The sequence below is a fragment of the Oryx dammah genome, unplaced genomic scaffold (assembly GCF_014754425.2).
Source record: "Oryx dammah isolate SB20612 unplaced genomic scaffold, SCBI_Odam_1.1 HiC_scaffold_13, whole genome shotgun sequence".
Taxonomy (NCBI): domain Eukaryota; kingdom Metazoa; phylum Chordata; class Mammalia; order Artiodactyla; family Bovidae; genus Oryx; species Oryx dammah.
Window position 1 is genome coordinate 497,599 of NW_024070197.1, and position 72,089 is coordinate 569,687.

The window sequence follows — 72,089 nt, forward strand, 5'->3', positions numbered from 1 at the left end:
TTGGAAACAATTAAATCATACTAAGAGCAATCAGTCTAGTAACACCAGAAAACTAGGCTATGTGCCTTATAGACGGTGCCAATATATAATTTCCCTGGAAGATAAAGATTCTATAGAGCTGACTAAGTCAGATGACCTGAGATATACTGGGCTACATCTAATGGAAGCTCTTTTTTTTTTTTTTTTTTTTTTTTAATGGAAGCTCTTAACTTAAGTCTTACTTGTGACTTTACTAATACTGCCAGCTATGTTATTTGTATTTCACCTGTTTTACAAAATTGCTGTTTCTTACACTGTCAAATGTGCGTGTGAGGCCTCTAATAGAATAATATACAGTCCCATATGAGGTCGATGATGGTAACAGTGTAACTCTAGATATGGCAAGAAGCAACAAGAGGGAATATTTTCCTGGACCAAGAGGCTGGTAAGACAGGTGGTCCAGAGAATTTTGGATACTGTTTTATGGCTTAGTCCAGTAACAGCACATTGAGTGGCCTGTCAACAAAATCTTTGCCAAACCTGAGAATGGACATTCGCAGCACCATGGGATAAAATGGTCATGAAACGCCCTCCTCAAAATCATGGTCAAGTTTATGAGCAAAAAGGGGCTCTGCCAACTGAAGACTGACACTTGCCATCTACATCTACAAAGATTAAATCATGGCCACCGCAACTGCTGACTTGCAGCGCCCCTGAAAGGAGTTCAGGGTGAAAATCAGGAATAAGGCACTCTGTGCTCTGGGAAAAACTGGCAGAATAGGCCTTCAGATAGTTAGATCTTTTCAGGAGAAGGTTCAATTAAAAGTCAATATAGAATAGCTATGGTTCGGACATCCTGGGAAATAACTAGGTGATACTATGGGTGTAATTTCAAATTAGACGTTGTATTGCTAAACACTTGAATTTTCTGAGTTGTGTCAGGCTTAAATGCCACCATTCTCAAAACAATGTCTGCTGGAAGCTAGTAACTGCAACCTTACTTTTTATAAAACTAGGTAACTGGCTACCTGGCTACAAGTCTTCCCAAAGTGCCAGGTCCAGACTCGGTTTCAGGCCTATCCTTCTAAAAAGAAATGAGATTTATTTTGTCTACTAAATTCCAGTTATCACTCCTCCAACTACTTCTAACTGGGTCTGTTACACCAAAATGGCAGACCAAGGGATTGAGATTTTAATCATACAAGACTCAGATCTAGAACTTGGAACTCAGAGATACTTCTAATTCAGTGTCTATACTCCAAGCTGGGGCAGTCCTATGCTCCATTTTGACAGGAAGTTATCACAGTCATAGTTGCTAGTTCCCTAAATTAAAACTGAGTAGAACTCTGTTGGGGAAGGCAATGGCAGCCCACTCCAGCACTCTTGCCTGGAAACTCCCATGGACGGAGGAGCCTGGCAGGCTGCAGTCCATGGGGTTGTGAAGAGTCAAACACAACTGAGCGACTTCACTTTCACTTTCATGCATTGGAGAAGGAAATGGCAACCCACTCCAGTGTTCTTGCCTAGAGAATCCCAGGGATGGGGGAGCCTGGTGGGCTGCCGTCTATGGGGTCGCACAGAGTCGGACACGACTGAAGCGACTTAGCAGCAGCAGCAGCAGCAGAACTCTGTGGGGCTCTGGAGTAGAGATCTGTTCTGTGTTCTCCACTGCTTGTCTGTAGGATATAGGCTTCATTCAGCCTCCTTGACCTTCCCTGAGTTCCAAAGTTGTAGATTCAAACAATTGCTAATCAGGGAAGGGAGGGGATACAGAAACAGTAGAAACAATCAAAGGTTGGTTCGGCCTCAAGACAGAGTCCTGGTTCCAACTCAAAAAATTATGCATAACAATGTCTTTGAGCCCCCACCCATGTGGAGGATGGTAACTTCAGACTGAACACAAGATTCCTGGAGCACAGCTCTGTTGCCTCACCACCAACCAATCAGAAAGGGTCACAAAGCCTGCAACCCTCACCCCAAATGTTGCCTTCTGATTCCGGGGACCAGAGACGACCATCCTCTTAGGTCTCCTGTTTGGCCCCTGTCTATTTCATCTCTGAGAGGGGCCAACAGTTTCAAACTAAATTGCTGTTACTACAAGGGTGAATGCTGGTTTCAGGCAAAAAAAAAAAAAAACCCTTGACTTAGATCTTGTAGAGAGAGACTTCTGCTCTGCTAGGCAGGCGTACGCCCATGCACAACAGGAAGAAATTACAGAAGAAAGAGACCTCCACCCCAATTCCCAAGAAGTATCTTGAGTATGAAATCTCTCAGGGGGGAGTTGTTAGGGGAAGCACACTGACTGAAACCTCCCACCCTGGCCAGCCACCTTAGTAACCATTTGCATGAGTTGTTTTATGACAGGAGATCCTGATAAGGAATACGGAACTAATAAGCCACCACCAACCGGAAGAGTTCGGGAAAGGGCTAAAGGAGACACCGCCTGTCCGTCCACTTCCCAGAATCCCTCTCGCTAGCATCCATCTTGGCTGAGCGATGCGTGCACCACCAGGAAAGACTCTGAATTATAATGATTGGCCAAAGACTACCCGGAAATTAATCCCATCACCATAAAACCCGAGACTGCGAGCCACGCAGCAGAGCAGTTCTCCTGGGTTCCCTTACCCTACTGCTCTCCAGCCGGGTGCCCTATCCCAATAAAATCTCTTGCTTAGTCATCACGTGTCTCCTCGGACAATTCTTTTCCGAGTGTTAGACAAGAGTCTGCTCTTGGGGCCCTGTAGGGGGGCCTCCCCCTTCCTACAATTCCATTCTCACACTGTGTTTCCTGTGGCCAGGGTGCCTGAGCTTCCTGTCAGCAGCATGAACCTACTCTGGGCTTACTCCCTCAGTCTCGTCCGACTCTCTGCAACCCTTTGGATTGTAGCCTGCCAGGTGCCTCTGTCCATGGGATTTTTCAAGCAAGAATACTGGACTGAGTTACCATTTCATCTTCCAAGGGATCTTCTCCACCCAGGGATCAAACCTGGGTCTTCTGGGTCTCTTGCATTGCAGGTATATTTTTTAACCGCTGAGCCATCAGGGAAGCCCAAACCTCTTCTATAGCTGCAGAATTTTAGAACTGTGGTTGCAAAAGTTTATCAGTGCACATTTGTTATCTTAATTTAAAAAGCTTAATTTGAAGAAAGAATGGAAGGACCTTGAACTTACCTCCTCTCAAGAACACACCAAAATCACAACTAACTCCTGAACAAATATGGATTTTAAAAAGCTGCAACCTACAGAAAAAGATCTAGAGCTAAAGGCATGAAGAAGAAACCACAATGATATGTAATTATATTCCAATTAAATTAAAAAAAATTTAACGTGTAGGGATTTCCCTGGCAGTGGTTAAGACTCTGTGCTTTCATTCCCAGGAGACAAGAGTTTGATCGCTGGCTGGGAACCGAGGATCCTGAATGCCCAGCTGCACAATTAAAAAAAAAAAGTAAAGTGTAGAATGTCGAGTTTGGATTATTACTCCTTTATAACCATAGAAAGTGAAAAGGCTCTAATCTTTATACTTGGTACAGGAAAACAATGTTTGCAAAAAAATATCTTTTGTCCTGCACTAAAGGCAGAGGAACCAGAGATCCACTGGATTATGGAAAAAGGAAGAGAGTTCCAGAAAAACATCCTACTTCTGCTTTATTGACTATGCTAAAGCCTTTAACTGTGTGGATCACAATAAACTGTGGAAAATTCTGAAAGAGATGGGAATACCAGACCACCTGAACTGCCTCTTGAGAAACCTGTATGCAGGTGAGGAAGCAACAGTTAGAACTGGGCATGGAACAACAGACTGGTTCCAAATAGGAAAAGGAGTACGTCAAGGCTGTATATTGTCACCCTGCTTATTTAACTTATATGCAATGATGTCATGAGAAACATTGGGCTGGAAGAAGCACAAGCTGGAATCAAGATTGCCAGGAGAAATATCAATAACCTCAGATATGCAGATGACACCACCCTTATGGCAGAAAGTGAAGAGGAACTAAAAAGCCCTCTTGATGAAAGTGAAAGAGAAGAGCGAAAAAGTTGGCTTAAAGCTCAACATTCAGAAAATTAAGATCATGGCATCTGGTCCCATCACTTCATGGGAAATAGATGGGGAAACAGTTTGCAGATGGTGATTGAAGGCATGAAATTAAAAGATGTTTACTCCTTGGTAGGAAAGTTATGACCAACCTAGGTAGCAAATTCGAAAGCAGAGACATTTCTTTGCCAGCAAAGGTCTGTCTAGTCAAGGCTATGGTTTTTCCAGTGGTCATGTATGGATATGAGAGTTGGACTGTGAAGAAAGCTGAGCGCCGAAGAATTGATGCTTTTTAACTGTGGTGTTGGAGAAGACTCTTGAGAGTCCCTTGGACTGCAAGGAGATCCAAGCAGTCCATTCTAAAGGAGATCAGTCTTGAGTGTTCATTGGAAGGACTGATGTTGAAGCTGAAACTCCAATGCTTTGGCCACCTGATGCGGAGAACTGACTCATTTGAAAAGACCCTGATGCTGGGAAATATTGAAGGCAGGAGGAGAAGGGGACGACAGAGGATGAGATGGTTGGATGGCATCACCGACTCAATGGACATGGGTTTGGGTGGACTCTGGGAGTTGGTGATGGACAGGGAGGCCTGGCGTGCTGCAGTTCATGGGGTCGTAAAGAGTCGGACACGACTGAGCGACTGAACTGAACTGAACTGAATGGCTGTATGTGTGTCTGTGTGTTCATCATGGCCCTACACACGGTATTTTTCTTAGTACAGGAAAGTCATTCTTTACCCCGCTGCACTGTAATTTTCTCCATTAACCATGAATCGTGGATTACCCACTTGCGGCGGCGCTTGGCTCTGACTTGCACAGACCGCCGCCTAAAGGCACCCAAGAGGGGAGCGAAGTGGGCTGGTCCAGAGTTCTTGGCGCGCGGGTGGGCGGACGGCGGAGGAGGAGTCAGCAGATGGCAAGGACGGGGCTGAGACTCTCAAGGGCGTCCTCAGACAAGAGTGAGCCCGAACTCTGGGCAGGGCATTGCCTTTGGGCTGTGCCGTAGAAAATTCGACCCAGAAGAAGGGAGAACTTAGCTTGGAAGGTCCTATCTATTAATAAATCGCCTTGGCAGTGCCCGGACACGCCTGTGTGTCACCCGGGTCCCCCCGCCACCCCTGTTCTCCCACCCAGCGAAAGACTCAACCTAATTCTGCGCCCCGCCTGACTCGCACCTTCCTCCTGCAGGTCCCCTCTCAAATGTGATCTCCAGTCAGATGTGGTCCAGGGGCTGGGAGCAGGAGGGCCTCAGAGGAAAAGCCCTCATCACGTTCCCCTGGGAACCTTCTCCCTGGGCTCCTGCAGGACCTTCTACCGAGTGTCTCTGGGTGCCAGCCCTCCTGGGAAACCTCACCATGGACCAGGAGGCCCACAGGGACCCCGCCCAGCAATTGAGTTGCCTGGGAAAGCAGGCCCAAATGGTGGTGAGGTCCATGGAGGGTTGCTACCTGTTAGAGACCATGAGTCAGTAATTACAGAAAGGGATAGATGAAAAGAATGCTGAGGAAAGCTGTTCAGAGGGTGAGTAGCTCTTACGATGAAGCTGGTAAATGCAGGGACTGTGGCTGTGTTGGGGGGATCTTTCCAGCCCTCCAGCCTCTCCCGACCCTCTTCCCACTGTCCCTTTGGGGAGGTTGCATATGTGTTCCAGCAACAGATGGCTGCTAATGTGAGGCCGCTCTGGGTTTCTGCTGATCCTCAAACCTGTTCAGGGAGGGCTCTTGCCTCTGGCTGGTCAGGATTTTCTTTGCAGCTGGTGAGACTTCCGGAACCTCCAAACAGCTTGCAGCCCCAGATGCTGATATCTGCCCAGCCTTGTAAAGTCTCCTCCTGCACATGCTAAACTTAGTTTTCTACCAAACATCCAGGGGACCCCAAATAGAATTTTTCAGCTCCTTCTTTGAACACAGCCCATTTTTATGGTGAGAGAAATTATACCTTGGAAACTTGCTAGATTTATGGTATTACTGAATACTTGGATGTAAGATGGTGATGGTTAATCATGCAGACTGAACGTAAACATGTAATCTTCTCTGGTGGCTCAGTGGTAAAGAATCTGCTTGCCAATGCAGGAGAGCCGGGTTTGATCCCTGGGGTAGGAAGATCCGCTGGAGAAAGAAACAACCCATTCACGTATCCTTCCCTAGGAAATCTCATGGACAGAGGAGCCTGACGGGCTACAGTCCATGGGGTTGCAAAGAGTTCGACATGACTGAGCATGCACACATATCCAGAAAATGAAACAGTTCTCAGCAATAAAAAGAGTGAACTACTGCTGCTGCTGCTAAGTCGCTTCAGTCGTGTCCGACTCTGTGCGACCCGATAGACGGCAGCCCACCAGGCTCCCCCGTCCCTGGGATTCTCCAGGCAAGAACACTGGAGTGGGTTGCCATTTCCTTCTCCAATGCATGAAAGTGAAAAGTGAAAGGGAAGTCGCTCAGTCGAGTCCGACTCTTAGCGACTCCATGGACTGCAGCCTACCAGGCTCCTGCATCCATGGGAGTTTCCAGGCAAGAGTACTGGAGTGGGATGGCAGTGCCTTCTCTGAATGAACTACTAGTATAAGGCTTATTGATGACTCTCAAAACAAGACAGCATCATGATGAACTCACGGGAAGAAAAGAGTAAACACTTTATGATTCCAATCAAATAAATATCTAGAAAATGCAGGCTAATCTGCTGTAGAGAAAGTAAGTTGATGGTTGCTGGGAGGGTCAGAAAATGCAGGGAGAGAGATTATAAAAGTCCATGAGGTAGGGCTTCCCTGGTGGTTCAAGGGTCAAGAATCTGCCTCCCAACGCAGGGGACACAGGTTTGATCTCTGGTCTGCGAAGACACCACATACCATAGCACAACTAAGCCTGTGCACCACAACTACTAAGCCAGCATTCTAGAGCCGTGAGCCACAACTACCGAAGCCCACATGCCTGGATCCTGGGCTCCCCAGGAAGAAACACTTCCGCAGTGAGAAGTCTGTGCACCACAACTAGAGAGTAGCCCCCACTCTCTGAAACTGAAGAAGGCCTCCTGTGGCAACAGAAATCCAGCACAGCCAAAAGTAAAATAAATCTTTTTTTAAAAAGTACATGAGGTAAATGTGCAAGTGACAGGTATTATGATCATAGTTTTACAGGTTCATATGTATGATAAAACTTCTCAAACTGTAAATTTTTTTTCAAAACTGTAAATTTTAAACATGCACACTTTCATTCCTATCAATTATATTTTAACAGTCCTTTAAAAGTAGTTCAAAATAGAAACCTAAATCTCCCACTCTTTTCAGAAAATAAGCTTTGGTAACCCAATATTGACTCTATATAACCTCTCCTCCTAGCCAGGTCAGTCTCACGTCCTTTGCTGGAAGCAATGAAGGGTGTTTTCACTTGTATCAACACGAATGCTGGCTGGACTGGGCCATGGAATCCATACACCTGGACTATGAGATCTCCCTTCTCTTTATTCTTGTTTCCCTGCCGGCACAGCAATAGCCTGATGGGAATCCAGAATTTTTTAGATTATTTTATCTCAGAGTGACCTGTCACACTTCCCACGGATCTGAAGGCTGCAGGGTTTCTGTGCGCGATCATCTTGCATAGCCATAGTCACCAGAACATCTGCGGACACATTTCAATCTTTTCAAATTTATTTTAAAATGGTATTGCTTTTCAGCTGTGCTGGGCCTTCAGTGCTGTGTGGTCCACGCTCTGCTTTGGTGTGCACGTGCAGGTTTCTCACTGCAGTGGCTTCCGTTGTTGTGGACCAAGGGCTCTAAGGTGTGGGGTCAGTAGCTGCAGCTCCTGGGCTCGAGAACAGAGGCTCAGTAGTTGTTGAACCTGGACTTAGTTGCTCCAAGGCACGTGAGATCTTCCCAGACCAGGGATCGAACCTATGTCTCCTGCACTGGCAGCAGATTCTTTACCACTGAGCCAGCAGGGAAGCCCTGTGGACCCACTTTTAGGAGCGGTACACTCCATTTGGATGGCCGAAGCCTCCTCTACTCTCTATTAATCCAGCCTTCTGGATTACTAATTATGGTCCCCCCACCCCGTAGTGTTACCAGTGAATTCTGTATTTCAGGGCAGGGGATTCCTTTGCAGAATCTGGGGGAGATTCCACTCAGTAGCCTGAGCACGATGTGATGTCAACAGAACAAGCAAAACATTCATGGTGCTTCCGGAAGCGTTGGAGGTTGTGGCAACTGCTCCCTCTTCTGAGTGATTTTTAAAGTGATTTATTCACTTTGGCTGTGCCAGGTCTTCCTTGATGCTTGGGCATTTCTCCAGTTGTAGAGAGCAGAAGCTACTCCCTAGCTGCTGGGCGTGAGCTTCTTATTACAGTGGCTTCCTTGTTGTGGAGCGCGGGCTGTAGAGCCCAGGCTCAGCAGCTGTGGCACAGGGTTTAGTTGCTCTGACGAGGGTGGGATCTTCCTGGATCAGGAATCGAACCTGCATTTCCTGCACTGGCCACGGATTCTTTACCACTGAGCCACGAGTGAAGTCACAGGGTGACCTCTGAACCCACAAAATATTCTGGTATTGAGACCACAAATTAGGACCATGAAGCCCAGACATGTGTCCTACTGGTTGTATTTATCTGCTAGAGCAGCTGTAACAAAGCACCATAGACTGGGTGGCTTCAACAAAAGAAATTTCTTTTCCCACAAATTTAGAGTCAAGAAATCTGAACTTGTTTCAGCTTCAGTTCCTTCTGAGCTCTTTCTCTTTGGCTGGTGGATAGTGGTCTTCTTAACTTGATTCTGTGCACATCTGTTTCGAGATTTTCAATAACTTTCAGATCATGCCACTGAACTTGGTAAGAAATTAAATTCTAGTGGAAGCCCTAAAGGCTTTATAACACTGTTACCAAAAGGTCAAGGATTAGTTACATGGGACCCAGTGAACTGATGAATACAAATATAATTTTATGGGTTTGTCTGAAGTATTACTGGCTTTTAATCTGTATTTCCCAGATAAAAGGAAATGTTTACCTTTAAGCTAACAGTGATTTAAAGCAACTTGATAAATCTTTTCTCTCTAGCTGATCCCGCCAGAATTTGGAAACTCTTAGTGAATCTTCTTATTCTCGTGGCATTATGGTTACTTCCTTGGTGGCTCAGATGCTGAAGAATCCACCTGCAATGCAGAAGACTCAGGTTCGATCCCTGGGTTAGGAAGATCCCCTGGAGATGGAAATGGCTACCCACTCTACTATTCTTGCCTGGGAAATCCCATGGACAGAGGAGCCTGGCGGGCTACAGTCCATACAAAGAGACACGACTTAGCGCCAGGGCACACGCCTATGCACGCGGCCTACAGGATGCACAGGTAAGTGTCGCCACCCCCTAGCAAGTTCAGGAATCACGTGATATTGCTTACCTTGACAAGAGAGGAGTCCCCCTTCGTGGGTCACAGCCTTGTTGCGGTGAAGGGCTTGCATAACTCAACGAAGCTACAAGCCATGCAGTGCAGGGTCACCCAAGACAGAGGGGTCATAGTGAAGGGTTCTGACAAAATCTGGTCAACTGGAGGAGGAAGATTAACCGCCCCCCTCCCGCCAGGTTGGAAACTGTCCAATATGCTGCTGGGGAAGAGTGGAGGGTAATTACTAATAGCTCCAGAAAGAATCACGTGGCTGGGCCACAGAGGAAAGGATGCTCAGCTGTGGATGTGACTGGCCGTGAAAGTAGAGTCCATGCTGTAAAGACAGCATCACCGACAAGGCACATGAGTCTTAGCAAACCTAGGGAGGCAGGGAAGGGCCTGGGGGCCTGGCGTGCTGCAGCCCGCGGGGCCACAAAGAGTTGGACACGACTAGCATCTGAGCAACAGACAGAGAAATTCATCCAACTGTTTAGATAGATATCTGACACCAGTCCCTTAGTACGGCTTCCCTTGCCTTGAGAGGCCTCTTAGAAGTTCAAGCTGAGGGACTTCCCAGGCGATCCAGCAATTAAAACGACTCTGGGCTTCCACTGCAGGTGTGTGGGTTCAATGACTGATGGGAGAACTAAGATCCTGCATGCCCTTTGGCATGGCCAAAGAATAAGAAAAAAAGCACAGCATATGATATAAAAAGACAAAGAAAATGCAGAATTACATTGGGGGTCAGAGACCTCCAGGCAGTTTCCCAGACTGTTATCCACACAGTGTTGTGATGCACTTCCAGATTAAGCCATGGATATCTGGGTGGTGACTCCTGGCTTTCGGGAGGCTCAAGTCAGAAGATATCAGCAGGGCCTTTTATGCCTTTCTGGTAACAGTCAAGCCAGACTGCCTAACCATTACCATCAGTAACCAAATTGACCTTGGTGTTGTCACAGGATTTTAGGCCACACTGTGTGGCATGCAGGGCCTTAGTTCCCCAACCAGGCATCAAACCTGTGACCTCCAAATTGAAAGCGTTGAGTCTTGCCCACTGGACTGCCGGGGAAGTCACTGTCACAGGATTTTTTAACATTAAACAACATATAATAAATCCTGTTATGCTTATCTTAGCAAAAGGTCAAAGCCACATATTTAGAAGTCCCTAGAGACAAAGCTAGAACTGTTTTGGTTCAGTTTTAAAACAAATTTTATCTTACATGAAACAAATGCTCAATACAGCAAAATTTCTGGAATGCTGGAATATAGTCACTCCAGTCATTTTCGCCTGAGAATTCCATGGACAAAGGAGCTGGTAGCTGACAGTCCATGAGGTCAAAAACGGTTGGACATGACTGAGTGATTCCTTAAAGGATAAGTGGCTACATTCGGTGTGAGTTCTTGAATGAATGACACTACCCACTTAAGAAAACAGAAAGGATCAACGAAATCCTATGTTTGGCAGCTGTATGATTATTCCACCATCTCCTCATACCCTGGGAGTCAGGGCAGCAAACTGACAGCTGATTAAACCTCTTTCAACAGGAATTACCAAAAACACTGGGTAAGTCACAAAACCCATATCTCTGGAATCCTAGATTTTCATTCTCTCAGCCCCTATTTTCCTGCCTACACGGCAATAGACTTGACTTGATTCATCAAGTCTAGGGACTTCCCTGGAGGTCCAGCAGTTAAGACACTGTGCTTCCACTTCAGGTGTGTGGGTTCAATCCCTGGTGAGAGAACTAAGATCACACCTGTGGCATGGTGTGATTAAAAAAAAATGTAAGGAAAAAAAACTGATTTAAGCAAATTCACAGAATGTTTATAGATTGTCATGCAGGTGAACTTGGCCATAGAAGAAACATGGCTCTGGAGGTCCTGACAATTTCTACACCCTCTCATCCTGTATAGCCATAGTATGGGAACATCTGAGGAGGACCTTTAGCAAGTACACCCCTCTAGGGTGCTCTCCAACTACTTATCATGCATACTCAGTGTTTCTGAACCAATATGGTTCCTGTAGGACATCCAAATTAGTGACACCTGCCTCCCAAATTCTAGACTCAGGCTCCTTGGCAGATACCAGAGACCAGTTGCTTCTTACTAATGCTTGAGAACATTCTATAGGAACAAGGGACCATCTAGCTTTCTTCATACTTACCAATAAAACTAGCATTGAGGCCACATGTATCTGATGGGGCCCAGAAGTCAGTCCTATAATGCCTTGATAGCAATGCAAACTGGGCCAAAAGTGAACATCATCCTGGACTCTCTGAAGCACAGAAATCTGAGGGTTCTCATGAAATCTGTTTACCCTTTCACACCGATAGAACACAACTGTGTCCTTAACAGACTCCACACAGTGAACAGAACCTTCAAGATTACAGGTGAGCTCAGAGTAAGGACTTTATTACTGTACAAAAATGAGCAGCTGTGGGGCTCATGGTTCCAAGGCTGGGGGACTTGGAGACTGTATTTGACAATCCTAATGAGACCAAGACATCCTGAAGGTAAATCTCAGCAGGCTTTCTGGAGAACACATGGGCTGATCCTTTCCATACTGAACCCAGTAAAAGGGTGAAAATAAGGCCCCCTGTGAGCCCCTGAGGCCACTCCTGACTCCCCCCAGGGACTGGGGAGAGGGTAGAAGTCGGCCTGCCTGAGCCTGTAACCGACGCACACCGTGGGGCTTCTCCCACAGGCAGGAGGCCCTCTACCACCGGCAAAGGCACTCAGTGTAGAATACGTACCACAGCTCCTGAAAGCAACTCACACGTGGGGCGCTCATCGGGAGCCTTCCTGTTGTGGGTGTCCATATGTATGAGGCGTCACTTCTGATTGATGGCTCGCTCACAAAGCCCATGCTCAGACCTTCACTCCGGGGAGCTGTCAGGGTGAACAAGGAGGCAGCATGGTCCCCGCGCTCTAAAGCCATTGCCCAGTGTGGCCTTCCTGTGCTAATACGTTTTGTTGTTGCTCAGTCACTCAGTCTTTGAGAACCCATGGACTGCAACAGGCCAGGCTGCTCTGTCCTTCACTGTCTCCTAGAGTTTGCCCGATTCATGTCCACTGAGTTCGTGATGCCATCCAACCATCTCATCCTCTGCCACCCTCTTCTCCTCTTGCTCTCAATCTTTCCCAGCATCAGGATCTTTACCAATGAGTCGGCTCTTCACATCAGGTGGCCAAAGTATTGGAGTTTCAGCTTCAGTATGTCTTTTCAATAAATATTCAAGGTTGATTTCCTTTCAGATTGACTGGTTTGAGCTCCTTGCAGTCTGGACTCTAAAGAGCCTTCTCCAGCACCACAGTTTGAGAGCATCAATTCCTTGGCACTCAGGAGTCTTTATGGTCCAACTTTGGTCTTTGGGAAAAGGCTTTCCTGCTTCCCTGGTGGCTCCATGGTAAAGAATCCGCCTTCCAATGCAGTAGATATGGGTTCGATCCCTGGGTTGGGAAGATCCCCTGGAGGAGAATATAGCAACCCACTCCAATATTCTTGTCTGGGAAACTCCATGGTCCATGGGGTTGCCAAGAGTCAGACACAACTTAGTGACTAGAGAACAACAAAGGCTTTCCTATGTCTGCTGTACTCACAGGCACTGCCAGGAATTCTCAAGTGCACAGTAAGTTGGGAGAATTGGCTAAGAGATCTCCCACGTTCCCTGCACTCTCACGGTTCTTCTCCAGTATGAGTCCTCTGGTGGAGAATAAGCATGCATTTGCAGTTGAACTCTTCCAGCAGTTACTGCAAACATAAGCCCTTGCTCCCGTGTGACCCTTCCAGTGATGAGTAAGGTTTGGCCTTTGAGCAAAGGCCTTCCCACACCTGCTACACTCATAAAGCTTTTCTCCAGAATGGACCTTCTGGTGCTGAATGAGTTTAGAGATGCAACTGAAGGCTTTCCCACATTTTCTGTACTTGTAGTCACTGTGTGAACTCGCCAGTGTACATTAAGGTGGGAGCTTCGGCTGAAGGTCTCCCCACCTTCGCGGCACTCATAGGGCTTTTCTCCAGTGTGAGTTCTCTGGTGCAGAATCAGTGTGTATTGGCAGCTGAACACTTTCCCACATTCACTGCACATGTATGGCCTTGCTCCTGTGTGAACCTCCTGGTGTTGAATGAGGTCCGACTTGCTGCTAAAGAATTTTCCGCAGTTACTGCACTGAAAGAGCCTTTCTCCTGTGTGACCTCAGCTGTGTTCAGCAGGCCCAGGGCCTGTCTGAAACATTCCCTGCATTCATTGCTCTTGTAAGGCCTTTCACCGGTGTGTGTGGTCTGATGTTTCCAAAGGTCACAGCTTTGGCTGAAGGATTTCCCACATATGCTGCACTCATGAGGGCTCTCTCCAGGGTAGATTCTCTGGTGTCGAGCAAGCGTGTCTTTCTAGGTAAATGATTTCCCACATTCACTGCATTTGTTAATCTTCTGTTCAGTACTAAGGGCTCCCCCACACCCAGTGCTCATGTGGGGGCTTCATTCTGTCATGAGAGACCCAGTGCTGAAGGTCAGAGGGGGCTGGCATGTGCATTCTGTGTTCACCATGTTCATAGATCTTCTCCATCACACAGATTCTGCAGCTTTTCAGAGTCCTTGCTCTCATCCTTCCTGAAGAATTTCTCTCCACTCTGCTGTTTCTGGTGCTGGTGGAGGTCTGCACTAAACCAGAACTGTCTCCCATAGGCTTCACACTTGTGTGGCTTCTGCCTGGCTTTCCCCTCCTGGTTATTCAGTAGGATGAAAGATGTCTTTTGATATTGGGCCAGACATGTCATATGGCTGGGTCTTCAGAGCTGCCACAGGAGTCCTAAATGGTGACATTCCTTCTAAAGAAACAGTCTGCTCAGAGGAAGCAGCCTCAGCCTCCACTCCATGGCAACGATCTGCAACCAGTGGAGTGCCCAATGAGACACATGTTGACTTTCAGGGAGGGGACAACCCCACCGTAAACATGTCTGACACACCCAGGGTAAGTCCATGGGACTATTCATAGAAGAGTGAGGTGGGGACAGGTTGAGGAAGGGGTTGCTGTGCAGTGTGGGGCCTCTGAACATCACAGAGTGGGGGAGGCCTCCTGACAGCAAGGACATGAGTACAAACAGATTCCAGGAGGAGGTTGGTCATTGGGGCAGGTGAGTGCTAGGGAGAAAGGCATGTCCAGGTCCAGAAAACTCCAGTTACAAGTGAGTAGCTGGTGTTCAAAGATGACTGAAGCCTATGTGCCCCTCTCATGCAGTGCAGGCCAATGCTGTAGACAAATGCAGACTGAGCAGTAAGGAGTAGTGGGTGCAAGGTAGATGCCAGGGTCCAGAAGTCAGACTAGAAGTAAGTCACAGTGCCCAGAACATGGGGAAGAATAGGTAGATCTGCTGTGTGGCCACGTGTGTGCATGCTCAGTCACTTCAGTCATCTCCAACTGTTTGTGACCCCATGGACTACAGCCCACCAGGCTTCTCTGTCCGTGGAATTTCCCAGGCAAGAATACTGGAGTGGGTTGCCATGCCCCTCTCTTGGCAATCTTCCCAACCCAGGGATTAAACCTGTGTCTCCTGCAGTGCAAGTGGATTTGTTTAATGCGGATCTACCCACATAGGACTTGAAATCAAACACTGGCAGGAACCGTTGATACTTCTGTACTTGAACCCAACCTTGACATCCCGCTCCTCTCTGTGTCCACTCATCACGTCCCATATGAGGCTCTTCCTCTGTGGCTGGAGTCATCTCCACCTGGGCAGGCACCCGGGGCTCCTCCCTGTGCTCCAGCTACATGATGAAGTGTGATCTGGTGGGTATGATTCCTAAGGGAAACCCAGGACAGCTGAGTACAGACTCAGAGCAACCCATCTTGTGACAGACTACCAGTTAGAAAATAATAATTATCACTGGGACTTCCCTGATGGTCCAGTGGTTAAGACTCTGAGCTTCCAATGCAGGGGCACTGCATGCCCCAAATAATAATAATTATTATATGATGAAAAGAACCGTGAAGGAACCACCCAAGAGTCTCCATTAAGTAGTGACTATATGAGTGTTTGAAACTCTGATAGGATGGAGCTTCAGAAAAATGTCACCTGGAGCAAGGGGCCAGAACCTTGGGCACAGAGGAGTCATAATTCTGGACAGATTCACCAGCCTAGAAAGCAACTATAATTAATGAGCTCCACTGGGCCAACCATGCCTTGTGATCCCTTAAACCTTGGCTTGTGTGGCTTTGGGGCTGCTCAGTGAAAAGTGAGGACATGCCACAGAGCTCAGCCCTGGCATCTCCTCCAGGAGACACAGCAAGAAAGCAGTGTGGGAAGGACAGTGTGGACCCTGGGGAAAAGGAAAAAGGAGATGGGGTTGGTGTGAGGGCCTTACCCAGGGAAGCTAAAAGTGCCAAGGTCTCCAGCATCACATTCCCATACAGGAGCCTCTGGGCCTCAGCAAGGAGCCTCCATTCTTCCAGGGAGAAGCACACAAACACACCCTCAGACAGCACACAGCCCTGCAAAGACGGGGACACAAGGTCCCTGAGAATTATCTCCCCTGCGCATCCTCACGCTGCCTACCCATGGCAGCGTCCTGCTCCCTCATGTCCCCAGGTTGCCAGGTCACAGGAAGTACCAGGTACTGGTACCGCTGGACCTCGCTCTCTCCTGACCACCCCCACAAGCACTGGGTCAGCCCACAGCAGTACGAGTGGCTTGGGAGATAGATGCCATCTAAAGTCCAAGCCTGGGCTTTCCTGGTGGCTCAGTGGTAAAGGAGCCACCTGCCAACGCAAGAGACACAGATCCCATCTGCAATCCAGGAAGAGCCCACATGCCATGGAGCAGCTAAGCCCTGTGCCACAGCTACTGAAGGCCTTGTGCCCAGAGTCAATGCCCTGCAGCAAGAGCAGACACTACAGTGAGCAGCCCTGGGCCACAACTGAGAAAGCCCCTGTCAGTGAGGACCCGACAGCCAAACGAACAAATAAGTAAAGTTAAAGAAAGGAAAGAGTCTGTGTGCCTGGCCCAGTTCCCCTTGGGAACCCCGTAACATACTTCCTGGACACAGTTCCTAAATCTGGGCTCACTCTTTTCACTTACAGCTCCAATGACAGGGGCCATCAGTTAACACTCCCTCCTCTCATGCACTTTGCTCTTCAGATCGTGTCTCCCTCACATCTTGAGCTACCTACCACCAGGCTTCTGTCCCACATCACAGATGTCACACTGGACTCCCCACAGGTCGCCCTGCGCACAGCATGGACAGAGCACTCGCCAGTGCTCCCAGGCTGCCATCTTGTCACAAACCTCCAACGACCCCCACTGCCAAAGCCGCCATTCCTGGTCTAAAGGCCCTGCAAGCTGGTCCTTTTCTTTCTTCAAATCCCAGGTATCCAGAACCGCACGCGCGCCTCAGTTACTCTCAGCCCTCTTCCCTCTCTCAGCTGTACGTTGTATTAGTTTCCCTCTCACGGCTGGAACAGGCCACTATGAGCTGGCGGCTTAAATCAGCACAAGTTTATCATCTTACATCTGGAGGGTGTAAATCCAAAAGTGGACAAAGGTTCCAGGAATTACGAAATGGAGGTCATCGTGCTGTTTATCACACACATGTCCCCACACTGGTCACAATATTTCTACCCCTGATTCTCTGAATATTAACTCGACAACAGACTTCCCCATTTTACTGGCTTCCCCATTTCCATCCTTTCAGCAGCTAAACTAAAACTTTGGGTCCTCTTGCCTCGACTTCCCTCTGTCATAATCTACTTCAGAAAATAAAACCAGCTTTCGTAAAATTACAGCTTGGATGCCATGGAGCAGCTAAGCCTGTGTGCCACACCTACTGAGCCTGTGCTTTAGAGCCCTAGCTCTGCAGAAAGAGAAGCCACCACAGTGAGAAGCCACCACAACTAGAGAGAAGCCCCGCAGTAATGAAGACCCCGCACAGTCAGAAATAGGTAAATAAAATTCCAGTCACAGCCTAGAATCACAGCTTGTGCCACTTTCACAGCAATCACTCCAGTGCAGCCCGCCAACATTCATTTAGACGCCTGCGATAGTCTCTGCCTCGATTCCCCTGTGGCGTGACCACATATAAAACTGAAATTCTCAACGAGCTTATGGTTGCCAGGAGGCAAGGGAGAGTTAGGGAGTTTGGGATGGACATGTACATACGGATACATTTTAAATGGATAACCAACAAAGACCTACTGTACAGCACAGGGAACTCTGTTCAGTGTTTTGTGGCAGCTTGGATGGGAGGGGAGCTGGGGGAGAATGAGTACATGTATGTGTGTGGCCAGGTTCCTTTGCTGTGCACCCGAAACTATCACAGCATTGTTAATTGGCTATGAAAAAGTGAAAGTGTTAGTCACTCAGTCGTGTCTGACTCTTTGTGACCCCATTGACTATATAGCCTGCCAGGCTCCTCTGTCCATGGGATTCTCCAGGCAAGAATACTGAAGTGGATTGCCATTCCCTCCTCCAGAGAATCTTCCCGACCCAGGAATCGAACCCGAGTCTCCTGCATTAACATGCGGGTTCTTTACTGTCTGAGTCACCAGGAAAGCCCCTAACTGTCTACACCCCAATACAAAAAAACTTCTAAAAAAAAAATTAAAAAAAAAAAAAAAAAACACACCTAAAATTCTGATCTATAACCTCTGCAGAAACCGAACCTGATTTATATCCTCTTCCAACGTAGGGTTCAAGCAGCCCTCTTCCTCCCTTGCCTGAACCTCAGCTTCAGGGATGCGATGGTGCCCAACTCCCTTGTTGTTACCAACCTCTGAATATGTGGCCTTCATTCATCTTGTGTCGGGGGCCTTGCTTTATTGCCACACCTGCCCTGGCTCCGACTCCACCACGGCTCTGCCTCCTTCACAGTGTACTCTCTATGCTGCCAGAGGCAGCCTGCTGAGACTTGCACCAAATTTCCCAGAGCTCCTGTCACCCTCAGAGTAGAGGCCAAGACTCTCAGCCGGCCATTTCAGGCCTGAACTCTGTCCCTCTGTTGTCTACCCCGCAAAAGGAAAGAGACTAATGGTTCATTGAACACTCACAGCTCAGCCTCACCTCCAAGCACCTGAGCATGCCTGGGATGCCTTTGATCCCTCACTTGTCTGGATTCTATGGGAATCTCTCCACGTAACTATGGCTTTGATTGAACCTGTCTCCTCAGGGAGTGCTTCCCAGGTGGGTCAGTGGCAAAGAATCCACTTGCCAATGCAGATGACATGGGCTTGATCCCTGGATGGGGGAGAGCCCCTGGAGAAGTAAATGACAGCCAATTCCAGTATTCTTGCTGGAAAATCCCATGGACAGAGGAGCCTGGTGGGCTACAGTCCATGAGGTCGCAAAGAATCAGACACGACCAAGCACGTCTCGCCCTGGGACGGAGGTGCTAGTCTCCTCTCGAGCATTCTGCACCCCCAGAGATGAGATGGGCCGCTGAAAGGTCTGGTCCAAAGTGAACTGCTCACAGGAAAAGGCCCCTCTCCTGGGCCATGACTGGCAGAGAGAGGACACATTGTAGCATCGAGAATTCTGGGTATTGTAGGCCCCAGTTTGCCTCCAGTCACAGAAGGGAAGCACCTGGTCAGAAGGTGGAAGTAAATAAATCACTTATTGAGAGCCTACTGTCTTCTTAGCCTGCCAGTTGCTCCCAAACCTCAGGCTGCATATCACACCTCAGAATCTCTGTAACCGTATGAGGCTGGTACCAAACCGAAGTTCAACTTCTTGCCTCTGGAAAAAACAGACAAACGTTGGTGGGAAAGTAAAAGTTGCTTTATTTAGGAGACCAGCAGTCAGGGAAGATGGTGGATTAATGTCCTAAGACCATCTCCAAGTTGCCGGTTAAGAGACAAAGGATTTAAAGGCTGTGTGAGGAAGTGGGCTGCAGCATGTGTGATCCGCTTGTGCTCAATTCTCAGATTTGTTGGCTTCGAGGTGAAATTTCAACAGGTATGGGTCTATCTGCTTGTGGTCAGCAGTTTTCCCCCGGTGAGGGTCTGCTTCCTGTAAAATGTCCAGTAGGCGCTCCATATCCTAAGTGAGATACACTGATGTTGGCTGTTTTGGAGGTTCACAGCCTGCAAATACCAGCCTCTGAATTTGGGACCCAAGGCCAGCAGCTTCACCTCCATGATGTGGAATGCAAATTGAAGATAAAACCTCTCTTGCAGACCTCTATGAAGTTACTTACATATTCCTCAAACATAAAGGTCCATTCACTAAAATGGTACCCATACCTTGGTGAGGTTCCATTATTAAGTGCTTAAACCAGTGCCTGGCGCATGATTAGTGCTGGCTCCATGCTCCTCATCACCAGGGACCTGGGCTCTCAAGCACCTGTGTGGTGGGAGGTGAGGCAAGGCTGCCTATGTGCAGAGTTCTGGGCAATGTCTATCAAAATTCACACACACACACCACGGACCTATGAGGAGCCTTAGCAGGAATGATTTAAAATTTTATAGGATGGCAGTGTGTACAATCTGGGCCATTTAAAATTCATTTAGGAAGAAAATAATCACACATACAGAATGATGGCATCAATTTCAGATAGCCAGTTGCATTCGGGGTATGTTCTTCTAGGCAAGATGATTCAAGATTTATAGTTTAAGAAATATTTTCCAGCAGGAGTATATTTTTTTGAAACAGGCAAGAGCAATTTTTTAACTGCACCCCAAGGCCTGTAGGATCCTCGTTCTCCAGCCAGAGATCAAACCCATGCCCCTGCATCAGAAGTGCCACAGCATAGGGTGGTAGCATAATTTTTCTATATCTTACTTTCAAATTCACAACCTTTGAACTTACACTAGAACCAATCATGTGTTTGGCAATGCAGTCTACCACATGGTGTCCAGTGTCTGACTTCAGCGCCTGTAACCCCATTATTGATTATGGTACACTAGCCATAAAGCCTCACTTCTCTAAGCCTCTGTTTCCTCATTTCTGAAAGTGGGAAACAACAGTATTCGTAGCACATGGTTGTTGGGATTGTTACCTGGAGAACTACATGCCATCCTCTAGTCATTCTCCCAACAGTACTTTGAACCTTTCGCATTGGAAGACCAGGAAATGACTCTTGACCATCCATACTCTCTTGAGTTGATTCAGAGGCTTTCGGGTGCTCACTTCCTCCAGGAACCAGAACCTCACCCCCCACCAGCCTCCCTTGCCCCTACTGTCCTCAGGTAAACTGGCCCTAGGCGGATATGGGTAGTAACTGAAAGCTCAGCCTGAATTCCCATGAGTCAAGCTTACCAGGTTCAGTCTTCAACAGGACGCCGTCACTTGATACTGGAGTCCAAAGTGAGCACAGAACTCTCAGAAGAGGGGAAAGTGAAATCAAATTCTATAGGAAAGATTGCTCCATTTATTTAGGTCACCTTTAAGTTCTCTGAGTGTCAGGGGACGTTCAACTTTAAGGAACCCAATAGGTTGCCCTTTTCTTCCTTTGTGTGCCATTTCTCAAGGATTCTCTGCTCCTTATCAGTTCCTATTCTGGGACGAGCAGAGCTGCACACAGTTCTCAGGACGGAGACCATGGGAAAGGGTATCTCCTGGGATTCCTTTCAGTAACTCCCTTCAGTGACTCCCTTCAGTGGCAGCGACCTGGTATGTATTAGACTTTCCATTTTGTTGCAACTGATGGAATTTCATTCTTTGTAATAGCTGAGTAATCAGTTTACTAAAAGATATATAAGCCTACATTTCTGCTAATAAAATACCCTTGCTCCACTAGAGACCTGGGTACCCCACGTCCTTCTTTCTGTCTTCATTCTCTTCGGAGCGTGGAAGCCTGCCGAGCTCACTTTCTCGCCCGGGCTTTCAAGACCTCCTTGAGAGGACGCCCTGTGCCTTCATGAGCGGCACAAGTCCTGTGCATGGGCTTTATTGGTTTGCCACGTAACCCGAGAGATACTGCTCTCTCGTTCTCCTTTTCCCTTTCTTTTCGTTGACTCCAGTCAACCGGGCCCCTGTCTGTAAAGAAGACCACATCTGAGCAGAAGTGTTTTTCTGGATTTTAGCTAAACTTTGAAGTTTTCAGTAATACTGAAAAAAAAAAAATTTTGTAGTTTTCAATAAAATAACTGAGGAGTGAATATAATCAAAGAACTTGCATATATTTAATTATATTTATTCCTAAGTATTTTACTTTTTATGCTATAGATTTAGAATTTTTAATTATTCAATTGTTTTCTATGTATTACTAATATATAGAACACAGTTCATTTACATCTATAACCCTCTGTCTACCATATACGCACATGTATTTACAAATATATATAAAGAGAAAAAGAACTGTACACAGCACTTTGCTACATTCAACTATGCTAGTGAGTTTTCTGCATCAAATGATATGTGATTTTTCTCCTTTAACCTGTTAATATGGTGGATAACATTCTTTTTTTTTCTCATATTAAATAAGTCCAACACCACTAAAAGAAATCTTTCTGGTTATGGTATAAAGTTCTTTTTATACATTGCTTAATTTTATTTGCTAATACTGTCTTAATGATATTTATATTTATTTTCATGAGATGTGTGTATGCTCAGTTGCATTTGATTCTTTGACTGTAGTCTGCCAGGCTCTATTTTCATGAGGTTGGTTCTAAAAATTTCAGATGTTTTAGAATGTTCTTTACATTCTGTGTTCTCTAAAGAGTGCTGTATTTGGTATGCAGTTCTCATATGTCAATGGGTTTATCTTATCATATGCTTGATAATCACCTCAATTCCTTCTTTCACTGATTGCTCCTATTTTTGTTATTTAGGTTGGAGTTGTATTTCTTGTTCTAATTAATACAGTTTCCTTGTATGTCCTATGTGCTCATCCTTTGGCAGTTTTAGACACTGGAGATATAGTCTTTTACTCTTTACATTTTAACTTTCATGAGCTTTATGGAATAGAAAGCTGCAATTCTAAAAGAAATTATTCATCAATTTTCCACACAAAATATTTTGTTTTTTAGTGATATATTTAAATTGTTCTTGGGACTTCCCCAGCAGTCCAGTGGTTAAGATATCACACTTCCAACACCAGGGGCATGGGTTTGATTTATGGTCAGTGAACTAGGTCTCATGTGCTATGTGGTACAGTAAAAAAGAAAAAAAAGTTAAAAAAATTATTCTTGCCAGTTTAAAAAAACTATGCTCCTAATTTATCTTCTGTTGGTTTCCTCATTTCTTTTGCTTCCCTGGTGGCTCAGGTGGTAAAGACTCCGCCACAATGCAGGAGACCTGGGTCCAATCCCTGGGTCTAGAAGATTCCTTTGAGAAGAAAATGGCAACCCACTCCAGTATTCTTGCTTGGAGAATCCCATGGACAGAGGAGCCTGGCAGGCTGGGACAGTCTATAGAGTTGCAAAGAGTCATACACAACTGAGCGACTAACACACAATTTCTTTTACTCTTTGATACTTAATAGTTCTTATTTTAAAACTTACTGAAATTTACCTTATGCCCCCGGAGTTTTATTTATCTTGGAGGAATCTACTATGTGTACCTGAAAAGAATGTGTATTCTGCTGTAGACTGAAGTAATGTCTTACACATATTTACTGAATCAAGATAGCTGATGATGTTGGTCATGTCTTCTGTATCCTTATTATTTTCCTGTCTATTCTATTAATTATTGAGAGGAAAGAATTTTGAAAACCTATTCTTAGGTACAAATATACTTAGCATTTATTTATTTATGGCCATTCGGCTCGCAGGATATTAGTTTGACCAGAGATCAAACCTGTGACCCTTGCAGTAAAAGCACAGAATTCTAATCACTGGAGTACCAGGAATCCCCCAGTTAGCATTTTTGAATCTTCTTGTTTAAATTACTTGTTTAATATTATAAAAGGCCATATGTTTTCTTTGGTCATATTATTTTTCCTTAAGTTTTCCTTATATTAAAATAACCTCTCCAACACTCTTTTGGTTAGTATTTGCATATTATTTCATTCCATTCCTTTTCACTTAAATTTATATTTGTAATTAAGGATTATTTATTATAGATTGCATGGAATTTGCCCAAGAATTTAATCATCTGAAAAATCTCTCCCTATAATTTAAATATATGAGAATATTTAAAGCAAAAAACTGAAAAATAATTGTAGGAACAAAAGTATAACTTATTCTTTCACATCTATCTTCTTAGATATAAATCAAACAAAGAATAAGCATATAGATGATATTAGTGATATAACATTCAGAGGATACACATTTATCTTGATTTTACACTGTTGAACATTTGAAAAATCACATTCACTAAGGCAAAAATTAAGCCACAATATAGATGACAAGGTTTCTGAATTCTCTATGCACATATCCATATTTGTTTACTACAGTAGTGCAGTAATAAGATTTATAACAAGAAATACATATTTGGTCTTTGTCCAGGTTTCCAGCACAGAACTCATAAAACCTTAGGTCTTTCCTAAGGGAGGAGCCAAATCAAAAACAACACCCATTTATGGATGTGACTGGTGATGGAAGTAAGTCCGATGCTGTAAAGAGCAATAATTCATAGGAACCTGGAAGGTTAGGTCCATGAATCAATGGAAATTGGAAGTGGTCAAACAGGAGATGGCAAGAGTGAACATCGACATTTTAGGAGTCAGGGAACTAAAATGGACTAGAGTGGGTGAATTTAACTCAAATGACCATTATATCTACTACTGTGGGCAAGAATCCCTTAGAAGAAATGGAGTAGCCATCCAATTTCCTGAAAAACAACTCTGGCAAACATCTTAATTGTTTAGGCTGTAATGCTTGGATGACATGAGGGCATTTTACAGTTCATTTATTTATTGATCAAGTTATAGTTTAATGGGCTTCTCAGGTGGTGCTAGCAGTAAAGAGTCCACTTACCAGTGCAGGAGATGCAAGAGAGGCGGGTTCAATCCCTGGGTCTAGAAGATGGCCTAGAATAGGACATGGCAACACATTCCAGTATTCTTGCCTAGAAAATCCCATGGACAGAAGAGTCTGGTGACTGAAGTCCACGAGGCTGCAAAGAGTCAGACACGACGCGTGATGGAGCACGTAGTTTAATAGATCTAACTGATGACTTCTCTCAAGTTTCAATAGTAGTTATGTATTTTGTGCTTGTCTCAGGCTATTGATAACCAGTATCTCCTTTGCCTGTATCAACAGTGATTGTCCTACCCAGCAAGGAACACTCTTTTTAAAGACCATATTATATACCTTATTCCTCAATATTCTTTTGCCCAATCATTCCAGGGCCAGGTTCCAGGCAACTAGATAACACTCCTGTACACCAAGTCTTTCACCTGAGTCATTCAACTTTATTGTTTTTGTTTAGTCACTAAATGGTGTCCAACTCTTTGTTGGACATGGGCTGTACCTGCCTGGCTCCTCTGTCCATGAGATTTCCCAGGCAAGAATATTAGAATAGGTTGCCATTCCCTAAAATAGCCAATCTTAAGCTGTTTGCTCTGCCCTTGCCTTGCCTTTTCCTTGAGACCCCGGAAAGGATCTGGCCTAGACTTTCCCTCCCTTCTGCATGTAAGTTAAATAAGCAGGGTGACAATATACAGCTTTGTCATACTCTTTCCCCAATTTTGAACCATTCTATTGTTCCACGTCTGGTTCCAACTGTTGCTTCTTGACCTGCACACAGGTTTCTCAGGAGGCAGGTAAAGTGGTCTGGTATTCCCATCTCTTTAAGAATTTTCCAGTTTGTTGTGATCCACACAGTCAAAGGCTTTAGCGTAGTAAATAAAGCATAAATAGATGTTTCTCTGGAATTCCCTTGCTTTTTCTATGATCCAATGGATGACAGCAATGTGATCTCTGGTTTCTCTGCCTTTTCTAAATCCAACTAGAACATCTCGAAGTTCTTGGTTCCCATACTGTTGAAGTCTAGCTTAAAGGATGTTGAGCATTACCTTGCTAGCTTCTGAAATGAATGCAGTTGTGTGGTAGTTTTAACATTCTTTGAATTGCCTTTCTTTGGGATTGGAATGAAACCTGACCCTTTCTAGTACTGTGGCCACTGCTGAGCTTTCCAAATTTGCTGTCATATTGAGTGTAGCACCAACAGCATCATCTTTTAGGATTTGAAATAGCTCACCTGGAATTCCAGCACCTTAATAGATTTGTGAGCATCTCAAATTTTATTTCCTGGGAGCAGACTGATCTTCACGGAGTATGAAATTACATCCTTCTGCAGTTCACAAGAAGTAAAGCCCCTCAGTCCATCTAGGTAGGATTATCACTTTCACGTATTCCCCAGAGTAATGCATGGATGGAAAATTCTTTAAGAGATGGGAATACCAGACCATCTTACCTGCCTCCTGAGAAATCTGTATGCAGGTCAAGAAGTAACAGTTAGAACCAGACATGGAACAACAAACTGATTCCAAATTGGGAAAGGAGTACCTCAAGGCTGTATATTTTCACCCTGCTTACTTAATTTATATGCAGAAAACATTGTGTGAAATGCTGGACTGGATGAAGCACAAGCTGAAATCAAGATTGCCAGGAGAAATATAAATAACCTCAGACATGCAGATGACACCACCCTTATGTCAGAAATCGAAGAGGAACTGAGGAGCCTCTTGATGAAAGTGAAAGGAGAAAGTGAAAGAGGAGAGTGAAAAAGCTTCCTTAAAATTCAGCATTCAAATAACTAAGATTATAGCATGCAGTCCCATCACTTCATGACAAATAGATGGAGAAACAATGGAAACAGTGACAGACTTTATTTTCTTGGGCTCCAAAATCACTGCAGATGGTGACTGCAGCCACGAAATTAAAAGACTCTTGCTCCTTGGAAGAAAAGCTATGACCAACCTAGACAGCATATTAAAATGCAGACACTTGACTTTACCAACAAAAGTCTGTCTAGTCAAAGCTATGGTTTTTCCAGTAGTTATATATGGATGTGAGATTTGGACCATAAAGAAAGTTGAGTGTCAAAGAATGGATGCTTTTGAACTGTGGTGTTGGAGAAGACTCTTCAAGAGTCCCTTGGACTTCAAGGAGATCCAACCAGTTAATCCTGAAGGAAATCAGTCCTGAATATTCATTAGAAGGACTGATGCTGAAACTCCAACATTTTGGCCATCTGATGCAAAGAACTGGCTCATTGGAAAAGACCCTAATGCTGGGAAATATTGAAGGCGTGAGAAAGGGACAACAGAGGATAAGCTGGTTGGATGGCATCAGTGACTGGATGGACACGAGTTTGAGCAAGCTCCAGGAGTTGGTGATGGACATGGAAGGCTGGCGTGCTGCAGTCCATGGGGTCGCAGAGACTCCTACACCCCTGAGCGACTGAACTGAACTGATGCTCTGATAGTCAATACCGTCAACACCCTTTCCCAGAGGCCTCTGTTCAGTTCAGTTCAGTCGCTCAGTCGTGTCCGACTCTCTGCAACCCCATGAATCCCAGCACACCAGGCCTCCCTGTCCATCACCATCTCCCGGAGTTCACTCAGACTCACGTCCATCGAGTCCGTGATGCCATCCAGCCATCTCATCCTGGGTCGTCCCCTTCTCCTCCTGCCCCCAATCCCTCCCAGCATCACAGTCTTTTCCAATGAGTCAACTCTTGGCATGAGGTGGCCAAAGTACTGGAGTTTCAGCTTTCATCATTCCTTCCAAAGAAATCTCAGGGTTGATCTCCTTCAGAATGGACTGGTTGGATCTCCTTGCAGTCCAAGGGACTCTCAAGAGTCTTCTCCAACATGACAGTTCAAAAGCATCAATTCTTTGGTGCTCAGCCTTCTTCACAGTCCACGTCTCACATCCATACATGACCATTGGAAAAACCATAGCCCTGACTAGATGGACCTTAGTTGGCAAAGTAATGTCTCTGCTTTTGAATATACTATCTAGGTTGGTCATAACTTTTCTTCCTAGGAGTAAGCGTCTTTTAATTTCATGGCTGCAGTCACCATCTGCAGTGATTTTGGAGCCCCCCAAAATAAAGTCTGACACCATTTCCACTGTTTCCCCATCTAATTCCCATGAAGTGATGGGACCGGATGCCATGATCTTCATTTTCTGAATGTTGAGCTTTAAGCCAACTTTTTCGCTCTCCACTTTCACTTTCATCAAGAGGATTTTTAGCTCCTCTTCACTTTCTGCCATAAGGGTGGTGTCATCTGCATATCTGAGGTTATTGATATTTCTCCCGACAATCTTGATTCCAGCTTGTGTTTCTTCCAGTCCAGCGTTTCTCATGATGTACTCTGCATAGAAGCGAAATAAGCAGGGTGACAATATACAGCCTTGACGTACTCCTTTTCCTATTTGGAACCAGTCTGTTGTTCCATGTCCAGTTCTAACTGTTGCTTCCTGACCTGCATATAGATTTCTCAAGAGGCCAAATTCAGACTTAAATTGAAGAAAGTAGGGAAAACTGCTAGACCATTATTGCCAAATTCAGACTTAAATTGAAGAAAGTAGGGAAAACCGCTAGACCATTCAGGTATGACCTAAATCAAATCCCTTATGTTTATACAGTGGAAGTGAGAAATAGATTTAAGGGCCTAGATCTGATAGACAGAGTGCCTGATGAACTATGGAATGAGGTTCGTGACATTGTACAGGAGACAGGGATCAAGACCATCCCTGGAAAAGAAATGCAAAAAAGCAAAATGGCTGTCTGGGGAGGCCTTACAAATAGCTGTGAAAAGAAGAGAGGTGAAAAGCAAAGGAGGAAAGGAAAGATATAAGCATCTGAATGCAGAATTCCAAAGAATAGCAAGGAGAGATAAGAAAGCCTTCTTCAGCGATCAATACAAAGAAATAGAGGAAAAGAACAGAATGGGAAAGACTAGAGATCTCTTCAAGAAAATTAGAGATACCAAGGGAACATTTCATGCAAAGACGGGCTTGATAAAGGACAGAAATGGTCTGGACCTAACAGAAGCAGAAGATATTAAGAAAAGGTGGCAAGAATACACGGAAAAAATGTACAAAAAAGATCTTCACCACCCAGATAATCATGATGATGTGATCACTCATCTAGAGCCAGACATCTTGGAAAGTGAAGTCAGGTGCGCCTTGGGAAGCATCAGTACGAACAAAGCTAGTGGAGGTGATGGCATTCCAGTTGAGCTGTTTCAAATCCTGAAAGATGATGCTGTGAAAGTGCTGCACTCAATATGCCAGCAAGTTTGGAAAACTCAGCAGTGGCCACAGGACTGGAAAAGGTCAGTTTTCATTCCAGTCCCAAAGAAAGGCAATGCCAAAGAATGCTCGAACTACCGCACAATTGCCCTCACCTCACATGCTAGTAAAGTAATGCTCAAAACTCTCCAAGCCAGGCTTGAGCAATACGTGAACCGTGAACTCCCTGATGTTCAAGCTGGTTTTAGAAAAGGCAGAGGAACCAGAGATCAAAGTGCCAACATCCGCTGGATCATGGAAAAAGCAAGAGAGTTCCAGAAAAACATCTATTTCTGCTTTATTGACTATGCCAAAGCCTTTGACTGTGTGGATCACAATAAACTGTGGGAAATTGTGAAAGAGATGGGAAAAGAGGCCTCTAGAGCCCTCGAAACTACATAACCCAGAAGGTTGCGCGCGCAGCTGAGCCAATAAAGGCATTTCCGCGCCTGCGGCTCTCTTTGGGGTGGGACTTCCGGCGTCCTCCTCCTGGCGGCCATTTAGTTTACTTTCCTGTGTGGTGTCGCTCGGGAGCGCGACGTTGGGAGTGAGGTGACTGAATTAAGGCGGTCCAAGAGGCAGCGCACAGAGGCGGGTCTCGAGTTCGGCGACGCCGACCGGGGACGCCCGCGCTAGGCCCCGAACCGCGCCCGCTGTGCCCACTGCCCGCCGCCTCTCCCGCCGCGCGCGCTCCGGCTCTGGCCACAGAGGCCGATGGCGGCGGCGGCGCTGAGGGATCCGCCTCAGGTAAACGCTGGTGCCCGGGGCCCGTCCTGCTCTCACCCCACCAGACGCGAAGGCCTGCTCAGGAGCCTGAAGCCCGGCCCCGGGGTCCAGGCCGGCGAGGCGGTCGTGGGTGCGGCCCTGGGTCTGACAGTGGGACGGAGCGTGGAGAGGCTGACGGCGGGGGCACCTGCCCGCGCCAAGGCTCCGACGTCGGGCATAGGCGAGACGGTCCAGGAAAACTGGCCTGGGTCTGGGGTCTGCAGGAAGACTGGCGTGGGTCTGGTGTCTGCAGGAAAACTGGCGTGGGTCTGCGGTCTGCAGGAAAACTGGCCTGGGTCTAGTGTCTGCAGGGACAGAATGGGGTGAAGTGAAGTCGCTCAGGCGTGTCCGACTCTGCGAACCCGTGCATTGCAGCCTAAGAGGCTCCTCTGTCCATGGGATTTTCCAGACGAGAATCCTGGAGCGGGTTGCCATTTCCTTCTCCACGGGATCTGCCTGACCCAGGGCTCGAACCCAGGTCTCCCGCATTGTAGGCGGACGCTTTACCGCCTGAGCCACCAGGGTGGTAGAGTGACCTTGATCTAGGGTGGTCTACCTGCAGTGGACTGAAGGGGGTGACTGGGTGGGTTCCTGGCCAGGGACTGAGGCAGGTTGGTCGTGGTGTGAACACCGAATGCTAGTCACTAGACCAGTAGTCAGCGACAAGGCCCTGGCCCTTCAGTTTTGCAGGAAAAAAAATTCACCCAAAGAGGGGAAGCCGTGAAACAGAGTATTTATTAGGAGCAGAAAAGAGTACAGTACTTTTTGGATAGACCCACGAGCGGACTCAGGGAGAGTCGTGCTGCGGTGGTTTGAGTCGCTTTTGTGGGGCATTTATTTCCGGTTTCCTTTGGCCAGTCATCTTGCTTTGCTTGGTTTTGAGTTGGTGTTTGGTGTATCTCAGGATTTTCCTGCGTGTAAGCGCATCTTTTAGCCAAGATGAATTCCAGTGAAAAGGCTTATTGGGTAGTGGACCTCACCTACTTTGAGGTGACGCCCCTTCCCTTTCCAAAGAGGCTTTCTGTGCTGACTTCCAAGGAGCCTTTCTGTTCATGTGTAGTGGGGAGGTCTCCTTAACTTCAAGAATGGAAAATATGTGGTTTCTTATGTTTTATGTGGGCAGGGCCCAGCCTCCATCATCCTGCCCCAGACCTACTCAAATGTGAGAGTCATTTGTGGTGTCTAGAACAGATACCACGTGAACCAGGATTCCAAAGAAGGTTGAAAGAGAGAAGGGTTTTGGCTGCTGAGGGGACAGGGGGTGCAAGACAAAAGGGGAAGTAGGTCACGGGCATCTATAATCACATGTGCTTCTGGGTGGCTCAGATTGAAGCAAGAATCAATAAAGGTATAAAAGGGGCCTTCAAAGCAACTTTACCCAAGTGCAGTTGTGGGAGTGCAGCTGTGGGGACTAAAGGTGTGAGAGAGGTACAGTCTACAGAATCATGGGTACATGGAGAGGAAGTGCTAGCTCATGGCCCCAGCGACCTGTTACTGGGGACTGAAGGGTGAAGCCTGAGCCCAGGTTTGGTTGTGTCTGTGAGTCACAACCTGGAGACTCCAGGGGAGCTGATTGACAGAATGGATGGGACCCTACAGGCCAGGACGAAAGCTTGGATGACAGGTCTATGCAGTCCATCCCACCGTTGCTGAGGACTGAACACAGTGAATAACGGGACCCTGAGGGATAAGGTGGGCACCAGTGACACCTAGGTCTGGAATTCTTGTTTGGTGGAGAGCTTTGGAAGAGGACGAGGGTGGGACAGATGTGTGATGAGATGGATCATGGGGTCCTAGAATGTTCATAGCTTGCTCTGTCTCTCTTAGAAGTGCAGTGTGACCTTTGAGGACGTGGCTGTGGACTTCTCCTGGGAGGAGTGGAGACTCCTTGCTGAGGCCCAGAGGAGCGTGTACCTCGATGTGATGCTGGAGAACTATGCACTCATATCCTCACTGGGTAAGACTCTCACAGCCTCCCAGTAACCTGGACTAGGCTCTGTCGCATCTCACCCCCTTTCCCTTTCCCCAGGGGGTGCTCTGTTCTTCCACATGTGGACTGTGCGCACTGCTTGTTTCCCAAGCTTTCTGAGTTGCTGTGATAGCTAGCTAGGACTCTTCTTTCCCCTGCAATACCAACCGCAGTTCCTGTTGTACAGAACGCTGTTAGGAAAAAGATTCCAAGTCAGTAGTATTACAGTAAGCTTAATGGATTCTACCTTACTTGCCCTCTCTCTATCCGGGTCAGTGTGTCTAGATCCTTTTCAACTTTGTGTCCCTTCTTTTATGCTGAGTTGTGCAGCTTGTGGGATCTTAGTTTACTGACCAGGGACTAAGTCAGGGCCCTGGCAGTGAAACCTTGGAGTCCTGGTCACTGGACTGCTAGGGAACTCACTTGATCCCTTCTTTTGAGCTAACATTTCTTTGTGCCTGCTTGTGCTGAACCATGAGCTACTTTTCAGTGTCCTCCAAGGTTGGTAGTGTTTAGATTTGCTTTCTCTTTTTCCCCAGCCTTGTCCAGGTATAAAATTGTATATCTTGATGTGGTGAAGTTTTGACTTGATGTATGAATACAGTATGAAATAATTGTCACAGTGAAATTAGTTAAACATCTGTCACCTCATCAAGTTACATTATTGTTGTTTTCACTGTTGTTGTCCAACATCATTTTTTAATATTTATTTAGCCTGTTCCAGGTCTTGGTTGTGGCACTCAGGATCTTTGCTCTTTGTCGCAGCATGCAGGCTCTTTCTTTGTGTCATTTGTGATCTAATTCCCTGACCAGGGATTGAACCCAGGCCTCCTGCTTTGGGATGGCAGAGTCTTAACCACTGGACCATCAGGGAAGTCCCAGCATCATTGTTAACTGTTGTCACCGTGCTTTATATGACATCCTCAGAAGTCATTAATCTTACAACTGAACATTTGTACCTTTTGACTAACAATCTCCCTATTTTCCATATTCCCCAGCTCCTAGCATTTTACTCTGTTTCTATGATTTTCCCTTATTTAGTTTTTAAAAATTACAACCATAGGGGACAAAGATTGTTTCCTTTAAATCTGTGCCTTCACCAATACTTCTTATCTCTGCTCTTTTTTTCATTTTCTTTTTTCTCCCCCTGCTCTTTTTTGATAGTAGCCATCTTATGAGGTAGATTTCCCTATAGTTCAGATGGTAAAGAATCTCCGTGCAGTGCAGTTTGATCCCTGGGTCGGGAATCCCATGGACTGAGGACCCTGGCGGGCTACAGTCCATAGGGTCACAAAGAGCCGGACACAACTGAGCAGCTACTACTGCGTCTTACCAGGTGTGAGGTGTTATCTCATTGTGGTTTTGATTTACATTTTCCTGATGGTTAGTCAGATAGTTAGTGAGGAGGAATATGTTTTCATGTACCTTTTAGCCATTTCTACATCTTCTTTGATAAAATGTCTATTCAAGTCCTTTGTTTGCTTAAAATAATTTTTTAAATCTTATTTATTTTTAACTCGTGTGTGTGGTTAGTCACTCAGTTGTGTCCAACTCTTTGAGATCCCATGGACTGTAGCCCGCCAGGCTCCTCTATGCATGGGATTCTCCAGGCAAGAATACTGGAGTGGGTTGCCATATCCTTCTCCAGGGAATCTTCCCGACCCCGGGATCAAAACCAGGTCTCCTGCACCACCCGCAGGTTCTTTACCGTTTGAGCTACCAGGGAAGCCTACTTTTAGCTCAATTTTATTATCTTATTTATTTTTGGCGGCACTGGATCTGTGTTGCTGCATGCAGGCAAGTGGAGGCTACTCTCTAGTTGCAGTGCGCAGGTTCTCAGTAGTGGCTTCTCTTCTTGTGGCTCATGGGCTCTAGAGCACAGGCTCATTAGTTGCGGGCTCATGGGCCTAGTTGCCTCAAGCCTTGTGGAATCTTCCTGGACCAAGGATTGAACCCATATCTCCTATAATTGGTAGGCTGATTCTTAACCACTGGACCACCAGGGAAGTTCCTTTGCTCACTTTTTAAACAGATTGTTCTTTTCCTGTTGAATTGTAGAGTACCTTATATATTGAATACTTCAGATATTAAAATATAAATTTCACCAATGAAATCTATCTGATCATGACCTATTTTTGTTGTTGAAGGTTACTGATTCAATTTCCTTATTGGTATTGGTCTATTCAAATTTTCTATTTATGATTAAAAATTGATAGGTTGTATGTTTCCAGGAATATATCTGTTTCTTCTAGATACAGCTGTGTGTAACAGCTCCTAGTAATCTCTTATGATTCTTTGGTCCTGTTTTATTTCTCTGTTAATTTATATGACATAAAGTCTAGACAAAGGTTTGTCAATTTCATTTATCTTTTTATTTATTTATTTATTTTTGGCTCTGCTGGGTCTTTGTGAGTGTGCGGGCTTTTCTCTAGCAGTGGAGAGTAAGGACTACACTCTAATTGCGGTGCTTGGGCTTCTTATTGTGGTGGCTTATCTTGTGGAGCACAGGCTCTGGGGCACAAGGTCTTTAGTAGTTTGTAGCACGTGGGCTTAGCTGTTCCGTGGCATGTGGGATCTACCTGGATCAGAGATTGAACCCATGTCTCCTGCATTGACAGGTAAATTCTTTACCACTAAGCCACTAGGGAAGCCCCTATCTTTGAACAAAACCAGCTCTTAGTATTGTTCATCTTTTTATTATCTTTATAGTTTCTATTTCATTTATTTCTGCTCTGATTTTTTTTTGGCCATGCTGTGCAGCGTGTGGGAACCTTTGTCTTAATTCCCCTTCCAGGGAAGGAACACGCACACCCTGCACTGGAAGCATGAAATCCTAACCATCGCACCTCTAAGGAATTCCCCTTTGCTATCTTCATTTCCTTTGTTTTGATAACTTTGGTCTTAAGTTTTTTTCTAGTTCCTGGAGGTGTAGTTTGATTATTTATTTGAGATCTTTCTTTTTTCTTAATGGTGGCGTTTATTGCTCTAAACTTTTCTCTTAAAACTGCCTTTGCACATTTCATATGTTTTGTTATTATTTTTGTTTTTCTCAAGGTATGTTTCATTTTCCTTTTGATTTTTCCTTTTACTGATTGATTGGCCAGGAGCATATTGTTTAATATTCGTGTGTTTGAATTTTGAAGCTTTCCTCCTATTGCCGGTTTCTAGTGTTATCCATTGTGTTAGGAAAAGTTACTTCATATGGCTTCAGTCTTCTGAAATTTGTTAAGACTTGTTTGACATAATATTTAATCTGTCCTAGAGAATATTCTATATGTACTTGAGAAGAGAGTGTATTCTGCTGTAATAGGATGGAATGTTCTATACACATCTGTTACATCCATTTGGACTGAAGTATTCAATTCAAATAACTTTATCTGGATATCCACCGATGTTGAAAGGGGGATATTGCAGTTCCCTATAAATATCTTGGAAGGAAAGTTAGGACCAACCTAGATAGCATATTAAAAAGCAGAGACATTACTTTGCCAACAAAGGTCTGTCTAGTCAAGGCTGTGGTTTTTCCAGTGGTCATGTATGGATGTGAGAGTTGGACTGTGAAGAAGGCTGAGCGCCGAAGAACTGATGCTTTTGAACTGTGATGTTGGAGAAGACTCTTGAGAGTCCCTTGGACTGCAAGGAGATCCAACCAGTTCATCCTAAAGGAGATCAGTCATGGGTGTTCATTGGAAGGACTGATGCTGAAGCTGAAACATTAAAAAAATTGACATTAAAAAAAAAAAAAAGAAGCTGAAACTCCAATACTTTGGCCACCTCATGTGAGAAGTTGACTCATTGGAAATGACCCTGATGCTGGGAGAGATTGGGGGCAGGAAGAGAAGGGGACGACAGAGGATGAGATGGCTGGATGGCATCACCAACTCAATGGACATGAGTTTGGGTAAACTCCGGGAGTTGGTGATGGACAGGGAGGCCTGGTGTGCTGCAGTTCATGGGGTTGCAAAGAGTCAGACACGACTGAGCGACTGGACTGAACTGAACTGGTAAATATCCTGTTGCTGAGACTTCCCTGGTGGCCCAGTGGTTAAGATTCTGTACTTCCACTTCAGGGAGCGCAGTTCAGACCCTTGTTGGAGAACTAGGATCCTGCCTGCCATGCAGCATCCCACCCCTCGCCCCTGCCCCCCGTGCAATTTTCTCTTGCTGTCTTTTCTGCCTTCAGATCTGGTCATATTTGCTTAGTTTTTAAGTTATGATGTACAAGGTATGATATGTGTGTGTATGTGTGGTTGTAATTATTACATCGAGAAGGAAATGGCAACCCACTCCAGTATTTTCACCTGGAGAATCCAATGGATGGAGGAGCCTGGTGGGCTACAGTCCACGGGGTTGCAAAGAGTCGGACACGACTGAGTGACTTCACTTCACTTCATGATGACTAACTCCTTTATTATTATATAATGACCTTTGTCTCTTGTGACATTTTTTGATTTAAAGTCTATTTTGTCTCACTTAAGTATAGCTTACCCTCTTCTCTTCTGATTTCCATTTGTGTGGAGTATCTCTTTCAATTTCTTCACCTTCAGCCTGTGTGTGTGTCCTTAAAGCTGAAGTTACTCTGTTGTAGGCAGCATAGAGTTGAGTCTTGTTTTGTTTTTTTTTTTTTCTGTTCAACCACTTTATATCATTTGATTGGACCTACTGTTGTCACCTATTATTGCCCCCCTATTTTTCAGGTTTTTTTCTTCCTTTCTTGCTGTCTTTATGATTTTCTGTGGGAATGGACTTTTAAAAATATTTATTTATTTATTTAGCTGTGTTGGGTCTTAGTTGCAGCATGTAGGATCTTCGTTGCATTGGGCAGGATCTTTTGTTGTGGTGCATGGGCTCTATAGTTGTGGTGCATGAACTTAGTTGCTCCGAGGCATATAAGATCTTAGTTCCTTGACCAGGGATCGAACCTGCATCCCTTGCATTGCCAGGCGGATTATTAACCACCTGGGAAGACGCTATGGTAAAATACTTTTATTCTTTTCTCCTGTCTTTTGTGTCTATAGGTTTTTGACTTGTGGTTACCATAGGCTTATATAAAACATCTTAAAACATTCTATTTTATGCTGATAATACTGTAAATTCAATCCCATACAAAATGTCTACTCTTATACTTCCCCTACGCATATATTTTGTTTTTGATGTCACAATTTACATCTTTTTATATTGTGTAACCATCAACAAGTTATTGTTGGTATAGTTGCTTTTAATACTGTTATTCTTTATCTTTTATGGTTGAGTTGAGTAAGGCAGTTTTACAGTATTAGAGTGTTCTGAATTTGACTATATACTTATTTTTACCAGTGTGTTTATGTTTTAATATGTTTTCATGTTACTGTTAGCATATTTTTATTCAGCTTGAAGAAGACTTCATTAGACTTCCTCATTTCTTATAGGATTAGGTCATGTGGTGATGAACTTCCTCAGTTTTCATTTGTCTAAGAATCTTCCTTATTACTGAAGAATAGCATTGCTGGTAAAATACTCTTGGTTTGCAGTGCCCCCACCCCTTCCCCTTTGGCATTTAGAACACATTTCACTGTGACTGTGTGCAGTGTTTTAGCTAAGAAAACCACTTATATTTTTATGGGGGTTCCCTTGTGTGATGACTTTCTTTTTTCTTGCAACTTTCAAAATAATTTGGCATGACTTTGACTTTTATATTAATGTGTCTTGGTGAAGTCCTCTGTGGATTGAATCTGTTTGGGGACTTACAAGCCTCATGTACCTGAATGTCCATTTCTTTTCCCAGATTTGGAAAGTTTTCATTCATTACTTCTTTAAATAAACTTTCTGCCCCGTCTTCATGCTCTCTTCTTTCTAGGGCTACCATTCAGTTTAGTTCAGTTCAGTCACTCAGTAGTGTCCGACTCTTTGCAACCCCATGAACCGCAGCACGCCAGGCCTCCCTGTCCATCACCAACTCTCGGAGTCCACCCAAACCCATGTCCATCGAGTCAGTGATGCCATCCAACCATCTCATCCTCTGTCATCCCCTTCTCCTCCTGCCCTCAACCTTTCCCAGCATCAGGGTCTTTTCAAATGAGTCAGCTCTTCACATCAGATGGCCAAAGTATTGGAGTTTCAGCTTCAACATCAGTCCTTCCAATCAACACCCAGGACTGATCTTCTTTAGGATGGACTGGTTGGATCTCCTTGCAGTCCAAGGGACTCTCAAGAATCTTCTCCAACACCACAGTTCAAAAGCATCAATTCTGCAGCGCTCAGCTTTCTTTATAGTCCAACTCTCACATCCATACATGACCACTGGAAAAACGATAGCCTTGACTAGACAGACTTTTAGACAAAGTAATGTCTCTGCATTTTAATATGCTGTCTAGGTTGGTCATAACTTTCCTTCCAAGGAGTAAGCATCTTTTAATTTCATGGCTGCAATCACCATCTGCAGTGATTTTGGAGCCCAGAAAAATAAAGTCAGCCACTGTTTCCACTGTTTCCCCATCTATTTGCCATGAAGTGATGGGACCAGATGCCATGATCTTAATTTTCTGAATGTTGAGCTTTAAGCCAACTTTTTCAATCTCCTCTTTCACTTCTATCAAGAGATTATTTAGTTCTTCTTCACTTTCTGCCATAAAGGTGGTATCATCTGCATATCTGAGGTTATTGATATTTCTCCTGCCAATCTTGATTCAAGCTTGTGCTTCCTCCAGCCCAGCGTTTCTCATGATGTACTATGCATATAAGTTAAATAAGCAGGGGACAATATACAGGCTCGATGTACTCCTTTTCCTATTTGGAATCAGTCTGTTGTTCCATGTCCAGTTCTAACTGTTGCTTTCTGACCTGCATATAGGTGTCTCAAGAGGCAGGTCAGGTGGTCTGGTATTCCCAACTCTTGAAGAATTCTCCATTATGCAAGTATTATTTTGCTTAACAGTGTCCCATAATTCATGTAGACTTTTTTCTTTACTCTTTTTAGTCGTTTTATCTTTTTTCTTCTTTGACTGGATAAGTTCAAAGACCTACTTTCCATTTCATAATCATTGTTTTGATTGATCAAATTAGCTATTATGCTCTACATTTCATTCATCTTATTCTTCACCATAATTTCTGTTTGGTTCTTTTTCATATTTTTCTGAATCTCTGTTTAAAATCTTATTTTACTTGTATATCATTTTCCTTATTTTGTTGAATTGTCTCTCTGTGTTTTCTCGTAGCTTACTGAGTTTCATTAAAACAATTATTGTGAGACTTAGAGAATGAACTTATGGTTCCTGGGTGGGGAAAATGGGACAAAGGGATAGTTACGAAATTTGGGATCTACTTGTATGCTGCTGTTGCTGCTGCTAAATCACTTCAGTTGTGTCCGACTGTGCGACTCCATAGATGGCAGCTCACCAGGCTCCCCCGTCCCTGGGATTCTCCAGGCAAGAACACTGGAGTGGATTGCCATTTCCTTCTCCAGTGCATGAAAGTGAAAAGTGAAAGTGAAGTCGCTCAGTCGTGTCTGACTCTTAGCGGCCCCCACCAGGCTCCTCTGTCCGGGATTTTCCAGGCAAGAGAACTGGAGTGGGGTGCCATTGCCTTCTCTGCTACTTGTATACAATGCTGTATTTAAAATGGATAACCACAAGGTCTATTTTAGAGCACAGGGAAGTTTGCTCAGTGTTATGTGGCAGCCTGAATGAGAGGGAGCTTAGGGAAGAATAGATACATTGTATATGAATGGCTGAGTCCCTTTGCTCTCCACCTGAAACTGTCACAACATTGTTTATCAGCTATACTGTATACTCCAATATAAAATAAAAAAATTAAAAAAATTATTGTGAGAGACTTCCCTGGCAGGCCAGTAGTTAAGACTTTGTGCTTTCATTGCTGGGGGGATGGGTTCCATCCTTGCTTGGGGAACTAAAAGCCTGCATGCCTTGTGGCTTGGTCAGATTATACTACAAAGCTGCAGTCATCAAGATGGTATGGTATTGGCACAAAAACAGAAATATAGACCAATGGAACAAGATAGAAAGCCCAGAAATAAACCCATGCACTTATCGGTACCTTAATTTTGACAAAGGAGGCAAGAATATACAATGGGGCAGAGACAGTCTCTTCAATAAGTAGTGCTGTGAAAACTGGGCAGCTACATGTAAAAGAATGAAAGTAGAACACTTCCTAATACCATACATAAAGATAAACTCAAAATGGATTAAAGACCTAAATGTAAGACCAGAAAATATAAAACTCTTAGAGGAAAACATAACACTCAATGACATAAAACTAGATCCTCTATGACCCACCTCCTAGAATAATGGAAATAAAAACAAAAGTAAGCAAGTGGGACCTAATTAAACTTAAAAGCTTTTGCACAGCAAAGGAGACTATAAACAAGGTGAAAAGACAGTCTTCAGAGTGGGAGAAAATAATAGCAAATGAAACAACTGACAAAAGATTAATTTCCAAAATATGCAGGCAGCTCATACAATTCAATACCAGAAAACAACCCGATCAACAAAAAGTGGGAAAAATACCTAGTCAGTCATTTCTCTAAAGAAGACATACAGATGGCTAATAACCACATGAAAAGATGCTCAACATCACTGATTAATAGAGAATTGCAAATCAGAACTACAGGGAGACACCACCTCACACTGGGCAGAATGGCCCTCATCGGAAAGTCTACAAACAGTAAATGCTGCAGAGGGTGTGGAGGAAAGGGAGCCCTCTTGCACTGTAGGTGGGAATGTAAACTGAAACAGCCACTATGGAAGACGGTATGGAGATTTCTTAAAAAACTAGGAATAAAACTACCATATGACCCAGCAATCCCACTCTTAGGCATATACCCTGAGGAAACTAAAATTGAAAAAGACACATGTACCCTAATGTTCATGCAGCACTATTTACAATAGCTAGAACATGGAAGCAATCTATATGTCCATCAACAAATGCATGGATAAAGAAGTTGTGGTACATATAGACAATGTACTATTACCCAGACATAAAAAAGCATGCATTTGAGTCATTTCTAATGAGGTGGACGAACCTAGAGACTATTATAAAGAGTAAGGTAAGTCAGAAACAGAAAGATAAATATTGTATACTAACACATATATATGGGATCTAGAAAGATGGTACTGAAGAATTTATTTTCAGGGCAGCAGTGGAGAAACAGACATAGAGAACAGACTTATGGACATGGGGAGAAGGGAGGGGAGGGTAAGATGTATGGAGAGAGTAACATGGAAACTTACATTCCCATATGTAAAATAGGTAGCCAATGAGAATTTTCTGTATGTCTCAGGGAACTCAAACAGGGGCTCAGTATCAACCTAGAGGGGTGGGATGGGGAGCGAGGTGGGAGGGGAAGGTTCAAGAGCCAGGGAACATATGCATACCTATGGCTTATTCATGTTGAGGTTAGACAGAAAACAACAAAACTGTAAAGCAGTTATCCTCCAATTAAAAAATAAATAAATTTTTTAAAGGTTAAAAAAATAAACAATTACTATAAATTTTTTGTTTGACAGCTTGTAGAGCTCCATTTCTTTGGGGCAACTGATTATTGTTCCTTCAAGGGTGTCATGGTTCCCTGATTATTGTGTTTATGTTTCCTGAAGCCTCATGTTGATTAGTACATTTCAGGGAGCAGTCATTTCCTTCAGGCTTTACGTAAGGTTTTGGTGGGCAAGACCCTCACCTCTGTGGGTGTGAGTGTGCTAGCTTGATGGACGGTGGCTGCTGCACCCACAACAAAGCCCAGTGGCTTTGTGTTTGCAGCTCTGTCACCTGAGGTCAGTGTCAGCTCAGACTGCAGGGTCCTCAGTAGCTAAAGCCGTGGGTGTCCACAGTCATGGAGAAGACTGCTAGGGCTCTCCTGATTTCTTTCTCCCATGGGATATGTTTTGACTGAGGGGTTCCCTCTTAATGTGGAGTTTGGCTCTTCGAGGGGGAATGCGTCATAGTGGTGATGGCATTGGTGTCTGATGTGTGGATTCTGTGGAGCAGATATAGATCTGGACTCTAGGATGTGAATAGATGCAAGGCAGAGTATGGGTGCACACAGAGAGACAGTGTCTCGGGGGTCTGAAGAGCCAGCTCGCCCATAGTGGCCATGAATCTGGCGCCTCAGGCATTCAGACATTCAGGTGACAGACGTGGAGTCAGGCTATAGAATATGAGCAGCTGTGGCTCAGGTGGGGCTCAAGAGTTTGGGGTATGTGCAGGAGTTATGGGGATGGCAGCCGTGGTTCTGAAATAAAGCAATGGCTACTTTTGTGGGGACAGGGATGATTCAGCATATTATTTCCTTGCCAGTGCCTCGTGGTGGTGGCTATTAGTTACCTTAGTGTGAGAGCTTCCAGGGCCCTCTGCAGAGCAGGAGCTGAGGTTCACACCTGTAAATACTTGCCTTCCTCTGCTCTGCAAACTGTGGGGTCGGCAAGTGTGGCCAGGCTTGTTGAGTTTCTCTCAGGTAAAAGCTACTGGGATGCTTTGCAGTGCAGGCCATTGGGAATGTGACAGCAGCCGCCATTTGGCTGATGCACTTAGTTCCCACCCTTCATCTTATTTCCGGTCCATCTCCACGTGTCTGTTAAGGTAATATCTTCAGTGATCGTTTTCGTGGTGTTCTTTTACAATTTCCTCTGTGTTGTTGCTGCAGTATCTTAATTGGATTCCTGAGTCTTCCAAGGGCAACTTTTGTTTGCTTTTGTGTATTTTTTGTTGGTGGTGAAGGCTCATGTCCTCTGCTGTTTTGCTGACATCACTCTCCTGGATCTTTTCTTTGCATCTGTTATGTGCTGAGTTGCTTTGTGACGGTACAAGCTGTTCATCTGTCCTGTTTTTCCGTTAGGATTTTTATCCTGCATGTCCTATGTAGTTGCTTAACTAGTGCTTTAGATGTCCCAGGATTGACATGACTCCAGTCATGGTGAGGTGGGCTCAGAGGGGGCCTGGTCCTGGTGAATGGCAGCTGAGGAGAGTATGACATCAGGCTGTGTTCAGATCATAGCAGGAACCTGTCTTTGTTCAACCAGGGTTTAGGTGCCATTTCCAGTGCATGGCCATACTACTTCTATCTTTTCCACTCTTAACACTTGACTGACTTGTCAGTTGTAGTGCTTGTCATTCCTACTGTGACTTTAGCCCAGGGATAATCTGGACTTCCTATTTGGACTCCATATCTCTGGACTTCACTCCTCTCTGGACTCCACATCTCTCCTATTTCTCTCACTACCCTTTCTGTAATACTCACCAACATTGATTGTGCTATGATATGTTCACATTTCCCTGAATTGACTTTGAATAGCAGCTGATGTTGCTGTGGGATTTTAATGAGCTTAGATGACCTTTTCTACCCAGTCTCAGCAGAAAAGCCCTACAGGAAGCCACTGGAAGAGAAGTGAGTTGTAGACCCTGCCTCTCTTCCTTATGTCCTACCCTGTTTTTGTTTTTTTCTCCTGATGAGGTCTCCACTGTTGTGTGACCTTGAGGCTCAGTAATGCACAACAGTTGGTTGTTCTTCCAACTGAATTGAAGTTCTGTTTCTTGAAAAGCATCTTATAGACTCATACCTGGATTAAATAGGTACACGTTAGTGATGAGCTGGACCCTTCTCTATAGTCAATATGTACTTGACCTGCATTTCTTTCTGTTCAGGTTGCTGCTGTGGAACAGAGAATGCAGAGACACCTTCTGAACAGATCACTTCTCTAGAAGTGTCACAGGCTAGGACTCCAAAGGCAGCTTTGTCTTCCCAGAAGATCCACCCCTGTGAGACTTGTGGTCCAGTCTTGAAAAAAGTTTTCCACTTGGCTGAGCACCAGGAAACACAACACACCCAGAAACTGTTGAGGTGCGGAGCATGTGTGAAACAGTTCTGTTTTAGTGCAGATTTTCAGCAGCTCCAGGAACACATGAGAGAGAAAACCCTCAGCAGTCGTGTGGATGAGGCCAAGGCCTTCACGAGCCGCAGACTCCTTGTGTTACAGCAGCCGTTGACCTGCAGGGAGTTTGAAAAGGACTTCCCGACCATTTGGGGACACCTGCAGCAACAGACCGCTCGTACTGTGGAGAAGCCAAACACAGTCACCCAGTGCGAGCCGACTTTACAGAGCAGAAGTCAGCACACCTCAGGAGAATGCAAGAAAGCCCTCAGCCCCAAACACACACTTGTTCAGAATCAGGGTGTCCACACTGGAAGACCTTGTTTTGTGTGCATTGAATGTGGGAAAGCATTCAGGTACAAATCCTCATTTGTTGTGCACCAGAGAGTGCACGCTGGAAAAAACCTTCATGTGTGTGCTGACTGTGGGAAATCCTTTAGGCAAAGCTCAATTCTCTATAAACATCGAAGAATTCATCCTGGGGCAAGGCAATACAAGTGCAGCAAATGTGGGAAATCCTTAAGTCACAAATCTGTCCTCATTTCTCCCCACCCATGGTGCAGTGGAGAAAAGAGTTATGCGTGCAGCGAATGTTCGAAATCTTTTAGCCATAGCTCAGTATTCATTCCACACAGGAGAGTTCAAACTGGAGAAAGGCCTTATAAGTGCAGTGACTGTGTGAAATCTTTTACTTCAATGTCTGCACTCTGTTATCATCAGAGATCCCACACTGGAGAACGACCTTACATATGCAGTGATTGTGGAAAGTCTTTTATCTCTAGCTCTGACCTCCGTTATCATCAGAGAGTTCATTCTGGAGAAAGGCCTCATGAGTGCAGTGAATGTGGGAAATCTTTTATCACTCGTACTGCTCTCCGTTATCATCACAGAGTTCACACTGGAGAAAGGCCTTACGAGTGTAGTGAATGCGGGAAATCCTTTACCCGAAAAAATAACCTAATTATACATTTAAGGGTTCACTCAGGAGAAAGGCCTTATGAGTGTAGTGAGTGTGGGAAATCTTTTACTTTTAGCTCCAGCCTTCGTTATCATCACCGAGTCCACACTGGAGAAAGACCGTATGAGTGCTCTGAATGTGGGAAGTCTTTTAACAATAGGTGGACGCTCATTCGACACCGGAGAATTCACACAGGAGAGAAGCCTTATGTGTGCAATAAATGTGGAAAATCTTTTTCCTGTAGCTCCACCCTCCAGTACCATGAGCGAGGTCACCTTGGGGAAAGGCCTTATGGGTGTGAGGAGTGTGGGAGATCTTTTACTACTAGCTCTGCCCTCCGTTACCATCAGAGAATTCACACAGGAGAAAGGCCTTATGAGTGCAATGAGTGTGGGAAGTCTTTTATCTCTAAGTCTGACCTCCATTATCATCAGAGGGTTCATTCTGGAGAAAGGCCTTATGAGTGCAGTGAATGTGGGAAATCCTTTATCCGAAGGAATAACCTGCTTTTACACCAGAGAGTTCACACGGGAGAAAGGCCTTACAAATGTAGTGAGTGCGGGAAATCTTTTAACAATAGATGGACGCTCATTCAACACCAGAGAGTTCATACAGGAGAAAAGCCTTACGTGTGCAGTGAATGTGGGAAATCATTTACCTCCAGCTCCACGCTGTGTTACCATCAGAGAGTTCACGCAGGAAAAAGGCCTTACGAGTGCAGTGAGTGTGGGAAATCATTTACCTCTAGCTCTACCCTCCGTTACCATCAGAGAGTTCACACAGGAGAAAGGCCTTATGAGTGCGGTGAGTGTGGGAAATCGTTTACTTTTAGTGCCAGCCTCCGTTACCATCACAGAGTACACACTGGAGAAAGGCCTTATGAGTGCAATGAATGTGGGAAATCCTTTAAGGATAGATCACAATTCAATAAACACCAGAGAGCTCACACTGGAGAAAGACCTTATGAGTGTGCTGAATGTGGGAAATCTTTTAGCCAAAAATCTTCCCTCTCAACACACCAGAAAATTCATAATAGAGAACGGTCTTATGAGTGTAGTGCATGTGGGAAGTCTTTCACCTCTGTCTCTGGCCTTGGCTATCATCAGAGAGTTCACAGGGGAGAAAAGCCGTATCAGTGCAACGAGTGTGGGAAGTCCTTTACCAATAGCTCTATACTGATCCGACACCAGAGAGTGCACACAGGAGAGAGACCTTACGTGTGCAGTGAGTGTGGGAAATCCTTTACTAGTAGCGCCACGCTTTCTTACCATCAGAGAGTTCATGCAGGCAAAAGGCCTTATGAGTGCAGCAAATGTGGGAAGTCTTTTACCTCCAGTTCTACCCTCCGTTATCATCAGAGAGTTCATGCAGGAGACAGGCCTTATGAGTGCCGTGAATGCGGGAAATCTTTTATTTCTAGCTCCAAACTCCGTTACCATCAGAGAGTTCACACAGGAGAAAGGCCTTACGTGTGCAGTGAATGTGGGAAATCCTTTAGAGACAGTTCCCAGTTTAGTCAACACCGGAGAGGTCACACCGGGGAAAGACCTTATGAGTGTAGAGAATGTGGGAAGTTTTTTATGCGAAAATCTACCCTTTCTCAACATCAGAGAGTTCACACTAGAGAAAGGCCTTAGATGTTTAGGGAATGTGCAGTTTTCTTATTCAGTGTAAGGACACCAAAGGAAGCTGAGGATTCACCTGTCTGAATTAGCTCCCAGACATCTGCATAGCTATTGATAATCGTGAGGAACGATTCCTCATGATTTTGTGGGAAATGTGTTGCTATGTTTCAGTCTCTAACCTCTCCAGGGTTCTGCCCACATATATGTCACTCCCATCTCTGTGGTCAAAGCCATTTCACATCTAGCACTTGGCAGGTCCACCCAGTGTGCTCAGGGAGACTTACTGTGTCCTCCCATGTTTTAGCCAAGTTAGGAGTCACTTGAGGCCTACGGTGCCAACTTTGACTCCTCCATGACTATCTTGGACATGGACCTGTTCAGTGTCAGCCCAGAAACTATCAGAAGTTCAGCTGGCAGTTTGCAGAGAATAGCAGTAGGGGTGTGTTGATCTCATGTGATCCTAATAATAAGGTTTTCCAGCTTCCAAATGATGAATAAATACTTGCTACAGGTTGCTTTGGCTCATACAATACTCGAGACCTTCTAAGCTCTTAAGTGCTCTTTCATCTTGGACGTTCTATTTACTGTGCAGGTAATTCACAGATTTGTGCTATGTTAGCATAAAGGGGAGAACAGTTTTTAAGGGTCTCAAAGTTTCTGTCTCAGGGGGGGTCGGTATGTTGACAATAGCTTGCCAGTTATGACAAGGTCTGCCTTGCAGCTGCAGCTTCCTAGAAAAGATTGCAGGGATTTCTGGTTTTCACTTGAAGCCTGGAGGCTTTTTTTAGGAGTCTGCCAGGTGACACTGAGAAGCAGGCAGATGTGAGAATCTCAAGCGCTTCTGAGCATAACATTAATTTTTTTCCTTACTAAACAGAGAGATCCCAGGGTGTTTCAGCACTGTGGAGGGGAATCTTCCCCTGGTCTGCAGAGAGCCATGTTCTCTGAGTATTGTAACTGGTTGTAATACCACTGGGTCCATAACTGGTGCAGAAACATTGATTTGTAGGGAGGAGAACTGCAGCCAGCTAGTGTGATGCGTTGCTTCTAAATGTGCAGCCACAACTGTCCATGTAAAAGGATAGTCCCTCTGTGTTGTTCATCTCAAGGGCATTACCACATGGATTGGAAGCAAATTAAAAGGGGGTCTAGTTCCTGGCGGTCGGAGAAGGCAATGGCAACCCACTCCAATACTCTTGCCTGGAAAATCCTATGGATGGAGGAGCTTGGTAGGCTGCAGTCCATGGGGTCGCTAAGAGTTGGACACGACTGAGCGACTTGGCTTTCACTTTTCACACATTGGAGCAGGAAATGGCAACCCACTCCAGTGTTCTTGCCTGGACAGGAACAGGGAGCCTGGTGGGCTTCTGTCTATGGGGTCGCACAGAGTCGGACAAGACTGAAGTGACGCAGCAGCAGCAGCAGCAGTCCCTGGCTGTGGCTCTTGTGACCCAGACAGCATTCCCGTTGACTTTCAGTGGAAGTGTTCTCTATTACTCACCATATTTGTTGGCACTGATGCAAGTTTGACAACCACCCCCGCCCCCCAGGGCATAGAGAGATGATGGAGTGTATGGTTGCCATAGCTCTCTGTCAAAAAGACTGGGCCGTAGGGATCTTTAAGTTGCGCTCTTTTTTAAAGCTATACTAAGGTATAATATCTGTGGCTTTCCTGATGGCTCAGCGGTAAAGAATCTGCATGCAGTGCAGGAAATACAGGAGACCAGGGTTCAACCCCTGGGTTGGGAAGATCCCCTGGAGGAGGAAACAGCAACCCACTAGAGTATCCTTACCTGGAAAATTCCACAGAGAAACCCCGCGGGCTACGGTCTGGGTCACATATGACTGAGCTACAAACACACACAATGTATAATTTACATTTGCTAAACCGAGTGTATTTAAAGTACAACTTGACAAGTTTTGACACAGGTGTGAACCTCTGAGAGAGACTATCACCATAGTCCTGATAGTGACCATATCTGTCATGGTGTATTTACCTCATTTGTTCTATAATCTCCTTGCCTTTCTCACCTTTCCAAGTAACCATTGATTTACTTTCCTTAAAATAGATACCTTGCATTTTCTTGAATTGATATCATTGGAATCATATGCTATTTACCATATTTTTCTTTCCTTTATATATCGTAATTACTTTGAGACTCATCAGTGATGTATAGTGCTTTTTGTTTTTTGACTGACAAAAATATGACATATTTTTCAATATGCCACGGTTAGTTTATCCGTTCTCTTTATGGGTATTTGACTTGTTTCTAGAATTTGACTTCTGAAAATAAAGCTAGTATAAAGATTGCGTTAGTTCTTTGTATGAACATGTGTTTATCTCTTGTCAGTAACTTAGAAGGCAGTGTGTGAGCCACGGCGGCTTTGTTCTTGTTGGCTGCAGTGGATTCCTATTGCAGGCTGAGGGCTTAGTTGCCCCGCCACATGTGGAATCTTGGTTCCCTGACCAGGGCTTTAATCCCAACCCCTGCATTGGAAGGAGGATTCTTAAACTCTGGACCACCAAGGAAGTCCCACAACAGTGTTACTTTTGAAGAAGCTAACATTGTGATCTAAAGTGATTGTGCCTTTTGCATCTTACCAGCAATATATTGAGAATTCCACCTCTCCCATATTCTGAATATTTGGTTTATTGATTGCTTTAATTTTAGCTTTTTTTTTTTTTTTAAGAGGTAAATCACTTTTTTTTGTTTTAAGTGAGTTTCTGTAAGGATTCATGATGAGCAGTTTTCCAGATGTTCATTTCCTATCTATGTATCTTTGTTTAAATGTCTGCTTAAATCTTTTTCTTTGTTGGCCTTTGGCTATTTTCCTTTAACAAATAGGACAATGAAACCACAAAGATGTATATTGGAATTTCACTCATTTTTTAATATTGTGAGTGATTTTGCTTTATGGAGTAACTTTTCAATACTGGCAGAATTTTCTAACCTAAAAAGTTTCTTTTTTTTTTTTTTCAGTGTTCACAGTGCAGTGGATACTTAGACATATGCTTTAAATTTTACCTGCACTGTTAACATATTCTCTATCACATTCTTGATTTTAGTCACTTAAGAATACAATAAAACCTTGCTTTATAGTGCTTATGCTTTTTCTTTGTTCTATCACTATAGAAGTTGGTGGATTGGAGATGTGGACAAGGTTTCATCAGGATGGACTGGTCTTTGCTTTGAGTCCCAAAGCCTGCTTGGGAGGGAATGGAGGTCAGTGGTCAGACTCCTCAAGTCCTCATCCAGGCTACCTGAGTTTAAATTCTGTATCCCTGATCAAGGACCCATAGGCAAACACTCTTCCCCAAGCTCTTTTCCCTTTATGTAAAACGGAGATTAGGGGCTGCCCTGCCACTGGTCCACTAAAAGATGTGAAGAGAGGGGCTGTTCATTCCCACGCAGCTCTCTCTACAGGTGAGATCCTGGTGCCAGGAAACTTTAGCTCCCCCTGATATCCTCAGACCCCTCTATCCCCATGTGCATGCCTTTCGGAAATAAATGGGGCTTCTCATAATGCCCGACCTGGGTCAGCCCGCAGGGACTTACCTGCATCGAGGAGGGGGCTGCTGGTTACCGAGGTCTCAGTGTGGATTTGCCAGTGGGACATAATCTGGGAAGCTTGTGCAAGCTTCCTGAGCCTCATTGGGCCGACTTTGACACCGAGGTGCTAGCTTTGGCCCTGGGAGGATCGATGAGCATAACACGACACTGAGCACGTGCACCAAAATTCCAGGCTTTGGATTTTGAACTTGTTTGTGCCGTTTATTTAAAAAATGTTATATAAAAGATTTTTGTAACTCTCCTTTTCTCAGTTCTCTTATTGTACTTAACTAATTTATTCTTTGTATTAGCTATATCCTTATCTTGTTGCATTTTACAGAGTGCCATGTAATTAATATAAATGCCATGGAAATATACTGTGAACTTTTACTCATTCTATATGTGTTCATGGTTATAGCTTATTTTTCCTGAATCCATGGACTCTTGAGGTTGAGAGCACACTCACCAGTTGATGGATTACCACAGAAGCATTTTGATTCTTTTCCAACTGTACTGGGAGATCGCTTCTTTCTCTTTGCACTAGCTGGTAAATTAATTCTCTTCAGATCCTCTTTAAACAAATTTCATTTATTATGCTGAAATGCTAAATGACCGATTCTATTACAGTATGCCCTGAAAGTCAATGCAAGTTTTGCTTATTTAAAAATAAATTTTTAATCTAAGATGATATAATCAACATAACTGCTTAGAAAGACAGAAAATATACTTATTGCAATCAATATTCATTTGATTGTCCTGGAAAGGTTCCACATAAACTTTTTTAAAAATTAAGTGAAATGTGACTGATAAAAGTATGTGATAAAGTAATAAGTATTATAATGGTAAGTATTCTATATTCAGAGTGTTTTGGAAACATTTTAAATTATCAGTTCAGTTAAGTTGCTCAGTCATGTCCGACTCTTTGCGACCCCATGAATTGCAGCATGCCAGGCCTCCCTGTCCATCACCAACTCCCAGAGTTCACTCAGATACACGTCCATCGAGTCAGTGATGTCATCCAGCCATCTCATCCTCGGTCGTCCCCTTCTCCTCCTGCCCTCAATCCCTCCCAGCATTAAAGTCTTTTCCAACGAGTCAACTCTTGGCATGAGGTGGCCACAGTACTGGAGTTTCAGCTTTAGCATCATTCCTTCCAAAAAAATCCCAGGGTTGATCTCCTTCAGAATGGACTGGTTGGATCTCCTTGCAGTCCAAGGGACTCTCAAGAGTCTTCTCCAACACCACAGTTCAAAAGCATCAATTCTTTGGCGCTCAGCCTTCTTCACAGTCCAACTCTCACATCCATACATGACCACTGGAAAAAGCATAGCCTTGACTAGACAGACCTTAGTCGGCAAAGTAATGTCTCTGCTTTTGAATATACTATCTAGGTTGGTCATAACTTTTCTTCCAAGGAGTAAGTGTCTTTTAATTTCATGGCTGCAGTCACCATCTGCAGTGATTTTGGAGCCCCCAAAATAAAGTCTGACACTGTTTCCACTGTTTCCCCATCTATTTCCCATGAAGTGATGGGAGCAAATGCCATGATCTTCGTTTTCTGAATGTTCAGCTTTAAGCCAACTTTTTCACTCTCCTCTTTCACTTTCATCAAGAGGCTTTTTATTCCTCTTCACTTTCTGCCATAAGGGTGGTATCATCTGCATATCGGAGGTTATTGATATTTCTTCCGGCAATCTTGATTCCTGCTTGTGTTTCTTCCCGTCCAGCGTTTCTCATGATGTACTCTGCGTATAAGTTAAATAACAGGGTAACAATATACAGCCTTGACATGCTCCTTTTCCTATTTGGAACCAGTCTGTTGTTCCATGTCCAGTTCTAACTGTTGCTTCCTCACCTGCATACAGATTTCTCAAGAGGCAGGTCAGGTGGTCTGGTATTCCCATCTCTTTCAGAATTTTCCACAGTTTATTGTCATCCACACAGTCAAAGGCTTTGGCATAGTCAATAAAGCAGAAATAGATGTTTTTCTGGAACTCTCCTGCTTTTTCCATGATCCAGCAGATGTTGGCAACTTGATCTCTGGTTCCTCTGCCTTTTCTAAAACCATCTTGAACATCAGGAAGTTCACGTTTCACGTATTGCTGAAGCCTGGGTTGGAGAATTTTGAGCATTACTTTCCTAGCATGTGAGATGAGTGCAATTGTTTGGAAGTTTGAGCATTCTTTGGCATTGCCTTACTTTGGGATTGGAATGAAAACTGACCTTTTCCAGTCCTGTGGCCACTGCTGAGTTTTCCAAACTTGCTGGCATATTGAGTGCAGAACTTTCACAGCATCATCTTTCAGGATTTGAAATAGCTCAACTGGAATGCCATCACCTCCACTAGCTTTGTTCATAGTGATGCTTTCTAAGGCCCACATTCCAGGATGTCTGACTCTAGCTGAGTGATCATACCATCGTGATTATCTGGGTCGTGAAGATCTGTTTTGTACAGTTCTGAGGGTTCTTGCCACCTCTTCTTAATATCTTCTGCTTCTGTTAGGTCCATACCTTTTCTGTCCTTTATCGAGCCCATCTTTGCATGAAATGTTCCCTTGGTATCTCTAATTTTCTTGAAGAGATCTCTAGTCTTTCCCATTCTGTTGTTTTCCTCTGTTTCTTTGTATTGATCGCTGAGGAAGGCTTTCTTATCTCTTCTTGCTATTCTTTGGAACTCTGCATTCAGATGCTTATATCTTTCCTTTTCTCCTTTGCTTTTCGCTTCTCTTCTTTTCACAGCTATTTGTAAGACCTCCACAGACAGCCATTTTGCTTTTTTGCATTTCTTTTCCATGGGGGTGGTCTTGATCCCTGTCTCCTGTACAATGTCACGAACCTCATTCCATAGTTCATCAGGCACTCTATCTATCAGATCTAGACCCTTGAATCTATTTCTCACTTCCACTCTATAATCATAAGGGATTTGATTTAGGTCATACCTGAATGGTCTAGCAGTTTTCCCTACTTTCTTCAATTTGAGTCTGAATTTGGTAATAAGGAGTTCATGATCTGAGCCACAGTCAGCTCCTGGTCTTGTTTTTGTTGACTGTATAGAGCTTCTCCATCTTTAGCTGCAAAGAATATAATCAATCTGATTTTGGTGTTGACCATCTGGTGATGTCCATGTGTAGAGTCTTCTCTTGTGTTGTTGGAAGAGGGTGTTTGCTATGACCAGTGCATTTTCTTGGCAAAAACCTATTAGTCTTTGCCCTGCTTCATTCTGCATTCCAGGGCCAAATTTGCCTGTTACTCCAGGTGTTTCTTGACTTCCTACTTTTGCATTCCAGTCCCCTAGAATGAAAAGGACATCTTTTTTGGGTATTAGTTCTAAAAGGTCTTGTAGGTCTTCATAAAACCGTTCAACTTCAGCTTCTTCAACGTTACTGGTTGGGGCATAGACTTGGATTACCGTGATGTTGAATGGTTTGCTTTGGAGACGAACAGAGATCATTCTGTCATTTTTGAGATTGCATCCAAGTACTGCATTTCGGACTGTTTTGTTGACCATAATGGCTACTCCATTTCTTCTGAGGGATTCCTGTCCGCAGTAGTAGATGTAATGGTCATCTGAGTTAAAATGACCCATTCCAGTCCATTTTAGTTCACTGATTCCGAGAATGTCGACTTCACTGTTGCCGTCTCTTGTTTGACCACTTCCAATTTGCCTTGATTCATGGACCTGACATTCCAGGTTCCTATGCAATATTGCTCTTTACAGCTTTGGACCTTGGTTCTATCACCAGTCACATTCACAGCTGGGTATTGTTTTTTCTTTGGCTCCATCCCTTCATTCTTTCTGGAGTTATTTCTCCACTGATCTCCAGTAGCATATTGGGCACCTATTGACTTGGGGAGTTCCTCTTTCAGTATCCTATCATTTTGCCTTTTCATACTGTTCATGGGATTCTCAAGGCGAGAATACTGAAGTGGTTTTTCTTTCCATTTCCTTCTCCAGTGGACCACGTTCTGTCAGACCTCTCCACCTTGACCCGCCTGTCTTGAGTTACCCCTCGGGCATGGCTTAGTTTCATTGAGTTAGACAAGGCTGTGGTCCTAGTATGATTAGATTGACTAGTTTTCTGTGAGTATGGTTTCAGTGTGTCTGCCCTCTGATGCTCTGTTGCAACACCTACCATCTTACTTGGGTTTCTCTTACCTTGGGCATGGAGTATCTCTTCACGGCTGCTCCAGCAAAGCGCAGCCACTGCTCCTTACCTTGGATGAGGGGTGTCTCCTCACCGCCACCCTTCCTGACCTTCAATGTGGGATGGCTCCTCTAGGCCCTTCTGTGCCCAGGCAGCCTCCGCTCCTTGGGCGTGGGGTTGATCCTCCCGGCCACCGCCCGTGGTCTCAGGCGAAGGGTGGCTCCTCCCGGCCGCAGACCCTGGTCTTGGGTGTCGGGTGGAAATTATCAGGCCACCTTAATTCTGGCTGGTTATAGGGAAATTTTGAAATCAAAATGAATTTTTCATGAATTATTATATATCATTTGGATAGTTTTCACAAAAATTGCCTGTTACAAAATATTGCCCAACGTTTTATGGATACTTAAAGTACAATTTTTTTGTCATTTTTGTCATTTGAATGTTTTTGTATTTTGTTGCAGCAGTGAAAGCTCAGAATCCTAACCAGTAGGCCGCCAGGGAACTCTCTGTATTTTTATTTACAAAAATCAAAAGTATATTTTATGGCCTTAAATTGGGGCTTATCTTTGTAATGACTTGCACACCTTAGTTTATTAAAAAAAATTTTTTTAACATTTTTATTATAAAAACTACAGGTGTACAGTATAGTGAGTCATAAATTTAAAGATTATACTCCATTTATAGTTATTATGAAATATTGGCTATATTCTCCGTGTTGTACAGTATATCCTTATATTTTATTTTATACTTAATTTTTTGTACCCAAGCTATAGAGGTACTTGTGGCACCCACTCTCCTCTCTCTGATTTACTATTGGCATTATCTCCGTGTTTAGGATTCCTCCTACTAACATTAATAGAACCTCCCCCTGGTCCAGACTGTCCACCAAATTTTGCAGATGTGTCCATCCAGAGATCCTCCGTATAGTTCCAGACTTGTGTGTCCGGCTTCCTGCTCAATAACTGGATTCTTTTGTTTTCTGAAGTATACCCTCAAAAGGAAACTGCAGACAACTCGATGAGAATTGTTACCGCTACAGAGCACCCAACATCGCTGATGGAGCTTCTGTCCTCCTACCTCCCAACACCAAGAATCTTGGTCTCAAAACCTTACTCCCACCTTTCTTTCTCTCGCAATCAGAAAAACCAGGCTGTCTTGTTTTAAAAAGTGATTCCAAAGTTTACTTCGTCCACAGCCACAACAATGGTTCACACTAACAACGCTCACCCCTCATTGCTCTATTTCCCACTTCCCCCTTTTGTAATGGAAATGGCTGTCCTTTGCCTGTTTCAGTATTACATTTTTGAAGCATGAAACCTTTGGTTTCACATCTGGAGAGCAATTTTGCCTCAGGGTTAATTGTACATTAGGTCTCAGTCATATCTGAGTTAGATGATATGTAGATGAGTCTTTGAACTTTCTAATATAACATTAAAACTTACTATAAAGTTACCCACTTTTTCTTTCATGTTTCCTTTCTGTGTTCATTGAAGAATGTAAGCTACATGAGAAAAGAATAGGTTTTCCAGTGTTGTGGTTTCCATACACCTAAAACCGTGCCTGACACTGTATTTTGCATAATGAAAATTTACTAGAACCGTGAATAAACATGATACTCCAAACTCTTGTTCACGTTTACTAGTTTGGGCTGCTTTTTAAAAATAAAGTTAATTGAGGTTTTTTTATTCATTTATTTTGGTTGCACTGAGTCTTCCTTGCTGTGCACTGGCTTTCTCCAGTTTCAGCGAGCAGGAGCTTCTCTTGTTGCAGAGCAGAGGCGCAATAATTGTGGCACACTAGCCTACTTGCCCCGAGGCATGTAGAAATCTTCTCGGACCAGGCAGGTGTGGAATCCATGTCCCCTGCTGTGGCAGGCGGACTCTTATTAATGTACCATCAGGGAAGTCCTAGTTTAGCTAATCTTAACATCCATGTCAATTCTTTCTCCAAGCTGGTATTACTGTTTTCAAGAATAAAAGCACTACTGAAAATTCTCTGATGTCTTCAACATCACTTGCTGTATCCCCAGGGCGGTATCTGCTACTGTCTTTGTATAACAACACAAATATTAATAACTTTCTGAAACTTGCATGTCAAAACTTTCTGATATTATCTCATTTCCCTGTAAAGAAGTGTGCCTGCAGTCACTGGAAAATGATAGTCACTTACCAGCAAGGACACGAGATCATAAGCTTAAGATGCCTTCTTTTATATAAGTGTTCAGATACCCCCTTCCATACGTGCTGCGACTCTGAAAGTTGCAGCTACTGACCCATACCAAAATAACATTAGTTCGGTTGCTCTCAGTTTGAGATGGATATCTGTTCACTAAAAGGAATTGAGTTTATGCTAGGAAGTGGAATAAGAGATAATATACGGATGAAAGTGTTTCTCAGTGGATAGGACACAATCCCTGGTTCTGTAGGCAAGAAAGAAGCTTTATTGTGGAACTGGAAGTAAAACTCCTGTTTGACCACCTAATTTAGAATATCCATCTTCTTTCGCCAAGTCATGACCCTGTACAGACTGTTTTGCTCATAGCTAATCATAATACAACACAGAAAACTGATTACAGCTTCAGTACATGGATTTCAAGAACAGTTATATAATGTGTCCAGCTACTTGCTGACTCATATCTGAATGGCTCTAGAATAATATGCCCATTGAGAGGCCATTTAGAGGACATCCTGGATGGTGAAGTCAAGTGGGCCTTAGGAAACATCACTCCGAACAAAGCTGATGGAGGTGATGGAATTCCAGTTGAGCTATTTCAAATCTTAAAAGATGATGCTGTTAAAGTGCTGCACCCAATATGCCAGCAAATTTGGAAAACTTGGCAGTGGTCACAGGACTGGAAAAGGTAGTTTTCATCCCAATCCCAGAAAAATGCAATGCCAAAGAGTACAATTGCACTCATCTCACATGCTAGTAAAGTAATGCTCAAAATTCTCCAAGCCAAGCTTCAACAGTATGCGAACCATGAACTTCCAGTTGTTCAAGCTGGATTCTGAAAAGGCAAAAGTCAGAAGAACCAGAGATCAAATTGCTAACATCCATTTGATCATCAAAAAAGCAAGAGAGTTCCAGAAAAATATCTGCTTTATTGGCTATGCCAAAGGCTTTGACTGTGTAGATCACAACAAACTGTGGAAAATTCTTCAAGAGATGGGAATACCAGACCACCTGATCTGCCTCTTGAGAAATCTGTATGCAGGTCAAGAAGCAACAATTAGAACTGGACATGGAACAACAGGCTGGTTCCAAATTGGGAAAGGAGTACATCAAGGCTGTATATTGTCACCCTGCTTATTTAACTTATATGCAGAGTACATCATGAGAAATGCTGGGCTGGATGAAACACGAGTGGAATCAAGATTGCCGGGAGAAATATCAATAACCTTAGATACGGATGACACCACCCTTATGGCAGAAAGTGAAGAACTAAAGAGCCTCTTGATGAAAGTGAAAGAGGAGAATGAAAAAGTTGACTTAAAACTCAACATTCAGAAAACGAAGATCATGGCATCCGGTCCCATCACTTCATGGCAAATTGATCGGGAAACCTTGGAAACAGTGAGTGACTTTATTTTGGGGAGCTCTAAAATCACTGCAGATGGTGACTGTAGCTATGAAATTAAATGACGCTTGCTCCTTGGAAGAAAAGTTATGACCAACCTAGACAGCATATTAAAAGCAGAGACATTACTTTGCCAGCAAAGGTCTGTTTAGTCAAAGCTATGTTTTTTCCAGTAGTCATGTATAGATGTGAGTTAGACCATAAAGAAGGTGGAGTGCCAAAGAATTGATGCTTTTAAACTCTGTTGTTGGAGAAGACTCTTGAGAGTCCCTTGGCCTGCAAGGAGATCCAACCAGTTAATGCTAAAGGAGATTAGTCCTGAATATTCGTTGGAAGGACTGATACTGAAGCTGAAACTTCAATACTTTGGCCACCTGATACAAATAACTGACTCACTGGAAAAGAGACTGATGCTGGGAAAGATTAAAGCTAAAGAAGGGGACGACAGAGGCTGAGATGGTTGGATGGCATCACCAACGCAATGGTCATGAATTTGTGCAAGGTCCGAGAGTTGTTGATGGACAGGGAAGCCTGGCGTGCTGCAGTCCATGGGGTCGCAAAGAGTCTGACATGACTGAGTGACTGATCTGAACTTGCTGACTCATATCTGAATGGCTCTAGGATAATATGGCCATTTAGAAGATATTTGAATGCATCTTATTGACTTAAAAAAATTGTACAAATGAGAGTTGCAAGTTAAGTTTTATTTGGGGGCTAAATTAGGACTGAACCCCAGGAAACAGCACCTCAGATAACTTTGAGAAAGTGCTGATTTTGGTGAAGGGAGAGTACATGCAACAAGCACATATTTTTCTGAGAAGGTTTCTGTTAGTTTCGGGAAACTTTCTGAGAGTCATGAGAAAACACTCATCACCAAGAAGGATTTTAGTGCTTTTCTAGATATGAGGAGATATAAGAATTGGGCTCATAAAATCAGCTACTGAGAATATCTGTCTGAAGACCTGTCCTGCAAGTTTGCTGCCCTCCCAGCCTCCCGCCCCCCCCCCCCCCGCCCCCCCCCACAGCAAGCATAGAACGCTTCATTTCTGTCTGCTTACCTCTCAGAACTACTTTCAGAGGGTGTCAACGGCTGGAGCACATGATTTAATCCTTGTAGAGGCAGGCGGCAAGCACCATGGCAAGTGCCAATCTGTAGTTGACAGTCTCAGTATTTTTATGTTCTGGGAGCTGATTGAGCTTCAGGAATTCTGAAATTTTGTCACTTTGCTGCATTTAACAAGAAACAGAACCCTCCCTTCCTCAAGGTAAGATGACTGCTTTCCAGCATCCTTCCGGGTGCCGGTTGGCGCAAGTTCTGGTTGGTCAGAAAGGAGAACACACTTTCGGGCAATTGCTAAAGTCCTGAGAACAATACTACCGGGAAGATCCTGCGCCCAGGAAGGAAGAGCCACATAAATGCATTTCCGGGGAAACTCTTCACACTGGGCCCATTGGAGCAGGACTTCCAGTATCTCGCTCGTGGCGGCCTTGTTAAGCTGCTGTGAGTGTCCTGGTTGGGGGCCGCTGATTCCTCACCGGGTGACCGGATCTAAAAAGCGCGCGAGCAGGCGCTGTCCCCGCGCCACACAGTGGGCGCTGAGGTTCTGCAACGGCGACCGGGTACCCTGCGCTAGGCCCTTGCCCGCGTCCCCCGGCGGCTCCGGCCAGAGTCTGATGGCGGTGGCGGCGCCGGGGGATCCACCTCGGGTAAACACTGGCCCGCAGGGCTCTCACCGCCCTCAGCCCCCCAGACACTGAAGCCCCTGGTGCCGGGCGCCTGCTCGTGTGCCCGCAGCCCAGGCCCCAGGCTCCAGGACGGGGAGGCGGTCGTGGGTGGTGCCACGTGTAGCTGCAGAGACTCGGAGGTCGGACTGAGGCGGGTGCGTGTGGGGAAGCTGGATTCCAACTGATGTCTGCAGGAAGCCGAGTTGAGGGAGTGTACCTGAACTGGCAGAGAGGTGATTTCTTTTTCTGCTCGACTGGGAGGCGGTGGCGGCTAGTGGACAGAAGAGGGACACTTCTGTTAGGGGGTTGCTGTTGTCGTTTTTACACTGCATGAGGTCTTCCTTTCCGCCCGCTGGGCTCTCCCTTGCTGCCGGAGGGCTTTCTCTAGTTGCAGAGGGTGCGGGGCGGCCTCACTTGTTGGCGGAACTCTGGCTGTAGCTGGAGTGAGTAGTTGTGGTGCAGGGACTTAGTTGCTCTGCGCCATGTCGTATCTTCGTAGACCAGGGGTCAAACCTGTGTCTCCTGCATTGGCGGGCAGATTCTTTACTACTGAGCCACCAGAGAAATCCCATATGTGTTAGGGCTTTAAAGGTCACCAAAATCCCTCAGAGAGGGAACAGATTGGAGGTGGTTGGCGAGCAGGTTGCGGCAAAGAGAAGTAGCACTGTTTCCCAAGGTCAGGGATCTGATAAGAGGCTGCTGTGACGACTGAAACACAGAGCTTAGCAAGTTAACCCCAAGCCCAGGTTCACGGCCTGGTGGGGACCCAGGGGAGTCCCGCACACTTGGAGTCCAGCCACAGGTGCCTTCCTCTTCCCCCAGGTTCTGAAGGTGGGGAAAGTACTCAGGGATCTTACTCAAGGCAGGGGATGATGTACCAGTCCCTCACGGGTATTGACACCACCCACAGAGAGTGGTCAGCTGATACAGAGTCTGCCTGCAATGAGGGAGACCTGGGTTTGATCCCTTGGTTGGGTAGATCCCTGGAGAAGGGAAGCGTTGCCCACTCCAGTATTCTGGCCTGGAGAATTCCATGGATCATATAGTCCAAAGGTTGCAAAAAGTTGGACACGACTGAGCGACTTTCACTTTCACTTTATAGAGTGTCAGGGTATTGTGTCCAGAGATTTCCCTGGATATAATCTCAGCTCTTGAATGTGAGGGCCGTGAATCCAGCTCTGGGTCCTGACTGCACAACAAAGGTAACATACACATGCTCTGTTTCCTGATGACTAGTGTAAACTGGTGCGGAAGGTTTTCCCAGGAGCAGATAGCATGTGCAAACACTCGGAGGCGTGTCTGAACTGGGAGCAGGATACAGCAGGTCTTCATTTTTTCATTTAAGAACCAACAGCCCGGGATCTGGTCATCGGGTCTTTATTGTGTAAATGATTATATTTGGTCGTGCTGGGTGTTCATTGCTGCAAGTGGGCTTTCTCTAGTTGTGGCCCGTGGGGTCTACTCTTTCTTGAGCTGATCGGGCTTCTCATCGTGGTGGCTTCTCTTGTTGCAGAGCTGTGGCACTGGGACTGGCAGGCTTCGGTAGCTGTGCAGCATGGCCTTAGTTTCTCCACGGCTTGTAGTGAGCTTCCCGGACCAGGAATGAAATTTGTGACCCCTGCATTGGCAGACAGATTCTTAACCACTGTACCACCTGAACTTGTCACAGCATTGTTAATCAGCTGTACTCCAATAGTAAATAAAAAGCTTGAAATATTGAAAAATATATATATATGTGGCTTGGGAGGCAGAGAAATAACTGAAACAAATTGGTACGGAGGCCAGTGCTCCTGCTAACTTAATATTATCCAGATTCACCAGAACTGTGCAGTGAGCCTTGATGGAGCCTAGAGTATTTTAGTCCTGTTGGAGGATAAGGTCTGTGGTAAATGTAGTCAAGAGTCATCATGTCGCAGGGAGACTGTAAGGGCTGGGATTTTAAGGAAGGTTGAGTAGACGGTTGTGACTGTTGAGGGGACAGATGATCAAAGTGTATCACGGAACTGGAAGAGTGTCATGGGTGTGTGCGACTCACATCTGCAGTATGCACGGCTAATGTTGAATCAGGGATCAGAAGCAGGTAGAGAGGCCTGCAAAGCAGCATGTGGGACTCTCCCTGGCCCTGAGATTCGTCAGAGGTCTGGGGTGGTAGTGGACAGTTTTAGAGTGTCCAGCAGCCTCTGGAAGCCATGCACTGGGTGTATGAATGAGTCCAGGGTGAATCCTGTCGTATAGAGCAGGAAGATGGCAGAAGTGTGGGAGCGTGGCCGCACGCTGTGGGAGCGGGGAATGATGGCGTTGGAGAGTCTGTGGAATGCCGCACACATGCACTGGTCCTGTGAGCTGGCGGCCCACCGGCCTGGCATTGAGGACTCGATAGTGAGGCCTGAGCCCAGGTTTGTCTGTGTGTTGTACGTACAGGCTGGGAGACCCCGGGGCATGGCTTGATGGGGGGCATGGGGTCTGCTAGCCAGGCCCAGAGCTTACATGGCATATATAGATAGATAGATCCCTTGTGTATCATCGCTGAGGGCTGACTACAGTGACGTCTGTGACCCAAGGATGGCCCAAGGCCGCATCAGCAGCCCCGCGTCCTGGCACCTCCTCTGAGGTGAGAAGTTTGGGAGGAGAGTTTGGGGTAGATGTGTGTGGCAATGGACTGTGGGTTCTCGGAACACGGTTTCCTCTGTCCCTATGTTGACAGGACAGTTTGAGCTTTAAAGACATGGCTGTGTACTTCTCCTCGGAGGAATGGAGGCTCAGAGGTGCCTGTACCTCAGTGTGTCCGGGAAAGCTTTGCACGTGTGTCTTCACCGAGTAAGGCTCTCAAAGCCTTTCCAGATACCTAGAGTGAGCTCTGTATCCTGGCTCACCCCTTTTTCCATGGGGGTGCTTCTGTCTTCTGACAGGTGGACCTCTGGAACCGCTTGTTCTCCCAGCTTTCTGGGAAGTTGCTGTGGAAGTTGTGGCTGGGTGGTTTGCACTCCCTCTTTTCTGCACTGAATCCTCACGGGGAAGAATTGGAGGTCTGTAGTCTTGCAGTGGGAGAAAGCAATGGCACCCCACTCCAGTGCTCTTGCCTGGAAAATCCATGGACAGAGGAGCCTGGTGGGCTGCAGTCCATGGGGTCGTGAAGAGTCGGACATGACTGAGCGACTTCACTTTCACTTTTTACTTTCATGCATTGGAGAAGGAAATGGCAACCCATTCCAATGTTCTTGCCTGGAGAATCCCAGGGACGGGGTATCCTGGTGGGCTTCCGTCTATGGGGTCGCACAGAGTCGGACACGACTGAAGCGCCTTAGCAGCAGCAGCAGTCTTGCAGTGAGTTTCATGGACTGCACCATGTTGTAACTGAAGATTTGTCCCTTTTGAGCAACAACTTCTCTGTTTCTGTGAGTTCAAAGTGTTTTTTTCGTTGTTTTAAATTCTACATGAGTGATACCATACATAATTTGGCATAATGTCCTTCTGGTCCATCCACGTATGTGGGAGGCCTTCTTTTTTTTATGGCGGAATACTTTTTCAGATGTGTATGTGTGAGCACGTCACACCTGGTTTACCTGTTCGCACATGGATGAGCACTTTGGTTGTTTCCGCCTCTTGGGGGTTGTCCACAGTGCTGCCGCAAGCAGAGGAGTGCGGATGATGTTTCCCCATTTGGTGTCATTCCTTTGGCTATATTCCAGGAAATGGGGTTGCTAGGTTGTATGGTAGTTCTATTTCGAACTTTTGAGGAACTTCCATACTGTCTATTCATAATGCCTGTACCAGTTTATCTTCCCACCAAGTGTGCAAGGGTTCCCTTATCTCTGTACTTTTGCCAGCACTCATTTCTTTGATGATAGCCATCCTGACAGTTTTGTAATAATATCTCATTATGGTTTGGATTTACATTTCCCTGGTGATTAGTGAGAAAGAACAGTTTTTCATGTACTTGTTAGCCATTTGTATATAACATCTAATCAGATCCTCTGTTCATGTTTTAATAAGATTATTCAGTTTTTGCTGATTTGATTATGTTATGTATTTAAAGTATCATCACCTTACTAGGTTCATGGCTTGCAAATAATTCTCTGCCATTCTGTAGATGACATTTTCATTTTGTTCATTGTTTTTTCTTTTTTCGTTTTTTGCTCTGCAGAAGCTTTTCAGCTTGATGTAGTTTCACTTCTAATTTTTTTTTCCACTGTACTTTCATGTCATATTAAAAAAAAAAAAAAAGTCATTGCCAAGACCACTGCCAAATAGCTTATTCCTTTCTTTTGCCACCAAGCAAGTTTACACTTTCAGGTCTTATGTTTAACTCTTTAATTCACTCTGAGTTAATCACTGTTAATGAGGTTCAGTTTCAGTGTTGTTTTTTTTAATATATATATTTCTTGATTTATCTGGCTGCATCAGGTCTTAGTTGCGGCACACAGTATCTTCACTGTGCCGTGAGGGATCCTTTGTTGCAGCGCACAGACTGTCTAGTTGTGCCACACAGACTCTGGGGCACATGGGCTCAGGCTTAGTTGCTTCATAGCATGTGGGATCGTAGGCGGCTGAATCTGCTTCCTCTGCATTGCAAGGTGGATTCTTAACCCCTGGGCCGCAGGGGGAGCCCCAGTCTCATTGTTTCGCACGTGGGGACCCAGTCTTCTCAGCACCTTTTATTGAAGAGACGGCCGTTTCCCCATTGTGTGTTCTGTGCATCCTTGTCGAAGGTTAGTTGGCCGCGTATGTTTGGGACTTAGTCCTGCGTTCTTTATTCTGTTCCATTACTGTGTGTGTCAGTTTTTAAGACAGTAAATACTATTTTGATTACTTTAGCTTTGCAGTGTATTTTGAAATTGGGAAGTTTCATATCTTGAGATTTGATGTTCTTGCTTAAGATTGCTTTGGCTCTTTGAGGTCATTTGTGGCTCTGTATGAACTTTAGGATTCATCTTCTATTTCTGTGAAAAAACTGTAATTTTGATAGGAATGGCATTGAATCTGTATATTGCGTAGGGTAGCATGGCTACTGTAATGCTATTAATTATTCCAGTACAAGGACATGAGTTATCTTTTCATTTCTTTGTGTCAGTTTCTTTTATCAGTGCCTTATAGTTTTCAGTGTTCAAATCTTTATGGTTAAATTTGGTCGTATGTATTTTGGTCATGTATCTGGTCATATGTATTTCATTGTTTTTGATATTATATATGTAATTGCTGCCCTAGTTTTTATTCAGATATTTTATTGTTTTTAGAGATGCAACTGATTTTTGCATGTTGATTTTTGTATCCTGTGACTTTACTGAATTTGTTTAATAGTTGTAACAGTTTTAAGGGGGAGCCTTTAGGATCCTCTGTATATAAGATCTTGTCTTCTTCAGACACAGTTTTGCTTCTTTTGTGATTTTATTATTATTAGTTTTTTCTCATGACCTGGTGATCTGAGCAGGCCTTCCAGAACAATATTGAATAGAAATGAACATAATAGGCATCTTTTTCTTGTTCCTGATTTTAGAGGGAAAGCTTTTAGGTTTCAAATTTTGAGTGTGATGTTGTGTGTATGTGTGCTCAGTCAGGTCTGACTCTTGGTGACCCCATGGGCTGTAACCCCCCAGGCTCCTCTGTCCATGGGTTTTCCCAGGCAAGAATATGATGTCAGCCTGGACTCATTGTATATGTGTTTATCATATTGAGTTACATTCCTTCTACACATAAGGTGTTAAGAGTTTCTAACAGGTAAACGTGCTCTATTTTGTGAAGGGATTTTCCTGCATTTATTAAGATGATCATATGATTTGTATCCTTCATTCTATTGTGTGTCATGTTTATTGATTTGTGTATGAAAAACTGTCCCTATATCCCAGGAGTAAATCACACTGGATGATGGTGTAAGATTCTTTAATACACTGTTGAGTTTGGTTTGCTATTTTCTGTTGGAGATTTTTTTCTTCTATGTTTATCAAGGATGTTGGCATGTAGTTTTTTTTTTTTTTTTGCTTGTAATTTCCATAACTTTCTTTGGTATTGACATATATTTCTAGCCTGGGAAAGTGAGTTTGGAAGTGTTTCTTCAATGTTTTGGAAGAGTTGAGGAAGGACTGACATTAGTTCTTAAAATCATGGTAGAATTTACAAGTGACTGCATTTTTCTTTGTTGGGACAGTTTGTCATTATAAATTATTTTTTTTAAATTGAAGTATAGTTGGTTTACAATATTATATCAGTATCAGGGTAAGACACAGTGACTCAATATTTTTATTAATTGGGAAATTCTCTGAGGGTCCGGTGATTAGAACTGTATGCTTTCATTGCAGGAGGCAGGGGTTTGATCTCTGGTTGTCAAACTAAGATCATGCATGCCATGTAGCATAGCCAAAAATTTTTTTTATAAGTTATACTAAATTTAACATTATTATAAAACAGTGGCTATATTTCCCTGTGCTGTAAAATATATCTTTGTTGCTTAGTTTGTTGGGAGATAATTGATTAACGATTCAGTTTCTTTACTTGTTACTGATTTGTTCAGATTTTTTTCTCTTCATGCTCTATTGTTGCTGGGCTATCTGTTTCAAATAATGTGTTCATTTTTTTCTAGTTTTCCCTGTTTGTTAGCAGTGAGTTGTTTGTCTGTGGCTTTACTGGGTCTCCGTCGCACATCACAGGCTTTCTCTAGTTGTGGCGCGTGGGGACTACTCCTCATTTGAGTGTGTGCGCTTCTCATTGTAGGGGATTCTCTGGTTGCAGAGCGGCTGTAAGTGCTTGGGCTTCAGGACTTGCAGTGGGTGGGCTCAGGACTTGCAGTGCGTGGGCCCTAGAGCACGCAGGCTGAGGAGTTGTGGTGCGTGGGCTTAGTTGCTCCTCAGCATGTGGAATCTTCCTGGCCCAGGGATCAAATCCATGTTCCCTGCGTTGGCAGGTGGATTCACAACAACTGGACCACCAAGGATGTCCTGGCATTTAATTGTTGATAGTAGTTTTTTTATGATTTTCGTGTGTCTGCAGTATCAGTTGTAGTATCTCCTTTTTCATTTCTGATTTCATTTACTTGAATCTTTTCTTTTCGTGCAGCTAAAGGTTTGTCCATTTTGATTCTTTTCAAAAACCAACTCTTAGCTTTGTTAATCTTCCCATTGTATTTTTAGTCTGTATTTTATTCATTTCTGCTCTAATATTTGTTATTTCCTTCCTTCTAGATTTGAGCTTAATTGTTAAGTTTTGGCATATTTTGATCCCATTTTATTTTGTCTTAAGATAATCTTGTTTTCTTATTTTTTTTTTCCTTCAACACATTCAGGAATGTATTCTTTAATGGCCATGTGTCTTTTTAAACGTCCATATATTTCTGAGCTTTCCAGCATTCACAATGATCGTATTATGTTATTGGGGACTTCCAGGTGGTGCAGTGGTATGCAGGAGATTAAAGAGGTGGGTTTGATCCCTGTGTTGGGAGGATCCCATGGAGTAGGAAATGGTAACCTTCTCTTAGTGTTCTTGCCTGAAAAATTCCATGGACAGAGAAGCCTGGTGGGCTACAGTCTATACAGGCACAAATAGTCAGACATGACTGAGCAACTGAGCACGTTATGTTACTGATTTTTAGTTTCCAACCCTTATGGATGGATAAAATTCTTGACATGGTTTAAGTCTTCTTAAATGTGTTAAGACTTGTTTTGTGACCTAATATATGATCTCTCTTAAAGAGAGTGTTCTGTGTCCATTGAGAAGAATGTATTCTGTTGTAGTTGATTGGAGTATTCTGTGTGTTTGTTAGGCTCAGGTGGTCTAAAGATTCGCTCAGTATTTTGTCAGTGCTTGAGCTAAAGTGTCATTAAATATTTCCTTATCAATTTTCTATTTGGTTAATCTACCCATTCTTGAAAGATGGGTATTAAAGTCTGCTGATGTTATTTCATAGTTGTCTTTTCTGCCTTCCAGTTTCTTAATATTTGCCTTATACATTTAAATGCTCTGATGTTAGATACATATTACTTATAATATGTTCTGCTCTCTTGATAAGTCAACACCTTTATCGTTACTTAATGATTTTTTTGCCTATTGTAATAGGTTTTGACTTAAAGTTTATTTTATTTGGCTTAAGTGTGGATTATAAATATAAGCTAGTGTTTTGTTTCCATTTGTGTGGAGGTTTTTTTTTTTTCTTCTTCTTCAATTTCTTCTCTTTCAGCCTATTTGTGTTCTTAAAGCTGAAATAAGTCTCGGGGAAGCCTTTATCCTCAGGCACTGTGTGTCTTTTAAAATTTCTTTATTTTCCACTTTGCCAGGTGTGTGTGGCTGCAGGTGAGCTTTTGCTGGTTGCAGTGAGCTGGGACTACTTTTTGTTGCAGGGAACGGGCTTCTCATTGCAGTGACTTCTCTTATTGTGGAGCATGGGCTGAAATGAGTCCTCTGAGGGCTTTGTCGCCAGCCACTGTGTCTTTTGAATGGAGAGGACTTGCCTGGCAGTCCTGAACGTCCACTGCAGGGGGTGCAGGTTCTATCCCTGGTCGGGGAACTAAGACTGTGCATATACCGTGCATATAGTGTGACCAAGAATTAAAAAGCAGACAAACCAAAAAGCACAAAAAAGAGAATGGAGAAAATTTCGTCAGGACTTTACAGTTGCCAACTCGTTCATTTTTGTATGACTGATTTGTAGTTCCTTTGGTGTTTCCACCATTTCTTCTTCTTTTTTTTTTATGTTTAATTGGAGGATACTTGCTTTATAATATTGTTAGTTTCTGCCTACATCAACCTGGATCAGCCATAGGGATGCATATGCCCCCACCCTTCTGAACCTCCCTGCCGCCCCTCACCCCATCCTATCCCTCTAGGGATCACAGAACACCGTGCCCTGCGTCATACAGCCCATTCCCACTGGCTCTCTGCTTCATTTATGATGGTGTGTATTTTCCAGTGTTACTCTTTCAGTTCGTGCCTCCTTCTCCTTCCCCTGCTGTGTCCACAAGCTGTTTTCTATGTCTGTGTCTCCATTGCTGCTCTCAAATAGGTTCATCAGTATCATCTTTCTAGAATCTGTATGTGTGTGTTGATATGATATTTTTCTCTTAATGACTTCACTTTGTATAATAGGTTCTAGGTTCCTCTGCCTCATTAGAACTGACTCACATGTGTTGCTTTTTATGGCTGAGTAATACTCCACTGTGTCTATGTACCACAACTTCTTCATCTATTCATCTGTTGATGGACATCTAGGTTTGCTTCCATGTCGTAGGTATTGTAAATTGTGCTGCAATAAACATTGGGATACATGTGTCCTTTTCAATTATTGTTTCTTCAGGAACAAAACAAGGGTGAAAAACCTTTGGCTCATTTCTTTGTCACTTCTTGTGGTACTTCCACAATGTGAATATTATTTTCCTGGATAACATCCCATAATTTACTTCAGTAGACTTTGTTCAGTCTTTTTTCCCTGTGGTTGGATGGTTTGAAATCGCCTGATTCAAAGTCACAGATATTTCTCCTGCTTGATCAAGTTGACTGTTCCCTATTGTATTTTTCATTTCATTTATTGTATTCTTCAGCTTCAGAGTTTAATCCCCTTATTTTCTTTCTATTTCAGATCTTTTTTTTTTTTTTTGCCACACCCCATCACATGCAAAATCTTAATTTCTTGACCAGGGATTAAACCCATACCTCCTGTAGTGGAAGCAGAAAGCCCTAACCATTGGACAGCCCAGGAATTCCAAATCTGTTAATTTGCTTGTGTTTTTTTTTCCTGCTTTCATTGAGTTTCTGTCTGTGTTCTCTTGGAGCTGGCTGAGTTTCCTTCAAGTGTTTATTTTGAATTATTTGTCTAGTTATTTATAGATCTGCATTTTGGGGAGTTCACTTGCTGGAAAGTTATGCTCCTTTGGTGAGGTCATGTTTCCTTGGCATTTCATGTTTCTTATAGCCTTTTGGTCATCGTTTTGCATCTGATGGATAAGTCACATCTGAATTTTCAGACTGGTTTTCGTGAGAAAAGACCACCGGCTAGGTGGGCTGTGCCAGTTTCGGCTGTCAGGAGGGACTGGCCATATAATGGCTCTGCACCTTCGTCAGCTGTGGTCAGGGGCACCAAAGATTGGAGGGGTTCTGAGTAGACAAGGCTGCAAGATGAACTCATGAGTACCTTTTCTGGGAGATCTGGGGAGGGTGTGACGTCAGCACTGTTCGGGTCACAGAAGGAATATCTCCCATTTAATGGGGAGTTTGGGGGTGTTGCTGGTGCCACAGCGCTTGTCTGTCTTTCTTCTCCTCTTGTCAGTACTTGGCTGACTAGTCAGTTTCACTTCACTGTCACACCTACTCTGACTTCCAGCCCAGGTATAAGCCTCATCTCTCTGGATTTCATATCTCGGTCCTTTCTCTCATACTTCCTCCTCTCTTGCTCTGCAGCTTTGGTTCACATGTGCTACGAGGTGTCCTCTCATCCTTAAATTGGCCTTGAACAGCAGCTGGGTTTCTCCTGGGTTTGGACATTTGCTTTTACACGGTCTCACATGACCAAGCTCTACAATATGCTGCTCAACTTTGTGTTGCACCATACTTTTATGTCCTTCCCCTGGTTAAGGATACCATTCTCTTGCCTTAGAGGCACAGTCATGCCAAGTAGTGGAATGCCACTTCCCCAGTGGAATTACAGATCTTTCTGGAAAACCATCCTGTAGACTCACCCCTGGATATGACTCATTACCTTCATGAAGATATTGCTCCCTGCTCAGAAAGTCGACAAGTTTATTTGCATTTATTTCATCACAGTTTGTGTGTGTGTGTGTGTGTTCAGGTGGCTGCTGTGGAGGAGAGGATTCAGAGGCACCCTTGAAACATAGCATTTCTCTAGGCGTGTCACAGGCCAGGACTCCAAAGGCACTTTTGTTTTCCCAGAAGAGTCACATCTGTGAGACGCGTAGTCTGGTCTTGAGAAGTAGTCTTCACTTGTCAGAGCATGAAGAAACACAACACAGCCAGAAAGTGATTGGGCATAAAGTACACATGAAGCAGTTTCCCTTTGGTGCAGACCTCCAAACACACCAGGAGCAGCACATGGAGAAGAAAGCCTTTGGAAATGATGGAGAAAGGGCCTTGTTTGTGAAGTGCTGCAAACTCCGTATGTCAGAAAAGCCCTCTTCCTGGGAGAAACTTAAGAGACTTTCTGGCCACCTCAGGACATGTCCAGCAACAGTCCACTCACACCAGGGAGAAGCCAGACAATATTGTCTAGTGTGAGCCAACTTTACAAAGCAGAGAAAGTCCTTACAACCTGGGAGAATGCAAGAAAGCCCTGAACCCCAAACACACACTTGTTCAAGACAAGAGTGTCCACACTGGAAGACATTGTTCTGTGTGCAGTGAATGTAGCAGAACGTTCAAATACAAATCCTTATTTGTGTGCACCAGAGAGTCCACGCTAGAAAAAGACTCCATGTGTGTGGTGACTGTGGGGAATCATTCAGGCGAACCTCAACCCTCAATCTGCATCAAAGAATTCATACCGGGGCAAGGCAGTACAAGTGCAGCAGATGTGGGAATTGCTTTAGCCAAAACTTTGTCCTCATTTATCCCTGGAGAAGTCATATTGGAGTCATGAGGTCTGAACACAATCATGAGATAGGTGTTCTGCTTCTGCATCTGGTGTAGGGAGTAAGCTAGCAGGATTAAGAGGTTTACGAGGCATAAAAGAAAGGGCTGGGTCGAGGAGGTGTGTGTGGAGGATCTGTAGTCGAGCAGGGGGCAGAGAAAGGAAAGCCTGATGAGAGAGCAAATCTTTGAAGGAATGAGGTGAGCATACATTTAGAGGAGCATTTCGGGTTAGTTTTGGGGCTTCAGGTATTAAGAGGGTGGTTGCAGCTAAGGCCTGGAGACAAGGAGGCCATCCAAGCGTGACGGGATCGCGTTGTTTAGATAAGTGAGCTAGAGGGCCCCATATGCCCCTGCTTTTTTGGTACCGAATCCCTGAGGCATGTTCTTGTCAAGAATGTACAAAAAGGAAAAAGGCTTGGTGTAATCAGGTAAGTAAAGAGAAGGGGCCTGTAATAAATGTTTGATAAGAGTTTGCATGGGGGTGTGGAGAGAGGCGGGGGCCAGTAAGTGTTCATCTAAGTTTCCTCGAGTAGCTTGGTAGAGAGGTTTTGCGTGGAGGGCAAAATTTGGGACCCATATTTGGAAGAAGTTTAATAGACCGAATAGAGAAAGAAGTTCCCTCTTGGTTTGGGGCCTGGGGGTCTGTGTCAAAACATGAAGTCTCTAAGCTGGGATTATTTTGGACGTGGGAGTGAGAGGCAATCCCATGTAACTGACGGTGGTGGAAGCAGTTTGTGCTTTGGAGAGTGAGACTCTCCAGCCCCAGTTGCCTAAGGCATTTAATACTGTCGCAGTGTGGATGAGGCAGTTACAGAGAGAGGAACTACATACCAATACATCATCTACACGTTGGAGTAAGGTAGTAGAGCCTAAGTCTAAAGTTTGTAGGTCTCCTTGGAGGGCTTGCCCGAAAAAAATGAGGGCTATCGCTAAACCCTTGTGGTAAAACAGTCCAAGTTAACTGTTGAGATTGACATGTGTCTGGGTCCGTCCAGGTGAAGGCAAACAGGGGCTGTGAGGAGTGGTGTAGAGGCATAGTAAAGAAAGCATCTTTGAGGTCCAGTACGGTAGAGTGTGTCAGGGGGATATGTGAGAGAAGGGGGTAGGGATTAGTGACCACAGGGTGTACAGTATTACGGCCTCATTAATCTTGCAAAGATCTTGAACTAGACGCCAGGAGTGGGGTCCCTCTTTGACTGCCCGTTTAGGAGTATTACGAGGAGAACAGATAGACTGCAAAAGGCCGGCTTTGAGCAGTTGGGAGATTTTGGTTTAAGTCCTTGTTGGGATTCTGTGGGCAGGGTATGTTTGGGTCATGACCCGAGAGGGATTTTTAAGAGAAACCTGTACGGGGGAATGGTGTCGGGCTACTGATGGGGCTTCACTGTCCCAGACCCGAGGATCTATTGGGGGAAGGTCGGGGGGCAGGTTTGGGGAGTGAAGGCTGGCCACAGGTTCGGGTGCCATTTGGATGCAAAGAACTGATACGGGCTTGAAGAATGGGAGGTTTATAGAAGTATGTAGTTTATCCAGAAGCTCATGTCCCATCAATGCCACTGGGCATTGAGGAACCACTATAAAAGAATGTCTTAGTGTCGTTTTGCCAAAGGAACAAAGGAGAGGAGGGGTTATTTGGGGATAAAAAGGAATGCCTGAGACCCCTTTGATGGCCACTTCTGAAGGTTGGAGAGGGCCCTTAAAGGAGGTTGAAAGTGAAAAGGCCGCTCCAGTGTCTGTTAGGAACGAGACTTTGTGTCCAGCCACCGTGCCAATTGCCTGAAGCTCCCAGTCTGTCTGCACGGGGCGCACTTGGGGCCTGGAGCTTGGGCTCGTCCCTGGAATAACTCAGGCACATC

General features: G+C 44.5%; 1 protein-coding gene across 1 annotated transcript; it reads left to right on the forward strand.

Annotated features, from left to right (window-relative positions):
* Positions 1 to 28,999: 28,999 nt before the first annotated feature.
* LOC120871783 (zinc finger protein 585A-like) lies at positions 29,000 to 48,778 on the forward strand. Its single transcript, XM_040251724.1, has 3 exons — positions 29,000 to 29,245; positions 31,091 to 31,220; positions 42,864 to 48,778. Exons 1-3 carry the CDS (start codon positions 29,213 to 29,215, stop codon positions 45,683 to 45,685), a joined length of 2,985 nt encoding a protein of 994 aa, XP_040107658.1. The 5' UTR covers positions 29,000 to 29,212; the 3' UTR covers positions 45,686 to 48,778.
* Positions 48,779 to 72,089: the final 23,311 nt, after the last annotated feature.

What these genes read in the sequence shown, in the direction of transcription:
- LOC120871783 (XM_040251724.1), top strand. Translation starts at nt 29,213, where the DNA reads ATGGCGGCGGCGGCGCTGAGGGATCCGCCTCAG. An exon ending in CGCTGAGGGATCCGCCTCAG is followed by an intron (nt 29,246 to 31,090) that starts GTAAACGCTGGT and finishes TGTCTCTCTTAG; the next exon opens with AAGTGCAGTGTGACCTTTGA. An exon ending in TGCACTCATATCCTCACTGG is followed by an intron (nt 31,221 to 42,863) that starts GTAAGACTCTCA and finishes CTTTCTGTTCAG; the next exon opens with GTTGCTGCTGTGGAACAGAG.